Below are 72,089 nucleotides of genomic sequence, written 5' to 3'. Positions count from 1 at the left end.
TATCCACCTATATCTCGCAGGTGACTAAGAAATCACATAACTTCTACCGATCTAAGCATGGCTAAGCATGTATTCGATCCTAGACCAACATAGGGTTAAAGGTGTATATATCTAGACAAAGTAGTTCTATGCATCAAGTGTTTCTGATTCAACTCTTATAACCTAATGCATCAAACATAAAAGGACTCAAGTAAAGTTTTGTAAAACATAGGAGACTTAGAATGCTCTAGGGCTTACCTTTGAGGAAGGAGGTTGGCCTATGATCTGGGCATATAGGGAGGTCCTCAAGAGTTTGCTCCTCTTCTTCTAGAGCTATGTCCTAAGGTGTCTCCTACTGATCCTCCTCTTCTTCTTCGTAGAACTCCAAAAGAGTTATCCCTTGGACGATCCTATATGCATGAGTATGAAATAAGACATCACGAATGCATATATATAATGACATGTATAAGATGATATGATGTGATGAATGTATCCTCATAAGTGTTCTCAGCAGCATTGCATTACGGTGATAACAAGTTATATTTTCTGTTACTGAGTAGGTGCATATCTCTTCTCTAGTAACTTAAACGAACACTTATATAAATTATTTTCAAGACTATAAGACTACAGCCATTTGTTTTGATCATAATTGTAGTTATACACAACAAAATAATATGGTTATGGACTTTCTGGAAAGATTATAAAATTTCCTACAACTTTTGTTTAGTCATCTTAATGTTATTCAGCAATTATCTAGGTCAAACAATTCAATCTTTCAGATCTGTCCAGAGAGCAAGTATTTCTGATAGCAGACTTCTAATAGTTATAATTCTTAAATTGTAAGGCCTATGACTATGAAAATTTAACACAAGGTAGATAAGTAAGTTATATACAACTTTGTTATTAACAAGTTTTATCGAAAGGATCATTATCATCATGGGATCGTCACCACAACAGAAACTATATATGCAACCATCTAGTTGAATTATAATGCAATAATTAACTAACTACCTATAAACAAATGCCCCTAAGCCTCACTAATAGTATCAATAGAATATATGCATCACACACACCACAGAAAACATCATGGTTAAGCCTAACTAATTTATCTATATTCATTTATTGATTTTGTTAGATAATAAGGTGATTTAAAGGATAAATACTTACACTGCTTAGTAAATTCTGAGAAAATTATAGTAGCCTACAAATGACTCTAATAGTCTACTGTACAAATTTCATGACATTTAGACAAGTGTATCTACCTCTACAAAAATGACAAGTTACATATTCTTATTTTAGCAAAAATAGTTTAGCATAGTGAAAAGTGTCAAGCAATAGATTTAATATTTTTCTTACTTTTCTCCTAGCATGATAATACTATGTAAAAAATTGTTTGATCATATGTTATGTATTTTTACCCCAATTAATTTCACTAGAAACTAGCAATTAATTAGGATTAAATATGAAGATCATATTTAAATTATGCCTACTGTAGGTGTAGAATTTTTCCAAGCTAGAGCATGTCAACACAAGACCATCAAAATTTGAATCACAATTTTATCACCTTCATAGCTCAAGTTATGTAATTTACAAGATAGAAACTATTTTAAAAGCACTTATTTGCTCAATTTAATTCTCCTAGAAAAATACCATAAATAGTAGATTTCATGTTTTTATCTTATAGTACACTTCACGATGAAACCAACAAAATTTGGTTCACCTCATTTGGATACCCCTAGCTCTAGATATGAATTTTTGAAGTTTGCATTCAAATATGTAAAAATAAATCAGGAAAAACATTTAAAAAATCGACTAACAGCTGGGACCCGTGGGTCAACGGGACCCACCCTCAGTGACACACAGAGCAGGGGTGTGGCTTGACCATCGAAAAGCTCACCAATGGTGAGTTCACCGGTGGTAGCGTCACCACCTATGTGTTCCCCAACTCAACCCGTACCTATAGGTACCCTAGGTTTGCTCGGAGGATCACCGGATCTAGCTCGCTAGCGAGCATGGCGGCTCAGCGATGGCACGCGATGGTGCTCCAACCATCCTTGGTGACAACATGGCCAGGCGAGCATGGCTATGGCATCTACAAACCCTAGCGAAGCTCTACGGCGTGGATTAGGTCAGGGTGGAGCAGCGGCGAAGCTTGGCCGCGTGCATGGCGGCACGGTGGTGTTTCGCTCCGACGAGGCCGGCATTGGTCTTAGGCTCTTGCCTCAGGCTAGACCTAGCTCTAATCTAACTCTAACATCTAGAAGTACGTGAGGAAGAGAATCGGGCATGCACAGCCATGGCTGTAAGGTTGAGATGGCGACTAGAGGGGGGTGAATAGTCATTCCTAAAACTTAATCGCACCGGCTAACCAAAATAAATGCAGAATTAAATTTATCGTTCTAGCCAAGACTACACCCCTCTATCTATGTTCTCTAGCACCTTGCAAAGATCCTAATTAAGCAACTAAGGTGTTGAGCTAGATAGAGCTCACCTAACCAATTCTAAAAGCAAGGTCACACAAACCTATGCCACTAGTACTTTAAGCAACGAGGGAGCTCCTACACATGCTACTAAGCAAAAGCACAAAGATACCTAAGCTCACTAGTAATGCTCAATAACAAGGCAACCAATGCTAAATTAGAGAGCACAAATTACTTAGCTATACAAACTAAGCAATGTGACTAAGTGACTAACAAGGTTACACAAACCAAATTAGCCACGCAAGAGAGCTACTTCTATGCTACACAAGCAAGAAGGTAACTAGTGAGCTACACAAGCTAACTAATTACAAGAGCAACTACACAAGCACAATGTATATAAAAATAATTACAAGCTTGTGTAATGAGGATGCAAACATGAAGAACAAGGATGAAATGATGATTTTTTTCCCAAGGTTCACGTGCTTGCCAACATGCTAGTCCCCATTGAGATAAGCTCCAAGGTTGCCATCGGTCCTCTTGCTAGTGGTGACCTGCAAGTCACACTCTCCCACATGGAGTGCTTACCGCAAGCTCTAGCACTTGACACGGCCATACCACTTGTCGTCCTTCACGTCTCACTTTACTAGGGTTGCTCTTCGTGGCTCCCGCGGGGCGAGCACAATGCCCCTCACAAAGCCCTTCTCCGGAGCACCGCACAAGCTTCTTGTGAGCTTTGATGGAGACAACCACCAAGTCATCTAGGTGGTGGCAACCTCCAAGAGTAACAAGCACCACCGGCTTACAACTCGATCACCTAGTGCCACTCAATGCAATCGCACTAGAATCGCTCTCTCATACAATCGAAGCAGAGTCATCCTGCCATCTGCTGTGACGTCGACCACATTTTGGAGAACCAGAGGAGCTGGTTGGAGAAGCCGAGCAGTGCTGATATGGATTAGGTGAGGGAGCTCCTCGGCCTGATAAAGGGTGTAAAGATGAATGACGCACTGGTGGCGGCGAGCTTCATAATGTGTCGCATCCAACCCTGCAAGGAGAGGGCCCACATGGGTTTTGACTTCAAGGGGGACACTAATGGCACCCGAGAAAGGACGTAGAGGCTATCGAAGGAGGCTGTGGTATGTCGACCAACCAAACTATTTGCTCCAAATGCGCCGTTCAATGTGCTAGGGCAGATGAGAGCCTTCAACTGTAGGAACCCACCTCCTTAGGTAAAATCTCAATTGTTGTTGTTGATGCTTTTTATCCTATATCAGTGCTGAGCAGTAAATTGATTCACTTGTGAAAAGATCCATTTGTAGGAATGAGCCACGTACTTCTTGGGCATGCTGAGGAGCAATTGGATGAAGGCAGTGGACGCCCAACCAACCACTTAGCCATAGGAAGGTGCCATCAGCGCCTCATCAAAGTCCAAAGGCAAAGGTGCTGGTTGGAAGATGAGTCCCCCCTGAGTGTTGGAGAAGGTTTGGGGGAAAAGGGCAGTGACCGATGAGCCAGCCTAGAAGAAGAGGAAGATGGCAGGTGCAGCTCCCCCCAAGCCGGGTGACATCTCACTTGGCAGCGGTTAGACCACGTAGATTTAGAGTGTAGCGATGTCCTAATGGTCGGACGATGATGGGGCTCTAGCAGCTCCTCCTCTGAGCACTGAGGCACCACCGTGCAACACGCATGTAGAGGTGTAGTCGAAAGGAGGGGAGGGAGTCCCCGAGCAATGGTTGGTGGAGAAGCCAATGGCAGGGGCCGCAAGACCTCTAGCCTAGGGCATGTTGGTTGACCCTAGAGCCATGCCTGGGTGCTTGGGGAGGCAACATTGGTTCAGAACCATGTACCAGGAGGCCGACGGGTAAGTATCCTTGCATTGGATTCATTTTGCTGTTGGATCCTTATAGTTGCGGCGATTGATGAGCTAATCTGATGTAGAGCGAGGTGTATGGCAGATCTGAATCCATCCATCTAGACTAGCGAGCAGCCAGGGGTTGGTCCTAGTGTGGAGGCAATGCCGGTAGAGCCTGTCTAGGAGTCCCCAGGTGCTCGGTGGCCTGTGGAGGAGTCAACCGCCGCTGCTGATGGAGTTGGTGATGGAGAATGGTTGACGACGATGGCGACCGATGCGACGGAGATGCTAGGAGTGATGCTTGGAGCCACCGAATCTTTGGAGGTGGGAGGTAGAGCTGCCAACGTCGTGCTAGAGTCTAGGGCAAGGAGGTTGGTGGTGCCGAAAGAGCAGGCGACACTCCCTAAGACATCGGAGGGCGTGGTTGGATGCGCTATGCGGCCACTGAGCCCCCAGGTGGTGCCACCAGCTACAAAGGAAGAGGATGAGGTGGAGGAGATCGAGCATGAGGAATCATGACCTTAAGTTATCTGGATCCTCTACAAGCGGGGGGATGAAGTGGTGGTCATGGAAGAGGAGGACACCACTAGGGAGGTTAGGAGGCTAGAGTCCACCCTTTCCATACCCATGAAGTAGATCAAGGTTACTATTGCATCGGCAATGTCCATCTTTGACATTGGAGATTGGAGTTCTTCATGGTCTTGGTGCTTTTGTAGGGCATAGCATGAACTACACTAGCAGCAACTGATCAAGAGGATGGAGCCCCTTTCTAAGGAGAATGCGAAGATGAAAGATGCAGTGAAGCTGATGGAGAAGAATGTACAGAGGGCCCAGCATGAGCGGGATCTTGCTGAGTCCAATGCCAAGGACCTAGAGTACCAGAAGGGCATCCTATCCGAGCAGCTGGCCACCATCTCCAAGTTGCTAATGAGTGTTTCTAGGCAGCTAAGAAACATCTCTGAGCAGAGGAAAGGTATGGCGGATCAGCGAATTTGCTTTACATTGCCGAACAGTCTTATTGTTGCTGACGATTGTTATGTTTGTAGAGCAAGACATAGAGCTTGATCAGTTGTGTCAAGTCATTGGTCAACTTCAAGAGGAGGAGAAGTAGGTGTCTGGGCGAGCAGAGAAACTGGCTGAGGAGCTAAAAGGTGAGTAGTTCATGGTTGGAGTTGTTGCAGAAGTGACTTCTTTGCTTGATGGGTCTTCTTGGTGCTTGCAGAATACCGCCAAAGGACTAGGGCGCAGTTCAATGTGCAGCTAGAGGCCAGAACCTAGAGGGGGAAACTTGATGGCATGGTTGCCGAGGTCAAGCATGTGCTCGACCGCATCAACATTGAGGTAGCTCCTTAGCCCGATGATAGGCCGCCGTGTCCGGACACCATCATCGACAGATGCAAGGCAGCGTGGGAGAACTTCAAGAGCTTCCACCGAGATGCCACTGTCTCTGCTGTTGTAACATAATCGCCCAATTTATACAAGATCAAGTACGGCTGTCCCCGCTAACACGTTGACACACACATACTTTCACTCATATAAACCTGGTAGTCCGCCGAGTGTCCCGAAAGACCTCGGTAAATCAACATCACAACCAAGATCGTGTGATTAAGCAAATACACATCACATACATAGGGTTGCAACGGAAATAATATTACAAATGGGTTCACAATTAAAAGTACAAGTTTGGGTTTCAAAACCAATTAGTGAAAACAACATAGCTTTCAAAAGATTACATTAATATATGTTCCAAATATATTGCTAGCATAAGTGACATCATCCGACAAAAGCATATAGATGAGAAGTAACTATAGAATCACCAAGCCACCGGCGGTTAGCCACCATCTTCACAGGCCGAGAACTTCACCTGCAACATGGTGGGATAAACCCTGAGTACGAGAATGTACTCAGCTAGACTTACCCATCAAACCAGAAATAAAAGACACCAAGGATCATGCAAGGCTTATGAGGTGGGCTAGCTTGACACAGTTGCATAAAAGAGCTTATGAATATAGTGCCCAATTTAAACTTAGAGTCAAGTTTATCATCATTTACCTGTTCACTAGATTAGCACCTGTACTAGAGCACTCACTTATTAGGAGAAAACAATATTAACCATAGCAGGTATAATAAGGCTGTCATCATCATATCATCATTTCTGAACCATTATGTTATTTAGTGTATCTACTTTGGAGATAAGCCCATCAAGTTCTCACTAACTAGGAGAGATGGCGACTTGAATCGAATTACAACTCAGCTGAGGGGGTATTCCTAACTCTCACCCTGGCATACTTTGCAAGGGTAGCCGTGGGTCACCTTTGGTACAACTTAGGAACCAAATTCGCTGGTTCGATCAGCGCCAGCACTCTCAGGGATTACCCTTCTGCCAGGACGATTAGGACTTTTAAATCACCTGCCCTTGGACTCACGCCTACGGCTCCCTTCCGAGGCGTACTTTATACTTATCGACTCTCGGCCTGAGTTGAGCTACTCGGCTTCGCGATCGATCTTCGGACACGGCCAACTAAGAGAGAGGCATGCGTTCAACATGAATAGGAAAGGGTCCAAGATTCAGTCCTTAAGCGACACAAACGGAGTCACTACAAACCGGCAAGCCTCCGCCCGGTCTTCATTTCAAATTAAGACAGGTTCTTTTCCACGATAGCAAATATAGCCAACCGTGCCATATGTATGCCCCTATATCTCGCAGGTGACAGGAAATCACCTGACTTCTACCACGTTTAAGCAGGGCTAAGCACTACACGAACCTGAGCTACATAGGATTCAGGGTATCAATATCTGGACAAGGATTGGATAACCAATGCAACAAGTGTTTGCATCCAACACCTAAACTTAACGCAACAATATATATATGTAACAATAATACTTTAACTGCATTTCGGAAATTAGGAGGCTTAATATGCTCCAGGGCTTGCCTGGGATCCAACACAAGTCAGTTCAGTTAGCTTGTACCGTCCTAGTGACATCTCAGGTCCTAGCACTTGCTTAGTCCTTCCATCTTCGGGATATATCCAACAAACCAAATCTTCGGGTTTGGCTCCAACATCGCATCCTTCACGTGGTGCATCTAGCGTACCTTGTGATGCTTAACTTAAACATCACACAATCTATCATGCTAAGATGGCAAAGAAGACGACCACACCAAGCATGACACAAGTTTCCCAAGATCTCAGGTGCTCTAACTCAGTCATCATTCAAGGCATAAGTCACACTTAACAATATATAAGCAAACACTATAATTGGAATCTGCCAATTTCCGGACATGCAAACAACAGGTAGAAGATTTAGCTATAACTGGAGTTACACAAATCCAAATGACTTGCAAGAAGACATTTTGGAAAGCTTATGAAATTATCTACATTTCATCTATAACCATCACAGCATGATTCCCAAGTTAAGTAGGTCAAAATTATACCTTTACAGAAACTGGTTCATACAAAACAGAGAGCAACAATTCCTGTATTCTAACTTTAAACAGTTGTAACTCAAACACTACTTGGCCAAATGATACCAAATTTTAACAGCAACTAGATACATAAATTATCTACAACTTTTGTATAAACAAGTTTCACAACAAAGCATATTGTCATGAAGAACTTTGCTAAGTTCCCAGATCTGTCCATAAACCACATCGGCAAGAAAATAATTATTAACTTATGTTGCAAATTCATAATTGGGCAAAACCAACTTTACCAACATTTCGCACATGACTAAAGAACACCAGAAAACCTAGTGTCCATGACCAAATAAATTCTTTTAATACATTTCTTAATTTATTTTAGATAACAAGGTGACTTAATGAACATATACCAAAAGTATACAATAAATTCTACAAAAATTAGAGTGGCTCACATATCCTCTCAATAGTCTACTGTACAAATTTCACTCCATTTGAATATGTATACAACCTCTATGAAAAAGACAAGTTGCTAAAGCAAGAAATCATGTGAGAGCAAGATAAACCAACAACTCACTCATACTTCATCCAATACTCATGACATTTTTACCACACATCAACTATCACATGAGTAGCATGCCACAAAAATTTCACTTCAATTGGAGCCCTAGATCTATAGTTATGGAAAATAACAAATTCAACTAGCATTACAACCTTACTACACAAATATATTTTTATCGCAAAATATTGAAACTAAAACATGCCATATTATAGATCTAATGCATAGATAATTTCACAAGGATTCCAAAAAGTCCTCATTTGCTATTTTACGAATTTCCTATGAATTACTACGAATTTCCAAAGATTCAGCAAATTTACTACACATAGGTCCTTATCGGCACTATTCATTTGAGTCACAGACTTCGCAGTTAGACCCTTCCACTTTGTCAAATTTGAGCTCGAGGCCCCTGGTCGGAATTTACAGCAGAGGAGCATGCCGGACTTGTCGTTGCCGGCTGAAGGAGGCTCGTCGGCGGCGATGGAGTGGTGGTGGAGCATTAGCAGGGCCGCGCGCACCTAGGGGACAGCTCGGCTCGGCCCGAGGCTGCCCGAGTTGGCACGGCCACACGAACAGTGGCCCAATGGCTGGCAGATGACAGCGGCGATGGCTGCCGGTGGCTGCGCGACCGGGAAGGTGGCGTACAGGAGGCAGCGCGGAGCGGGGAGGTCGAGAGTGAGGTCAGCTGGGATGGAGGAGGCTCAAAGGACGAGCGAGGATGGCGGCCGCAGAGCTTGACTTGCCGGCAATGGCGGCCGGCTCCGCGCGTGCGTGGCGGTCTGAGGTGACCGGCTGGGCTAGGTGTGTCTGGTTGCGGTAGCTTGGAGGCGCGGCGAAGAACACAGAAGGGACGCGAGGATGGCCGGCGGTGGGAGCTTGCTCTACTTGCGGCCATGGAGCTCGACCCGGTCGTCCATGGCGAGCGCGCTCCACCGAGCGAAGGAGAGGCCAAGGAGCGAGCGAGGGAGTGAGTGAGGGAGTGGGTGAGGGAGTGGGGAGTGCCTCTGGCGACCAAGACGAGCGATCGAGGCGCCGTGGAACACATGCGAGCCAGCACGATGCCACGCGGCGCCCGGCAGCTGAAGTCGGTTGCCCCCTGTTCACCAAATTCGAAATTTCAATTCTACCTCAAAAATACGTCTGAAAGCCTAAGTTCATCCATCCGTAACTTCTAAACCACGACGATTTAGCAAAAACTCTATTAGTAAACGTTGTAGATCTACATACCATCTCCAACTTTTCTTTAGTGATCTAGGTCTAATTCTCAAAGGATATCAAGTTATATCATCACAAAGTCAGGCACATCGAAACGGTAAACTCTCTTTGACTTAGAAAAATTCCTTAGTTCCAAAACAGTACCACGTTGATTATTGTGATCTCTAAACGACCAAGTTAGGCACTAAATTAGCTCATGACCCAAAAATAAAAGTTGTTTATATAATCAAGTACTACAACTTTGCTTAAGGGTGCACTGCCATGCAAACAACATAAGCCATATTTCAAACCAGGTCAAAGTAGCATCATGGGAAAGCTTAAATTAGAGTTCATGACCGATGGAGGCGTTTTCTTGACCTTTTCTCAACATGAACCCTTCATGACTTTTGTTGTAGATTTCAATTTGAGTCATTTGAGCAAGGTAGCAAGGTTCGGTTGGCGATCTATAATTCCATTCACTTAATAAAGCAATCCAAGAAAGAATGTAACTCATCATTTCATGCGTCTTCTTGATTCCAAACTTCACGAAACTTTTCCATGGATCAATATAGATGGATATTGATGCAAGGCACATGAAACAAGTACATCTAGCATTACCCAAGCATACTCTTTAGAAAAGGGCAGCATGTAAGCAATGGTGCATGGTCCAAGTTTACGTGGTGACTCATTTTCATATGTTTAACCTAACATCTCCATCACTACTTAACATGTCATGGTTGAGCTTAAACCCGTTGCTTAACTAGTGACAAACACCTAGGTGTTACAGCCCTCCCCCTTAAAGGAATCACATCCCGAGATTCGGTGCGAAAGACTTTTAAGGGAAGAGAAACTTGTCATCCAGTTTCCAACATCAGTGATAGCATTAGGCCACTTAACTTCGAAGTATCAGAGAGGCTAATTTGGTCACAACACTTTCTGATACTCGCTCTTTGTCGTAAGTTGTTGTCTGAAGAATTTCCTTCTTTGGCGTCCATGAAGCATTGTTACATTGGAAGGAATCCAAGATAGCATTGTCCTTCATACTTCATCCATGATATACGAAGAGTGATACACATGTAGACTAAATACTTGTAACATCTACTTCCCTAGTGGATATAGCACAGAACTTATGGACTTTGCACTAGATCGCAGTCGGTTGACGAATATTCCATGCAATGGTGTTATATTGGCTCCTAAGTTTTGAAAAGCAGTTCTCTACTAAAGTGGCTAGAGCACAACTTCTCGTAAAAGGATGTGATCATAGACGGGGTAACATCCTTTGAGGGCATGAGAAGCTAGTTAACCAATATCCAAACTGGTTGTAGCAGTGCAATCACTCATATGTCAACTGATGAAAAGCTACATAATGTTCCTTGTGTGCAGTGCTCTTTCTCCGATAACAATACTATATTACCTGAGTCCGTTGAGTGAGCAGTGAATGTGATAGCTGACTCCGTTGACTCAGTGTTTTCGATGACCATTATTTAAGGGAATTCTTGTATCCAAGCGGCAATAGTTATCTGAGTTGTATCTGAGGCAACCCCTTGGGTAAAACACATGGAAGACACCTTAGGCATGTCAGCATTGTAGAACCATTGATGCAGAAGGATGTTAGTGAGGCTTGGAGGGCAACACAAGTTGCAAGTACTCACAAAACTAGGGACTAGTTCACTACCAAGCAGGTTAAGTACAATTTGCCTTCGTGGTGCAGTTGCATAGCAAGTTGGGTTTACTTGCATCGTAGCAAAACCAGCTTTCTTAAACTATATTTGACGTCGAGGCTTCCATTCTTAGGCCAATCAATGTCTCAAAAACCATAATCCAAAAATCTATGGTTTGACACCTTTCCAATTACTTTCGAATTGCAAGGGCACAATTTGACTTCTAGAGCACCTTGACTGCTCACGCATTGCTGATCTAAGAGGGCAAAAGCAAGGCACATAGGGGTGCAGTTTATCTTCTCAAGGGTATGGAGGGTTGTCTAATCAGCAATACACCTACAAGTTGTAATTTCTTGGCATGAATTACAAACACAACCGTCTAATGCAAAGGATGATCGTAGTCACAGCGAAATTGCAGATTCTGTACCCTTTTGTTTTCTATTCATATCTCACAAACTACTGCTCCAATATGCACAAATTTTGGTGGGCATGTAGATCCATGGGTCTTCTAACTACTGACCAAAATTCAACTCAACCGGACACCGTTTGACCATCCAAACAATTCATGTACCAAAACTGCTCTGTTATAAAATGGCAGCAAACCGAGCCGACAAGATATCTCTCAATTTCAATGTTTTACTCAACCAATACTCAAACCAACTTAAGACATTGAAGGGTCCTAAGCAAGGAATGAGATCACCAAGTTTGGAGTAAATCCAACTTCGTTTGAGTCACTAATCGCCGGCTTGAAGATAACCGGTTTAGTGCCATAAAATCTGGACAGATTTCGTGTTCTCCCTTTTCTTTGCTTCACACATTGAGGTGTGTGTTTTGCACTCTCTAACCTTTCTCATAGCAGCAGCAGCCTTTCTCTAGTTGAAGATGGAGGCTATAGTCTTCCTGACATGTTTCTTAGGTAACAATTTCCGCTGTTGATCTAAACACCAACTTAACGATGCACAAGCATTGGACTTGTGGGCTATTTTCCTAGGGCGCAAAGCATTACTCCACATGGAGGGCATCCCTATAAAGACAAGGAACCGTTTCTGAATATTCTCTGGCACTACGTCCAATAGAGCCTTGAACAAACCCGTTTGTGGTACCTAGGGCACAATGATGCTGATCGAAACTAGGGATGTATTTTTGCTAGCTCCTACATAGCCGATACAACATCTTGTACTATCTGTGTGATTGTCCAAGATGGAATTGAGTTGATAGCACAGGTTTTGGAAAACAAAGCAGTAGCTGCATTGCTAAATGGCTTGCTATTACATTGCTTATCATTGCTCTACGAGACATAACCTTCATAATTAGCAAAAAGTTGTCACCTAGCGGGAGGTTAAACTTCCGACTAGTAACTAATCAGTTGTCTCTCAACACTCAAAGTTCCAATTTCTTACTCTTGACCACAACAATAATTGCAATCGAGGCACAAACAGACGGTCGCCATCGTAGTCTGCAGATAACGAGTCACACTAGAGATGGTTGATCTCGACCGTGCGATTATCATGCACATAATAATCAAGACTTGGATAGCCAGGTCATAATCATAATGTAACGTTCGATTCTTATCTGACTAACAACTTGTCCAACATTAAGTGTTGTGTGCCTTTCTGATCCAACAATGATGACATAAGTTGTTCACTAGGTGACGGACGTCAATACTGGGACCACCAAGTGGAGTCACTTGTCTACCACCTCTTGTAGTCTGTTAATGTTTATGTCGATGACCAGTTCTTCAAAGGTTATCCTTTTTGTGACTTCAAAAGGAAGCTCTACTACTTTCGGTCTGATATATGGATCTTTGATAAGATATGGAGAGATAACCAAGGAAGAGCTCACAAGAAAATAACACATCGGTGCAGTTTGACAATGGATCATGACTAGAAACCTTGATACCAGCGCGCACCCAGTAGCACAACCATGCGTCGGCCACCCACAAGGAGGCCCTAGGTTCCATCGCGGCACCGTAGATCGCTAATCGTGGCACCATTACTGAACAAACAACTAAAGTGAAATTTCTAGTGGCACCAATTAGATTGTAAGAACAAGCATTGTGCAAAAGAGGGATAGCAAACAAGGATAGTCACAAGGTTAGGAATCAACAAGGAGGCAATCAGAAGATCAAAACACAGCGCAAAAGAACATAGCCTAATTGCCGAAGGCAACTAAGCAGGAGACTCTTGCTAATTTCCATATACGTCTTGTGTCCACCCAAGTGATTACTAGATAAAGATTAACATGAGATTTGGTCTTGTCGAGTAGCATCATAAGATCAAGACTGATAAACATCCAGAGACTTGAAAGGGTTGGAGGCAAAATAAATGAGATTCGAGGGACAGAGCCATTGCACTGACTAGGGATTGAGTTGATAAAGCAATGACATGATCTATGAGGAAAAGGTTCCAAAGCTAGGATAGACAGGGATTAGCGTTGCACCAGATCATCTGTAAAAGAAGGAGCAATAAGATCTAATCAAGGATTTTTGAGCAGGGTCCTCCCACACAGGAGCAGGACAACCACGAAACATGCAAGCATTTAAGGGAACAAAGCTTGGGCCTAAGGTCAAGCAAAGGCATAGATAAAGGTCTTCATAGCGCAACGTTCAAGGCTAGCGACCATGTGTACAGGCTCAGGTTCCTAAGAGAGAACTTAATTGTAGATGACAACCATGAGATTATCAAAACTTGGACGCTGCTCTAGGATAGCGCTCTTCCACACATATGCTTACTGAGGACGAAAGGGTGACAACTATGGCACTACCTAGATAATGAGCATCCACACATATATCATGTTCTTAAGCGAGCATTTCGAAACACTCAATTCAATTAGCTTAAGCGACTATTACTAAGCACAAAGCTCATACATAACAAGCAGTCACCTACAACAACACCACTACACATATCAGGCAAAACATGGTGGTAAGGCACTGTTATCTTTTGTTTCCTTTTTACTGAGTAGATGGATATCTCTACAAAACAAGTTTTTGCTTACATTTAGCAATTTAGTTTTCAAAGGGGTGAACTTTTTGTTAACTATTAACTCATCATCTATTTCCTTTGGAAGCCAACATACGAGGCAAAGCTAATCACACACTAACTTCAAGCATAGCTATTCAAGCAGCATGGGACAAGGCATTTTGGCTAGCTTCACACAGGGAAAATAGTGACATCACATTGATCACAAGTTACTTAGCATTAGGACAAGGTGAGGGAAGCATATTTATGCACAAGCACAATCATGATGCATGCTTGTCCTATTTGTCCTCACGAAGTTGCCAGCCTAAGGTGGCAATCACGTTCTATGTCGGTTGCATAACACGTACTCTCTCGATATATAGCTAGTCGTTAGCTACATTCAATCTACGCATTCGTGGTTAGCGTACCTGCAGGCAAATTCATTGCAGCCCATCCCCACAAGAGATAAATAAGCATACAATGAAAGTAGTAAACTAAGATACTCTCCATATATACATCCCCAGATGTATATACTTCGATATCCATAGCTACCCGATAAATATACCCGCAATTAAGTACCTTCATATATACATGTGTGTAACATGTAAATATTCCAGTAACCACAGCTAACTCTCCCCTAGACCGATAGTTGGACGGTCATGCTCTCACAACTCACACTTACCTGAGCGTAGAGGCAATTGATCCATACATTACCATTCAAGCGAATGGCATCCATACAACAGCACGCCGTATGGACGACAAAAGTAAAAACCCCCATGTTAGTACTTAGATAGCCACCTAATAGTCCTTAACTAGACATAAAGGAGGATGTCGCTAGCATAGTTTTGCAAATTAGTTTTTGACAAATTTGCCTGTAGCTAAAGTTTTAGTTAAAATAGGCTTTTTAAAACCAAAACTTTATTTTTAAAACAATGTACATGATAGTATTATGCTTAATCTTGCTCTGATGCCAGCTATAACAGAACCGCCCAATTTATACAAGATCAAGTATGGCTGTCCCCGCTAACACATTGACACACATATACTTTCACTCATATAAACCCGGTAGTCCGCCGAGTGTCCCGAAAGACCTCGGTAAATCAACATCACAACCAAGATCGTGTGATTAAGCAAATACACATCACATACATAGGGTTGCAACGGAAATAATATTACAATGGGTTCACAATTAAAAGTACAAGTTTGGGTTTCAAAACCAATTAGTGAAAACAACATAGCTTTCAAAAGATTACATTAATATATGTTCCAAATATATTGCTAGCATAAGTGACATCATCCGACAAAAGCATATAGATGAGAAGTAACTATAGAATCACCGAGCCACCGGTGGTTAGCCACCATCTTCACAGGCTGAGAACTTCACCTGCAACATGGTGGGATAAACCCTGAGTACGAGAATGTACTCAGCTAGACTTACCCGTCAAACTAGAAATAAAGGACACCAAGGATCATGCAAGGCTTATGAGGTGGGCTAGCTTGACACAGTTGCATAAAAGAGCTTATGAATATAGTGCCCAATTTAAACTTAGAATCAAGTTTATCATCATTTACCTGTTCACTAGATTAGCACCTGTACTAGAGCACTCACTTATTAGGAGCAAATAATATTAACCATAGCAGGTATAATAAGGCTGTCATCATCATATCATCATTTCTGAACCATTATGTTATTTAGTGTATCTACTTTGGAGATAAGCCCGTCAAGTTCTCACTAATCGGGAGAGACGGCGACTCGAATCGAATTACAACTCAGCTAAGGGGGTATTCCTAACTCTCACCCTGGCATACTTTGCAAGGGTAGCCGTGGGTCACCTTTGGTACAACTCAGGAACCAAATTCGCGGGTTCGATCAGCGCCAGTGCTCTCAGGGATTACCCTTCTGCCAGGACGATCAGGACTTTTAAATCACCTGCCCTTGGACTCACGCCTACGGCTCCCTTCCGAGGCGTACTTTATACTTATCGACTCCTGGCCTGAGTTGAGCTACTCGGCTTCGCGGTCGGTCTTTGGACACGGCCAACTAAGATAGAGGCATGCGTTCAACATGAATAGGAAAGGCTCTAAGATTCAGTCCTTAAGTGACACAGACGGAGTCACTACAAACTGGCAAGCCTCCGCCCAGTCTTCATTTCAAATTAAGACAGGTTCTTTTCCACGATAGCAAATATAGCCAACCGTGCCATATGTATGTCCCTATATCTCGCAGGTGATAGGAAATCACCTGACTTCTACCACGTTTAAGCAGGGCTAAGCACTACACGAACCTGAGCTACATAGGATTCGGGGTATCAATATCTGGACAAGGATTGGATAACCAATGCAACAAGTGTTTGCATCCAACACCTAAACTTAATGCAACAATATATATATGTAACAGTAATACTTTAACTGCATTTCAGAAATTAGGAGGCTTGATATGCTCCGGGGCTTGCCTGGTATCCGACACAAGTCAGTCCAGTTAGCTTGCACCGTCCTAGTGACATCTCAGGTCCTAGCACTTGCTTAGTCCTTCCATCTTCGGGAAATATCCACCAAACCAAATCTTTGGGTTTGGCTCCAACATCGCATCCTTCATGTGGTGCATCTAGCGTACCTAGATGAGATGCAATATACAAGTGCATAAATATGAAGAATAGTACCATGAGACGCATCACAAAATAGCAAGCAAGACAAGCATAGTTTACACTAACACACTTAAGTACTCTGCGATGCTTAACTTAAACATCACACAATCTATCATGCTAAGATGGCAAAGAAGACGACCACACCAAACATGACACAAGTTTCCTAAGATCTCAGGTGCTCTAACTCAGTCATCATTCAAGGCATAAGTCACACTTAACAATATACAAGCAAACACTATAATTGGAATCTGCCAATTTCCGGACATGCAAACAACGGCTACAACATTTAGCTATAACTGGAGTTACACAAATCCAAATGACTTGCAAGAAGACATTTTGGAAAGATTATGAAATTATATACATTTCATCTATAACCATCACAGCATGATTCCCAATTTATGTAGGTCAAAATTATACCTTTACAGAAACTGGTTCATACAAAACAGAAAGCAACAATTCCTGTATTCTAACTTTAAACAGTTGTAACTCAAACACTACTCGGCCAAATGATACCAAATTTTAACAGCAGCTAGATACATAAATTATCTACAACTTTTGTATAAACAAGTTTCACAACAAAGCACATTGTCATGAAGAACTTTGCTAAGTTCCCAGATCTGTCCATAAACCACATCGGCAAGAAAATAATTATTAACTTATGTTGCAAATTCATAATTGGGCAAAACCAACTTTACCAAAATTTCACACATGACTAAAGAACACCAGAAAACCTAGTGTCCATGACCAAATAAATTCTTTTAATGCATTTCTTAATTTATTTTAGATAACAAGGTGACTTAATGAACATATACCAAAAGTATACAATAAATTCTACAAACATTACAGTGGCTCACATATCCTCTCAATAGTCTACTGTACAAATTTCACTCCATTTGAATTTGTATAGCAACCTCTATGAAAAAGACAAGTTGCTAAAGCAAGAAATCATGTGAGAGCAAGATAAACCAATAACTCACTCATACTTCATTCAATACTCATGAAATTTTTACCACACATCAACTATCACGTGAGTAGCATGCCACAAAAATTTGACTTCATTTGGAGCCCTAGATCTATAGTTATGGAAAATAACAAATTCAACTAGCATTACAACCTTACTGCACAAATCTATTTTTATCGCAAAATATTGAAACTAAAATATGCCATATTATAGATCTAATGCATAGAGAATTTCACAAGGATTCCAAAAAGTCCTCATTTGCTATTTTACGAATTTTCTATGAATTACTACGAATTTCCAGAGATTCAGAAAATTTACTACAAATAGGTCCTTATCGGCACTATTCATTTGAGTCACAGACTTCGCAGTTAGACCCTTCCACTTTGTCAAATTTGAGCCCGAGGCCCCTGGTCGGAATTTACAGCAGAGGAGCATGCCGGACTTGTCGTTGCCGGCCGAAGGAGGCTCGTCGGCGGCGGTGGAGTGGTGGTGGAGCATCAGCAGGGCCGCGCGCACCCAGGGGACAGCTCGGCTCGGCCCGAGGCTGCCCGAGTTGGCGTGGCCACATGAACAGTGGCCCGACGGCCGGCGGATGACGGTGGCGACGGCTGCCGGTGGCTGCGCGACCGAGAAGGTGGCGTACAGGAGGCAGTGCGGAGCGAGGAGGTCGAGAGTGAGGTCAGCTGGGATGGAGGAGGCTCAAAGGACGAGCGAGGATGACGGCCGCAGAGCTTGACTTGCCGGCAATGGCGGCCGGCTCCGTGCGTGCATGGCAGTCTGAGGTGACTGGCTAGGCTTGGTGCGTCCGGCTACGGTAGCTTGGAGGCGCGGCAAAGAACATAGAAGGGACACGAGGATGGCCGGCGGTGGGAGCTTGCTCTGCTCGCAGCCATGGAGCTCGGCCCGATCATCCATGGCGAGCGCGCTCCACCAAGCGAAGGTGAGGCCAAGGAGCGAGCGAGGGAGTAAGGGAGTGGGTGAGGGAGTGGGGAGTGCCTCTGGTGACCAAGACAAGCGATCGAGGCACCGTGGCACGCATGCGAGCCAGCGCGAGGCCACGCGGCGCCCGGCAGCTGAAGTCGGTCGCCCCTGTTCACCAAATTCAAAATTTCAATTCTACCTCAAAAATACGTCTGAAAGCCTAAGTTCGTCCATCCGTAACTTCTAAACCACGACGATTTAGCAAAAACTCTATTAGTAAACGTTGTAGATCTACATACCATCTCCAACTTTTCTTTAGTGATCTAGGTCTAATTCTCAAAGGATATCAAGTTATATCATCACAAAGTCAGGCACATCGAAATGGTAAACTCTCTGACTTAGAAAAATTCCTTAGTTCCAAAACAGTACCATGTTGATTATTGTGATCTCTAAACGACCAAGTTAGGCACTGAATTAGCTCATGACCCAAAAATAAAAGTTGTTTATATAATCAAGTACTACAACTTTGCTTAAGGGTGCACTGCCATGCAAACAACGTAAGCCATATTTCAAACCAGGTCAAAGTAGCATCATGGGAAAGCTTAAATTAGAGTTCATGACCGATGGAGGCATTTTCTTGACCTTTTTTCAACACGAACCCTTCATGACTTTTGTTGTAGATTTCAATTTGAGTCATTTGAGCAAGGTAGCAAGGTTCGGTTGGTGATCTATAATTCCATTCACTTAATAAAGCAATCCAAGAAAGAATGTAACTCATCATTTCATGCGTCTTCTTGATTCCAAACTTCACGAAACTTTTCCATGGATCAATATAGATGGATATTGATGCAAGGCACATGAAACAAGTACATCTAGCATTACCCAAGCATACTCTTTAGAAAAGGGCAGCATGTAAGCAATGGTGCATGGTCCAAGTTTACGTGGTGACTCATTTTCATATGTTTAACCTAACATCTCCATCACTACTTAACATGTCATGGTTGAGTTTAAACCCATTGCTTAACTAGTGACAAACACCTAGGGTGTTACAGCTATGACCCATGCCCTATCGGTAGTCTGGTCTCATTACCCTGCCATCGATCTTCAAGCGATAGGGGCTTGATTTGCCAGAGGGATGGGTGTGACGAAGCAACAGTAGTTGGAGGATGAGGTGGAGGATGCGACGAAGAAGCTGGCCGACGACGTTGATCTATTCGGTGAGGTGGACAGAGAGGGCCAAACGCAATGACCTGCTCGGAAAGTATCCTATATAGAACATCTAGAGAGGATAGTTAAATGCGTTAGGGCATAGACAAACATTTATGTATGTGTATAAATGTTGTAAAGTGACATGTGCTTGTTTATGTAGTTTGCCAGCACTTTTGGCGAAAAATCGATGTAGTGTTAACCCTAACACAATTATACGTAGTATAAGTAGTGTCCAAGCAGTTAGTTCGTTACTGAGCTCTTGGCCTTGGCTAGCCTATATTCCATAACGTCGAGCGTAGAGCCCATGCATGTGTAGGACAAACAGACATGACTGAGGAACCATAGTCGACCACCCATAACATAGAGCGCGGAGCCCATAGCATGTGTAGGGAGAGATCAGAGATTGGGTTTTCTCGAAACAACATAGAGCGGAATGTGTGCGGCTCGATGGTTGGTGAAATATCTTAGAGATATTTTAGTATGGAGAAACATGGCAGAGCTTTTATGGAGATCACGTATATTTGTCGGAGTTTGTTAAGGCGTACCTTAGAGCTAGTGACCACAAATGGAGATTAAACCATAGTGGAGAAATAATGGAGACAAATTATGGTGACAAAAACTTCATTCATTATGGAGTGGAGAGTACATATTGGGAGCGTTTCAAGGATAGAAACATATAAGGTGCTCGATGTGCCACGAATTGGGGATATCAATTCCGTCTAGGTCGCATAGCCTATAAGACCCTGGTCGGGTAACCTCTTTTACCATGTAAGGCCCTTCCTAGGGGGAGGAGTGTCGCAGAACCAACCAATTTATAAGAGCACAAGTACAATGGCAGCCCACAAGTGGTTGCACTGTCATACTTGATCCCATATAAACCTAGTAGTCCATTGAGTACCACAATGGGTCTCGATAAACGATCCACATACAACCAAGATCATACATGATTCAACATACATGTCACATGTTACATAAAGTTCACAAATATAGTTTAGTCATTAGAGTACGAGATAGAGTTATTACAAACCAAGTTCGATAGATAGTAGCAGAAGCAAATTAAAGTTCGAAAGTTGCATTTGCCAACATAGTTCAAATACAGTGCCAACACATGATCAACATCGACAAAAGAAGATAAGAGGGATTATTAAAGATGCCTGCCCAAGGCTCACTCCTCATCCACGGTAGGATAGAAGTAGTTCTTACAATAGTCATGATAGACGGTACCATCTGCAACAATGGGAATAAAACCCTGAGTACGAGAAGGTACTCAGCTAGACTTACCCATCATAAACCAGAAATAAATTGACTCTAAGGATTATGCAAGGCTTTATATGTTGAGGTAGCTTGATAACATTTTTGCATAAAAAGTGATTAAATTAGTTATATAGTTGTACTTAGGTCATCAAGTTAATTATAGCTATTCATCTCTAGATTAGCAACTATCCTGTGCCAAACATGTGATATATCATTTTAGGAGCATACAATAGTAACCATAGCTGGTGTAGTAATTGAATGTTTATCCAAACCATCACATTCCATAGTACAGTTACTACGATGTTGGGACTAGCCAAGTTTCTCACTATCCGAGAGAGACAACGATTCAAATTGATTTCAACCAGCTAGGAATTTATTCCTAACACAGACCCAGGCATACCCGATCAATGGTCACCTTAGGTCACCTTTGGTACAACTCAAGTCCACATTTCACGAGTTCGCCCAGCGCCGCACAATCAGGGACAACTAGCTGCCAGGACATTCATGCCCGACTTGCCCTTGGCTCACGTCTAGCTCCCCACACATCCTTATTACCATCCAGAGTGCACACTCTAATAGAGTGGGGCTTGGCTTGAGTTGAGCTACTTGGTTTCACTGTCGGAACGAGTTATCCGGCCAGCTAAGTGATAGACTTACGTTCAATCTTGTCAGAAGCGCCAACAACGGTACGGTCCTTAATCGACACAGACGGAATCACATGAGTCAACCTACACATAGACTCTACCTGGCCTCCATTTACATTACCCCATGGTTCTTTTCCATAATTGCAAATATAGCCAACCGTACTTCGGTATTCACTTATATCTCGCAGGTGATAGGAAATCACCTGACTTCTACCGGTCTAAGCATGACTAAGCATATATTCGATCCTAGACCTACATAGGGTTAAAGGTGTATATATCTTGACAAGGTAGTTCCATGCATCAGGTAGTTCCATGCATCAAGTGTTTCCAATCAACTCTTATAACCTAATGCATCAAACATAAAGGACTCAAGTAGTATTTTGTAAAACACTGGGAGACTTAGAATGCTCCGAGGCTTGCCTTTGAGAAAAGAGGTGGGGCGGTGATCAGGGCACTCAAGGAGCTCTTCTGGAGTCTGCTCCTCTTCTCCTGGAGCTGTGGCTTGAGGTGTCTCCTACTGATCCCCTTCCTCTTCTTTGTTGAATTCCAGCAACGTTATCTCCTCGGTCGATCCTATATGCATGATCATGGAATAAGATATTGCGAATGCATGTATGATGACACGTATAATATGATAAAACATGATGAATGCATCCTCGTAAGTATTTTCAATAGCATGGTGTTAAAGTAATAACAAGTGCATTCCATTCTACCGAGTACGTGCATATATCTTCTCTATTACTTAAGCAAACACTTCTGCAATTTATTTACCGAACTACAAAACACAGCTACTTGTTTTAACCATAATTGGAGTTATGTGCATCAAAATCATATGGTTCTAGACATTATGGAAATCTCATGAAATTGTCTACAACTTTCTTTTAATATTCTTAAGGTCATTCAACAGTTATCTAGGTCAAACAATTTAGTTAATCAAATTTGTCCTGAGAGCAAACAATTAGGACAACAAACTTCTAACAACCAAAACTCTTAAATCCTAAGGCCGATGACCATGAAAATTTAACACATGGTAGATTAGTAAGTTATCTACAACTTTGTTATTAACAAGTTTTACAGAAAAGGCCACTGTCAATATGAAATCATCCACACAACTAAAACTATATAGGCAACCACTTATTTGAATTATAACGCAATAGTTAATTAGTTGCATACCACTAATTGCTTCTAAGCCTTACTATTGACATCAACAGTTCATATGCATCACAATCACCACATAAAACATCATGGTCAACCACAATTTAATTATTTAAATGCCTTTATTAATTTAATTAGATAATTAGGGGAAATAACAAACATATAACAAATGTGCACAATAAATTCTCATAGAATTATAGTAGCTTTCTAGTGCTTACAATAGATTACTGTGAAAATTTCATACCATTTGCGTATGTATAACATCCTATGCAAAAATCACAAGCTAGCAAGGTCTATTTTAGTGAAAATAGTTAACCCTATAGAAAAGTGTAAAAAACAGACTATATATTTTTCCTAGCTTCAAATTAGTGTCATATTACTGTACAAAAATTTGTATAGCAATATGTTACATATTTGTATCCGTATAATTTTCCTCAGGAAATGCCATTTATTAATAGATAAATAGAAAGATCATATTTCAATCAAGTTTACTGCAAGTTTAATATTTTTCCTAGCTAGAGCATGTCAACACAAGACTAGCAAAATTGGAAACACAATTTTATCACATTCCTAGCTCAAGTTACACATTTTAAAAAATTGTAAGCATTCAAAAAGCACTTATCTAGCTATATTTTATTCACCAACAAAAATACTATAAACTATACATCTCATATTTTTATAAAATACTACACTTTATAAGGAACGTAACAAAATTTGGTTCACTAAAAATGGACATCTACAACTCAACTTATGATTTTTCAAAGTTAGTACAAAAATCTATAAAAGAAATAACTGAAACCCTAACTAGCAGTCGCTGACAGAGGGGACCCATGGGTCAGTGGGGTCCACCTGTCAGTGAGCTAAAGCAAGGCCCGGTGGTCGGCCGGCATTATCTTGCCGACGGCGAGCACTCCGGTGAAACTATCCACACCATCGTGATCTACACACCAACCCGCATCTACTAACATAGGTAATGGAGGTGCGGACGTACATGAGCCACCTCGTCGCCAGCCATGGCGGCACGGTGGCGCTGCGCTGCGTTACGCCGGCCGTCTCCTACCACGGCAAGGCCAGGCGAGGAGCACATGAGTTCTGTGGTGACAATGCAACCCTATTGTGACTACCTAAGCTAGGCGAGGTGCTCCGATGAGATCTACCCACGTGCGTGATGGCGCGGCGGTGAGAGCACGATGGAGCTAGTCATCGTGTTCCGCACCGGTGAGGCAACCAATCGTAGTAATGTCATGCTACTGGCTAGACTACACCCTCACCAAGCCCTAACATGACAAAAGCGAAGGAACATGTAATAGAGCTAGGCAGTGGCGAGCTCACCATGGAGGCAGCCATGGAAGCCGAGCTCTCCAACGAGGACAGAAACGGTGATTTAGCCCTCACCATAGCTCGTCTGGCACTGCAACCATGTCGAGGAGGTAGAGGGGAGTGCGGTACAACTATTGGCTAGCTGGATGTGGTAATGGCATGGTGGAGCGGGCGCTAGGCGATAGCAGAGTGGTGTGGGTGCTCAGCGGCGCTCGGTGGTGATGCGGCGAGCGCGAGAGAAGGCAGTGGAAAGGGAGAGAGTGAGTGCGTGAGTGCGAACTGAGGCGCGTGGGGTCTTAGATATCGAGTGCTAGCACACTGCAGTGAGGGACCGACGCCGGCCAGCGACGGCCATGCAGTGGCCTTTCTCTGCTCGCGGTTGGCCATGACACGGCATGACTCGACATTCATCAGCTCGTGATGACGAGCCTGACAATGAGTTTTCAAGCCAATCAATCTCCTAAATGGCGGCGAATTAGTGTACAAAGTTAAAACAAGATTTGTAGAGCTATGTACTAGCTACAAATTTGTTTTAGAAATGAAAGTCTAATTCTCAATGGTTAGGGAGTTAGATCATCACAAAGTCTGCTGCGTCGACACTGTCAGTTCAATTGACTTAGCAAAATTTCCTAAGTAATGAAAATAGTGAAATGTTGATTCTTGTGAGGCAAATTCAAGCATCTTAGTTGTTGAACTAGCCCTTGACCCAAAAATAAAAGTTGTTGCTCTACTCAAATACTACAACTTTGCTTTAGTGTACACATCCATGTAAAGGCTCTATGACATAGTTCAACCTAAGTCAAACATACCACTTTCAAATGATGACTTACACTACAATTATGACTTAGAGACCAAACTAGCCCTAGTCATGAATACCAAAGTTGTTCATAGTGACATTCTAAACATGGTTAAGGTATTCCTAAGGTCACACAAGCATTTCATACATTGGTTACACATAATACTTCCCAGGTCAACAAGCATATCATCACTTAGGACCTTAATTAGATAAAGTGATCTCCATGAACAATGTTCCATTAGTCATCCTAAGTGTAGCTAAGGTGTTTTAGTGACCAACATCAACCACTTACACTTATTCACACATGATCATAAGCACACACATAAGGAAACATGAAATAACAAGGCATGTTTCACATGTTTTAGTTGTATGTTTCATACATAAAGGCTCATATATGAATGCTTGATGATTATGCTCATGCAATGCAAGTCAAATTATGCAAGCCTAACACCTAGGGTGTTATAGCCCCTCCCCCTTACAGAAATCTCATCCCGAGATTTGCAAGACCTACCATTCTTTGACAAAGGCGGGATAAACCTCACGTAAATAATCCTCTTGTTCCCACGTGGCATCTTGTTCACTATGATTATTCCACACCACCTTATAGAACATAATGACCTTACTCCGGGTTACTCTTTCCATCTCTTCTAACACTCGGATCGGTTTCTCTTCATAGGTCAAATCCGATTGGAGCTTAATGTTGGTGGGTGCAATGGCTTCCTTAGGTAGACGAAGACATCTCTTCAACTGAGAAACATGGAAGACCTCGAATATGGCACTCATCTCTAGGGAAAGTTGTAACTTGTAAGCGACATTCCCTTTCCATTCAGTAATCTTGTATGGCCCTACATATCTAGGCACAAGCCTTGTTTTCACTCCAAATCTCTGTACTCCTTTCATGGGTGACACTTTCAAGTATACATAATCTCCCACTTCAAAAGTCAGTGGTCTTCTTCTTTTACCAGCATAACTCTTTTGTCTTGACTGAGCTACTTTCATATGTTGTTGGATAATGCGCACTTGCTCTTCAGCTTTAGTGACAAAGTCAATGCCAAAGTATCTTCTTTCACCAGGCTCAATCCAATTCAACGAAGTTCTACATTTTCTACCATACAAGGCTTCAAACGAAGCCATCTTGATGCTTGCTTGATAACTATTGTTGTAGGAGAACTCAGCTAAAGGTAGCCATTTCTCCCATGAACCTTTGGAAGATATAACACAAGCTCTCAGCAAATCTTCTAAGATTTGTTTCACTCGCTCAGTCTATCCAGAAGTTTGTGGATGGTATGCTGAGCTTCTGATTAGTTTAGTCCCCAAAGTTTGGTGCAAGTGTTCCTAGAAACAAGCTATAAACTATGGTCCTCGATCTGAGATTATAGTCCTAGATATTCCATGTAGTCTCACAATCTGAGAAATGTACAACTCAGTGTACTTTCCAGCTAGATACCTTGTGTTCACCGGTATAAAATGTGCTAACTTGGTGAGATGATCTATAATGACCCATATGGAATCGTGACCTTGTTGTGTCAGTGGAAGGCCTGTAATAAAGTCCATACTTATTTCTTCCCATTTCCAGCCTAGAACATGTAATGGCTGAAGTAATCCGGCAGATTTCAAATGAACAGCCTTTACTCTACTATAGTTATCACACCTAGCGATATAAGCAGCGATCTCTTTCTTCATCTTGGTCCACCAAAAACGGGTTTTCAAATCTTGACACATCTTGCTTCTACCTAGGTGGATAGACAATTTAGACGAATGAGCTTCATCTAAAATTTGTTTTCTAGGCTCATGGTCTTTTGGTACCACAAGTCGGTCCTCAAACCATAGCACACCTCTTTCATCTAATCTGTAATGCTTGGTTTCTTGCTCTTGCATCTTCCTCTTGATGTGAAATATACCTACATCTGTCTTCTGCAATTCTATGATTTTGCTCTCAAGTGAACAACTGATAGTGATATTGTGTAGTACAACTGGATGTAACAAATTAAATCCATCTTCCAATAATGCTTCCAAAGTGTTGCAATGAGATTTCTGACTAAGTGCATCTACTACAACATTGGCTTTCCCTGGATGGTAGCGCACTTCTAAATTGTAGTCCTTAATCAGCTCTAACCATCTTCGCTGTCTCATGTTTAGCTCAAGTTGGGTAAAGATATATTTAAGACTTTTGAGGTCAGTATATATGTGACATACATTGCCCAACAAATAATGTCTCCATATCTTTAATGCATGAACAACTGCTACAAGTTCTAAATCATGCGTAGGATAATTGACTTCATGTTTTCTCAACTACCGAGAAGCATAGGCAATCACTCTTCCTTCTTGCACGAGCACACACCCCAAACCTATACCCGATGCATCGCAGAACACATCGAAAGGCTTTTCAATGTTGGGTTGTGCTAAAATAGAAGCTGTAGTTAACAGAGTCCTTAGGGTGTGAAAAGCTACTTCACAGTCTAGTATCCAATTGAACTTCTCATCTTTCTAAAGTAGTCTAGTCATGGGCTTAGCTATCTTTGAGAAATCTTGAATGAAACAACGATAATAACCTGCTAACCCTAGAAAAAATTCCGAACTTCATGAACCAAAGTTGGGGCCTTCCAATCCATGACCTATTGTACTTTAGATGGGTCTACAGAAATTCCCTCTCGATAAGATGTGACCTAAGAAAGGTACTTCGCTCAACCAAAATTCACACTTGCTAAACTTTGCATATAACTTATGTTCCCTCAATCTAGACATAACAATTCTCAGATGCTCTGCATGATCTGCCTCATTCTTTGAATAAATCAAGATATCATCGATAAACACAACTATGAACTTGTCAAGCTTAGGCATGAATACCGAATTCATCAAGTACATAAAGTAGGTAGGAGCATTCATCAGTCCAAAAGACATGACCAAATACTCGTACAAGCCATACCTAGTGGAGAAAGCTGTTTTAGGTATATCCTCTAGCCTGATCTTTATCTGATGATAGCCTGACCTCAAGTCAATCTTGGATAACACCTTTGCTTTTGTCAATTGATCGAACAAAATATCGATACGAGGCAAAGGATACTTGTTTTTGATGGTCACAGCATTTAGTGGTCTATAATCCACACACATTCTCAAGGACTTGTCCTTCTTCTTTACAAACAATGCTGGACATCCCCATGGAGATGAACTTGGTTGAATGAGACCTTTTTCCAACAGTTCTTGTAACTGAATTTTAAGTTTAGCTAGCTCATTTGGTGGCATCCTATATGGTCTCCTTGAGATAGGTGCCGTGCCTGGCACTAACTCAATCTTAAATTCCACATCCCTATTAGGTGGTAAACCTGGTAACTAATCTGGGAATACATCAGGAAACTCACAAACCACTGGGATATCACATAGGGTAGTGGCTTGGATAGCACAAGCCAAGTGTTGGAGTTCAAAATTTTGGGAAAGTGGGACTAGGAAAGCATTACCTCCCTTTGGTTCTCTCAACATAATAGTACAAGTGCTAGTGTCAATGAGAACACCATGATCACTCATCCAACTCATGCCTAATATCACATCTATGGATAATCCAGGCAATACTATCAGATCCACAGTATACTCCCTCTCTTGTATAGAGATGAGCACATTTCTGACTATCTTATTTGTAGAGATAGTAGCCCTAGCTGAACTTATACTATAACCACCCTTGCTTACCTCAATTACTTTCTGATCATGTCTAGATACAAATGATTGGCTCATAAATGAATGAGAAGCTCTAGAATCAAATAAAAACAATGGCGGGATGTTTATTAACAAGAAACATACCAGCAGTGATAACCTCCCTGCGGGCACCTCTTCAACAATGGTGTAGTGCACGTACCTAGGACATGCTTTAGGATTTGCCTGTCTCTGATTGCTCTGGTTCTGATTGTTGTTCTTCTTAGGATGGGGCATTCCTTGGCCCAATGACCCACTTGATTATAGTTGAAGCATGGTTGATTGCTCTTGGGTCTTGCTACCACTGGAGCTCTAGACTAGGAAGACTCTAAGGCACCTGCCTTAGCTGCCCTCTTGCGGCCCTTCGCTACTGCATGTAGATTGTTGTGGTTCTCCTAAGTCAATGAATCACTGATGAACTCATTGTAGGTGGTGCACCTTGAGTTGACTATAGTTTTCATCAATTTAGTGCCAAGGCCTCCCTTGAAGCTTTCGATCTTCTTTTCTTCAGTGTCAACAAAACCTAGGGCATAATGAGACAGATTGTTGAAAGCATGCATATACTCAGTAAGGGTCTTAGTCCCTTACGTGAGCCGCATGAACTCAGTTGCCTTCATGCGCATTAGCCCTGGGGGAATGTGATGTCCCCTAAAGGCTAACTTGAATTGCTGCCATGTGACCTGTGCAATGACAGGTAAAGAGGACAGGAAATGGGTCCACCATATCTTGGTCGGTCTTTACAGCTGATGGGATGCATATTCTGCCTTTTGATGTTCTGTGACCCTTAGTAGACAAAACTTTTTCCCAATAGTGTTGAGCCATTCATCCACCTGGAGCGGTTCTTCAGCCACCTTGAAGATAGGAGGCTTGGTGTCCTAGAAATCCTTGAAAGTGCTGTACTGATTCGGCTCAGGCCCCTGTTGCTTTTGGCGGGCGCAGGCCATGTTCTGTGCAATGATGCACAGGGTTTCCTCCATAGTCCTCTGACTTCCTAGAAATTGTGCAAAGAACTCATTAGCGGATGGTGGTGGCGGTGGTGGTAAGTCACCATCATTGCCCTCTTGGCTGCTGCCTGCTCTAGCACGAGTGTGAGTCATCTGCAAAGTTGCAACAATAAGTGATTATTAGATGATGTCAAGAGATTGCAGATGAATTGTATAATCATGCCAAACTAAAATTACTAGAGAGAATCTTAAATTCTTACAATAAACAGAGGCAGAATAATTCATTCTTGCAACATGACATCACCAATTTGACCACTTATCAGGCTCGCAGCATGTTAACATACAAGTCATAATTACCAGTAAGACAAATCTAGAATTTCATTAATGTTTAACCCAACGTGAAATAACATGCAAAGTACCAATATTACATGAAAGTCAACTCACAAATACCAAACTTCCACTGCAAGTTCATTACATAAATAGCGGGGATACATCTAGTGCTTCAACTAGTCACTAGGTGACTCTAATCTTCATTATGGTCGCTATCAAGGTTGGAGATAGGATCATCCTCCTTCTCTGGCCCCCCTTCTTCCTCGTCCCAGCCATCATCTTCTACTAACATTTCTAGATCTTTGTCCCCCTCATCAAGGATCGGTGCAATTGATTGCTCAGATAATGCACCTCATGCTGAAGATCCATCACTACATGCTAGGCCTACGCAAGCTGCTGACGCAAGTCCCTCTCAACATGGTCCTGCATGATGCTCACGACGTGGGTCCTATCTCGTTCTGCTTCTACTGAAGCGGCATGGTTGTTCGCTAGGTTTCACTAGCGAGTAGCTGTGAATGCCTCAGCATGGGCAGCCTCTAGCTGCTCCCACAATCCTACTAACATTGCTTGATCATCTGCTCTTGCCTCCTGGGCGGTAGCTCTCTGTTGATCCTCTTGCTCCATTTGGGTGTGGAGATTTCCCAAAGCTGCATAGGCTTGATCAATTTTTTCATCGAGCCTCACTTGCTGCCTTTTTGTGCTTGCACACACGCTTCTGGAGCTTATGTTGTGCAGCTTTGGCTCTCATGAGCTTATCCATGCAAGTGGTATAGGACTCCTGCCAGAAGTCCCTGGTGTCCTGACGAGTGTAGAACATCTTCATTACTACAAACATGACGCTCATAGCAGGACTAGAACTGTCTACCCGCTCATCCCAATCTAAATCAACGCATTGCGATTGTGCTGTGCCCATACTACTGTGGATGGATCCACCTGAGGAAAAACACTAGCGGCACTGTTGGTAAGTTCATCCCCATGCTACTAATAGATCTAACCTAGTACCTCGAAGGCAACTACTTGGGCAGCTTCCCAAGGAGTTCTCCCTTTAGATTCCACTTTCTATTCCTGCCAGAAGGGTGCTTGATTACGACCTGGTATGGTTAGCCGCACTTCATACCATGGTTGTCCCTCCAAGTATACTTCATTCTAGTGATAGAGGGGCGGTTCATAATACCCCGCATAGTGCAAAACCCTCCAAAGCAGAGCAGGAGTTCCAAACATCAATAGGAAACTCTCACCTCCAGCCGGTGTTGCCATCTGTACCAACAACATATGCAACTCTCGTGAGACAAAGTCATAATGGATAAGAGTTACATAACCGAGTAAGAGATCTATAAGGGGAGGAATAATGCAAGTATTAAATAATGATTTATCATGATGCATGCACGTTCCATACGTCCTCACAAACTTAGGAAAAATTATTTCTAATGACATACATGGTGGCATATATACGTTCTCTCATATATAGCATAGCTAGTCGGGCTACACGTTTCACTGTTAGCGTACCTACATAAGAGTTTCATTTCAGCCCAACCCCTAATTAAATATGCAGAATGTAAATCTAGGCTCTAAGTTGTAATCTAAATACTTCCATATATGTATACCCATACATATACTTCCATATCAAAGCTACCCAATGACAATTTATTACCCAAAATTAAATACGCACCATACACATATGCAAGCATGCATACATAGTGGTACCAAAGCTAGCTCTCCCCGACCGCACTCTCACATCTTGTGGTCATGCCACTCCTCAACTTACCTTCTTACCTTGGCATAGAGGTATTTGATCCATACATTACCACTCAAATGAATGGCATCCAAACAATAGCACGCCGTATGGACAACAAAAGTAAAACCCCCCATGTTAGTACTTAATATAGCCACCTAAGAATCCTTAACGGGGAATAAGGAAAGTGATCACTGGCACACTTTAGATTTCATCTCTAGGTTTCAAATACCTATTTATATAGCTATTAGTTGCTAGAAACTAGTTTTGGAAAACAAAAACCTTTGTTTTAAATACCCATATGGCAATTAATGTTGAATCTTGCTCTGATGCCAGCTATCGCAGAACCGACCAATTTATAAGAGCACAAGTACAATCACAGCCCACAAACGGTTGCACTATCATACTTGAGCCCATATAAAGCGACAAAAGCAAAGTAACACACGATAGAGCTAGGCAACGGTGAGCTTGCCATGGAGGCGACCATGGAAGCCGAGCTCTCCGGCGAGGACGAAAATGATGATTTTGCCCTCATCGTAGCTCGTTTGGCGCTGCAACCACGTCGAGGAGGTAGAGGGGAGTGTGGCATAGTTGTTGGCTAGCTAGAGGTGGTAATGGCATGGTGGAGCAGGCGCTAGGTGACAGCAGAGTGGTGCGGGTGCTCGGCGGTGCTCGGTGGTTACATGGCGAGCACGAGAGAAGCAGTTGAGAGGGAGAGAGTGAGCGCGTGAGTGCGAGCTGAGGCGTGTGGGGTCTCATATATTGAGCGCCAGCGTGCTATGGTGAGGGCCCAATGTGGGCCAGCGGTGGCCACACGGTGGCCTATCTCTGCCCATGGTCGGTCATGACATGATGCGACGCGGCGTTCATCAGCACGCGATGATGAGCCTAACAGCGAGTTTTCAAGCCAATCAATCTCCTAAACGGTGGTGAATTAGTGTACAATGTTAAAACAAGATTTGTAGAGCTGTGTACCAGCTACAAATTTGTTTTAGAAATCAAAGTCTAATTCTCAATGGTTAGGGAGTTAGATCATCACAAAGTTGGCTACGTTGACACTGTCAGTTCAAATGACTTAGCAAAATTTCCTTAGCGCTAAAAACAGTGAAATGTTGATTCTTGTGAGCCAAATTCAAGCATATTAGGAGCTGAACTAGCCTATGACCCAAAAATAAAAGTTGTTGCTCTACTCAAATACTACAACTTTTCTTTAGTGCACACATCCATGCAAAGGCTCTATGACATAGTTCAACCTAAGTCAAACATACAACATTCAAATGATGACTTACACTACAATTATGACTTAAAGACCAAACTATCCCTAGTCATGAATTCCAAAGTTGTTCATAGTGACATTCTAAACATGGTTAAGGTATTCCTAAGGTCTCACAAGCATTTCATACATTGGTTACACATAATACTTCCTAGGTCAACAAGCATATCATCACTTAGGAGCTTAATTCGATAAAGTAATCTTCATGAACAATGTTCCATTAGTCATCCTAAGTGTAGCTAAGGTATTTTAGTGACCAACATCAACCACTTACACTTATTCACACATGATCATAAGCATACACATAAGGAAACATGAAATAACAAGGCATGTTTCACATGTTTCAGTTGTATGTTTCATATGTAAAAGCTCATATATGAATGCTTGATGATTATGCTCATGCAATGCAAGTCAAATTATGCAAGCCTAACACCTAGGGTGTTACAAGGAGAGCTTGTGCATCCCTTCTATTTTCTATGGAGAATGAGGTCACCGACAGCAAATGAACGATCATTTATGTTGCGATTGTAGTATCTTCATAAGCCTTCTAGGTGTTTGGCTATGCGCATGCAAGTGATCAGGTGTTCTTCTTCAGCCTTGTTGATGTCCTCTGTCTGAATAGCTGTGGCTTGCTCTTCATTATAATGTTCCACCCTAGGTGCTCGGAAGGCAATGTCCGCTGGAAGTATGACTTTGGAGCCATAGACAAAAAAGTATGGAGACACACCGATGCTGCGAATAGCTTGAGTGCACAGTCCCTAGACCATAGCTAGGAGCTCTTTGAGCCATCTACCTAGATGCTTTTCCTCTTTCTGATATAGCCTCTTTTTTAGGGCATCGAGGATCATGCCGTTCGCTGTTCGACCTGGCTATTGGCTCTAGGATGGGCAATAGAGATGTATTTGATGGAGATGCATCGGTCTTCGTAGAAGTCCAAAAAATGATGACCAGTGAATGTAGTTCCAAGGTCGGTGATAATGCTATTCGGGAGACCGAATCTATGGATGATATCTTCGAAGAGCTCGACTGCCTTCTTTGTAGTAGCCGAAACAAGTGGTTTGTATTTGATCCACTTAGAGAACTTGTCAATGGCGAGGTACATGTCTTGGAAACCACCTGGTGCTGGCTTGAAAGGCCCAATCATGTCCAATCCCTAGCATGCCAAAGGCCAAGAAGCTAGGATGGTCTGTAATTCCTGTGCCAGCATGTGTATCTGTTTGGCAAAAAATTGACATCCTTCACAACATTGGACGAGGTCTTCTGCATCGACGATGGCTGTGGGCCAATAAAAATCAGCTCGAAAAGCTTTGCTGACTAGGTTTCTTAAGGCTGCATGATTGCCACAAGAACCAGAGTGAATTTCAAGAAGTAGTTTCACTCCCTCTTCTTGGGTGATGCATTTCTGCAGTATGCCTTCCTTGACACTTTTCCTCATCAAGTTCTCTTCTACCAGCATGTAATGCTTGCTGCGATGGATTAGGTGTTCAGTTTTGGTCTTGTTAGCAGGTACATCGGTGCTGGTGAGGTTCTTGATGAGGTCGACAAAGGTACTGCAAGTACCAGCTGCTCGGTGGGGGGATTTCTTGAACTTCCTTCTCTTCCTTAATGGATGGTGTAAAGAAGTCTTGAATGAAAACCCAAGGTAGAATCATGGCGCGAGAAGATCCTATCTTAGATAGGTGGTTGACGAGCTAATTTTGATCATGTACCACGTGGTGGTACTCGATACCATAGAACTTCCCCTTGAGTTTCCTGATTTCGACACAATATGCATTCATCTTCTCACTGGAATAGGACCAATCTTTGTTGAGTTGGCTAATGACCAGCGTGGAGTCTCCGTATACCATGAGGCATTTGACACCGAGCTCAACAACTACACGGAGTCCATGGAGACACGCTTCATATTTGGCGATGTTGTTGGATGCTAGAAAATGAATTTAGAGAACATATCGGAGCTTGTCCTTGGTTGGCATAATGAATAAAATTCCAGCACTAGCACCATTGATGTTGAGGGCATCATCGAAGTACATCACCCAATGCTTGGGGCAAGTAACGGGGATGGGCTCTTGGATCTTAGTCCACTCAGTAATGAAGTCAGTGAGCGCCTATGACTTGATGGTAGGCTTGCTTCTGAATTCAATGGAGTAAGTGCCGAGCTCAATAGCCCACTTGATGATGCGGGCATTGGCCTCTTTGTTGCGAAGGATGTCCCCTAGAGGGAACTTGGTGACCACGATGATCTTGTAGTACTCAAAGTAATGGTGGAGCTTGCGCGATGTGATTAGAATGGCGTACAACAACTTCTGAACCTGAGGGTAATGAGTTTTGGACTCATTAAGAACCTCGCTGATGAAGAAGACTGGACATTGCACCATATAGGCATGTCTGACTTTCTCATGCTTGATGATGAGAAGTGGCGGTGATGTAGATCATTAGGGTTTCATTTGGTCGAGGCACCGTCAAGATTGGAGGCTTTGTTAGAAACAACTTGAGCTACTTAAAAGCACTTTCTTGATGGTTGCATCAAGAACAAGGGGGAAACATCCTATGTAAGGGATGACCACCCACTAGTTAGCCCTGCTAAAGGTGATGGGGACCTCAGACTAGGGGCGATAGCTAGGGTTGGCGATGGCGTCTTTTGTATTTACGGTGAGCACTCGGTGGGCGGTGAGCTTCTGATCTCTTCTGCTCTTAGCAGCGGCAAGGCCCCTAAAGATAGTGGCAACCACTTTGTCATGATCTTGGAAGGCGTTGTTGTTGTCCCCAGGTGGTCGGTGGCCTCTAGCTCCATCGTTGTTGTCATCGTCCGGCTTTTTTGCCTGTAACTCCTTAGCTAAGCCGAGGTAGTCCTTTATCTTGTGCTTGCTGTTCTTGTGGAGGGGGCATGGGCCTTTGAGGATCTTCTTGTACTACTCGTCATAGTTGCTCTTGGTGCGAGGTTCATCAATGGCGGCGATGATGTGGTCTGGTCACCGATGGCGATATTGACCAGATTTGGACCCTTCTGGCCGATCATGGCCACTGTCCTGATGGTGACTGAGGTCGTCGTAGCGGTAGTTGCTATGGCGTTAGTCATCGAGATGCTCGTCACTATGACGAGTTGGGCGGTGAGTGCTCGCATCCTCGTTGAAGCGCACTTCAGCCTCTTTGGCATCGGCGTATTGATCGGCGGTCATAATCATCTCGTCATTCCCCTTTGGTGGCTTGCGATTGAACTTGGAGCGGAGGTCATGGTGATGGAGTCCTCAGACGAAGGCGGTGATGACCTCAGCTTCTATGATGTTGGGAATAGAATTCCTCATCTCAAAAAAACATCTGATGTAGCTATGGAGGAGCTCAGACAGTTTCTGGTAGATGTGATTCAGATCATGCTTGGTGCCTAGCCGAGTACACGTAGTCATGTTGTTGTCGGTGAAGACCTTCTTTAGCTCTTCCTAGGATCCGATGGAGTCTGGGGCAAGGCTTGTGAACCTGTTCATCATAGTTGGCATGAGCATGATGAGAAGATAGTTTGCCATGACACTAGTATCTCCTTCGGCGGCACACACAGCAGTGGCATAAGCTTGTAGCCACTATGTGGAGTTCATCCATCCCTCGTAGGGCTCGACCCCGGTGATTTTGAAACCATGGGGGCACTAGAGTGTTTAGAGTGCCCTTGTGAATGCTCGAGTCCCTTCAAGATCATCGCCGTCATGATCTGTGGCGTTGTCAACGTTGAGTGGCTGGAGGGTTGAGTCCGGATTACCAAACTCTTGCACGTATTCTTGATGTCGGTGTACTTCATTGCTAGTAGCTTCGGCCAGCATAATGGCGGCCTCATTTGCTCGGCGTTGCGCACAGTTGGCATTCCTATTGACACATGCGGCATGGTCCTTATTTTCTCCATCCTGTGGAGGGCTATCGACCTTGACATTAAAAATCCCTCCTCCTCGGAAGGGTGGGAGAGGAGGTTGTACGGCGGTGGTTTTAGCAACAGTCTTTGTAGAGCCCTAGGACTCGGAGTCTAGATTTTCCTCTAGGATGGTTTGGAGGGATGTGTTGGGGCATTGATCGATGTGTAGCATGTTGATAGTCAGCTAGAGCTGGTCAGAGATCTGGTTGGCGAGAGGATAGATGTCTCCCACCTGGTCGGCAAATTTGCCCCTTAGGGCATCTTGATGGGTGGTGGCGATGCTGGTGATCCTAAAGGGTAGGGCCGTAACCCCTGGAGTTTCCTAATCAGCCTCCAATGGATCTAAATTGGAGGGTGGTCAGCGCTGAACCAGAGTGGTTAGAGCCGATTCCGTGATGGAGAGATAGTCGGTGAGCTTCTAGCCGACTTGATCAATGGATGGGATCATATCGTCATTGTCGATCCGCTTCCTCGGGTAGCAGGGGAGCGGGCGGTGGATTGTTGATGAAGATGACCTTAGAGGTGGTTCTGAGATTGGATCTGTAGTCATAGGTGTTGGGGTGGTTGGCGCAGAATCAATCTGCACAGGCTCAATGAGCTCTCCATCTTTGTCAGTGTTGATGACCTAGGAGATCGATCCAACTATGAAGATCTGGCCAGGCTGTGGGAGGGACGAAGAGCCTACAAAATGTACCATCTTGTTCGACATGGAAACAACATGCGCACCCCTACCTTGCGCGCCAACTGTCGATAGAATATCATTGATAGTCCTCCGAGGGGTATCCCACATAGGTAGATTGATCGGTAGAGATGCATGTAATCGAGAACAAGAAGGCAATAGAGACACAAGAGTTAGACAGCTTCAGGCCATCAGCGCAACGTAATACCCTACTCCTATGGTCTACTGGATTGTATTAGCTTTGTATGGCGTTGCGTGTGTTTGGAGGGGGTCCCCGCCCGCCTTATATAGTCTGGGAGGCAGTGTTACAAGTCGGTTAGATCTAGGAGATAACGAGAAAGTGATAACAGATTATAGGAATCATGGGATCGAACGTATCCTAATAGATCTCATAGTATCTTCAGGATATGTTCCTGGTGTCTTGCAGGGCATGCCGAGCAGTGCCGTGCTCCACAAGGCTTCATCTTGTGGGCTAGACCACCCCTAGGTGCACAGCCCATGTAGTTTGCTGTGGGTATCAAGGGTTGTACCCCCCACACTACTAAAAACACAGATTCACCAAAACTCATGGAAATTATTAGTTTACACCCCTAAGTCTATGTTGGTGATCATTTTCATGCATTATTCAAGTTATGTTGACAGTTCATGATGGATGATAACTACCATCAATAGGTATGCATCAACTTAAGGAGGTAGACTTATTCTCTACCAAGATGGATCTATTGATGAAGAGGCTCGAAGACCGAGCCAATGAGAAGCAAAAAGTGATGCACATTCATGATTCTCGCATGACATGTGAAGAGTGTGGCAACACTAGGCATTTCGAGAACAACTGTCCTAAAACCCAAGAGGATGTGAACTTTGTCAACAACAACAATTATCATCCTCAATAGAATCAAGGATGGAATCAACAACAGAGGCCCAACTACCAAGGTAATTACCAAGGTATCAATTACAATAATTTTGATAACTAACCATCTTTGAGAGATTTAGTTTCTAGTCAAGCTAAAATTATGGAGGGCTTATCTAGAAAACTAGCTTCCAATGATAAAATCTTAGAAAATATAAACAATAGAATGGAAAGTTTCTCCTCAGCCATTATGAACCAGCATAGTTTTAATAAAATGGTAGAATCACAAATAGCTCAGCTGGTGGCTGTTGTTCCTTCAACCGACAAAGGTAAGATTCTAGGGAAACTAGAAGATCTTGAAACTACAAATCTTATCGATATTCATGATGCTGCAGGATGCTACATAGAACAATCTATAGGAAGATGGGAGGATTATTCCATGCCCATCAACAAAGGTGATCTAGGTCATCCCTATAGCCATTAGACCTCACATATTCCAAGAAGTTGTCTATGACTTCAGAGCAAGTGTGAACATCATGCCAAATGTAATTTAGGATAAAATTAATGGAGATACTCTATTGAAAACAAACATGCATTTGTAGCTTGCAGATTAGTCACTCTGCTACCCCAAGGGAATTCTTGAAGATATCTATGTACGAGTTGGACAATCGTATGTACCCATAGACTATGTGGTTTTGGAGACAGGTGGAGACATAAGGGCACCCATTATCTTGGACCAACCTTGTGGCAGAACCTCCTAAATTATAGGGCCCACATGGACCTATCACTGTCCAATGACCTCTGGCGACCATGCATATGTTCTCGGTAACTTAAGAAGCCTGTTGAGTGTCCTCGGGAAACCTAAACCATCCATGATTTTTCTAAGCAGGATCCATTACAGAGTCATTACAGTATTACAATAGTTTATTCATTAATTTACATCAGAGTAAAATAGTGGAAGTCTTACAATAACTTAGTTATAAAACAATTGTTTCAAATCTTACAAACCAAGTATGATTATTATTACAAACCATAGTAGTGGAGTAGCATTAGTATCATAAAACAAAACACACAATTAAAGTGCCCTACCCAAGGGCCACACATTTACTTGTTATCTTCGATTTGAAAAACCATCATGCAGCATGGTCCAAAGCAGACCTGCTCATGAGGCTCACCTGCAACAAGGGTTAAAGAACCCTGAGTACAAAAGTACTCAACAAGACTAAACCGACATAAAAACAGAGAAGACTCAGGAATGCAGGCTCAGGGATTCAAGGTAAGGCTTTAGCAAGAATCAATGTTCTTTTGCGTAAAAGCTCTCTAACAAGATTCTTTCTTTCAAAATTTAAATCTTCATAAAGATCATATATAAAGCTGACATGATCCATAATGAGATCATGAACTTCATATCAAACTCTTTCTCAAATCTTATTCAAGTTCCATTTGTTAACTACGATGATGAACAGTGAGTTGAGTCTCCATAACCGAGGAGCAACAACAATTCGAACCGATTATAACCTAGCTGGGGATTCTCAACCACACGACTTATGCAGGTCCCCGACCTGCATATATCAACCTACCCTCAGATCCTCTAAAACAAGAATGGGTCCGCACCACCTGAGAGCACAGTACTCCACCAATCTAGCCCATTGCCACGTGGGTACATGCTACTCTCGCCATCTTTCCACTCCCAGTGCGCGAGTAGCCATTCTCATAATAGAATAGCCGAGTTAAGGCTTACCGGAGTTTGTGGCCAGTACTACAAATTCTCACCTCATGCAATTCAACAACGGACGGTTCTTAATCGGCACATGTGGAAAGAACCCGCTCACAAGACATCCATATCTTGTGGCTCTCATACACCGAGTCTGCCCGGTCTAGATTTGTTACTCCACATGATTATATCTCATGATAACATAAATAACCAATCGTATCCAAAAATCCATTTATATCTCATAGGTGATAGGTAATCACCCAACTTTTATCGGTCTAAGCATGGCTAAGCATAATTAGGCATTCTCGAATTGAAGTTGGTAACAAGGTTGATATGGAAAAACAAGGTTGATAATGCACCAATTAGGTTTTCACTCAATTCCTAATCACTTAATGCAACATTTAATAATAAAAGTGATATAAATTTGTAAAACACAAGGTAGGTTTAAATGCATCCAGGGCTTGCCTTGATTGTCGGAATAGTCAAGTTCTGGAGATGTTCCACAGATATCAAACCTGACCTCAACAGGTGGGTTGACTTCCTCAACAACTTGGTTGACTACCAAGTTCTCACTTTCGTTCACTGCATGTAGTAACAATGCCATGTTTAATATGATGTGAGATATAAAACATGATGCTTGACGATGGATGCAAAAGTTAATAACTTGAATACAACTTTCCTTCATGGTATAGTTACAAACTAACAACGAACTAAACCTTCTCTAGGGTCTACTTAGATTAACACTAATGACGTGAGTGGGGTTATACTAATTAACATTTCTTAACCACAACTTGATCATAAACTCAAACACTTACTTAAAGTACCAAGGATCATTTTATGCTAATTACCCAAGGTCATCACTCAATCCCAAATTCAAACAAAACCTAAGTCATTAAGGTTTACTATTTGTTTTAATTAATTAATTACTTAATTCAAAATTATGAAATAAATCAACTTTTTCCAAATGATCTCCAACTTTTTGTGAAGGCTCATCACATGATAACTAAGTGGAAAAACAAATTTTCATAATTTTTTGGATAATTATGTAAGCCTACAAAAATCATGGAATCTCATTTAATAATTAATTTGAGCAATTTTTATCACATTCAAAATATACTGAAAAGTAACATTTAATATTTTTCCTAAATAGTTCACATCTCAAAGAGGTCACACAACAATTTTCATAATTTTTGGAGCTCTATTTATTTCTACACAAAATAAACAAATCATAGCACTATTTAACCATTTCTGCAAAATAGAAAAATTCATTTTCACTTAAACAACCACTGATAGGGTGACCCCACCAGTCAGCCCGCGCTGACCACGACGGCGAGGCCCTTTGACCGGTGATTACTCACCGGCGATGAGGTCTCCGGTGGTATGGATTGAACCAACATGGCCTCCCCAGCGTTGCACTTCGACTAATGGTACTGGTTAAACATATAGACTACTACAGAGACCTCGCCGGCGACGATGGCAGCACGGCAGTGTCCTTCTGAGATGGTGACGGCGATCTATGACTTCACTGGCAATACTAAGGTCTCCGGCATACTCAGCACCTCCTAACGGACTTAACCGAGCACTTAATTGAACCAACAACACTCCACAACACTAGCAGCAACGCGCGCAGCGGCACGGCGGAGCAAAACTCACCGGTGTCCCATGGTCCCATGGCTACGGCGTGGTAGAGGTAAAATATATCACACATGCATGATCAGTGGCTCACCCCAATGCTGATGCATGCAAGAACGACGGCTAAGGCAAGGCGGAGCTAAGTCATCGGCGTTGGAGACGATAGCGGCGGCGTGAACTCCCGGCGAAGCTCCGTTCTGAGGAAAGCAACTGGCCAAATGATCAATGATCAAGCTCATGAACATCACGAGAGAAAGAATATCAAGAAATAGCAAAAGATGAAGCAAGAAGCCCACCCGAACTACCTGTCCAAGGTGGAATGGATCTCGGCGAATCCTCACCGGAGTTGGAGAAGACGAGGTTACGTCGGGCAAACCAGAGGGATAGAAACTACGCAAGTGGGTGATATGGAGGCGCTAGGTGATGGCAATCATGGTGGCATGCTTGACTAAGGCTGGGAGGGCTCTACGACTCCGGCGCAAGCTCGTCGGAGTTGGGCGGCGCTAACGAGAAACAGAGGGAAGGAGAGAGCGACTGGAGGGCGCTCCCAGACTTATCAGGCGAGCGGACCGCGATGGGAGAGGTGCGCTTGACACGTAGCAACAACGCAGACACGTCAAAGCAAGAGGTGTTGCACGCAGGCGCGCGTGGAAGCCGGTGGAAGCTTGCCGGCGGAGAGAACCTGCCTGCTTGCACTGTTCAAGATATTTACCGAATTGCCACTCACTTCATTTTTCAAATTACTTCCAAATTTGTATGGTAACTCAAAAATCTCCAAAAATAAAAGTTGCTCCAAATTCAAAGTTCAACAACTTTGCTTTAACAACCGTACTCAAATTCTATCTACATTTAACAATGCAAGTTTAAAATCAAAATGGGACACTTTAAGAATTTATCCCCTTTCAAATTACTTCAAATTTTATATAACAACTTTGAAAACTCTAAAAACCAACTTTGTACACATTGACAAGCTCTACACTTTTTCTTTTAGGCTCAACCCCAAATTGTGCTAAGATTTTGAATTAGCTTGTCCAGGGTAGTATTAAATGCTGGAAATTAGGGTTTTGGAATTCCAATTTAATACTAAGGTTTTGAACTTGATTCATCTCATACAAGTCAACACATATAATCATAAAAGTAAAGTTGTTTTAGTGAATGCATATCAAAGTTTTCACTAACACAAGAATGATGTGCAATGCATATGATGACATGGCATATTTTAGTGTTTAAAACACCAGAGGTGTTACAACCTTTCCCCCTAAAAGAAATCTCGTCCCAAGATTTAAAATCCTAGGATAAAGTAATGGAAAAGGAAATGTGTCAAGCAAATACATTCTAAACTTGACCATAATACAGCTAAGATCCTTTTATAAAATATGGTTTGTAAAGATAGAGTACAACTAATAGTATTTTATATAGAAGCAAGGAACTCCAAAAACTGTTCTAGCAAGTAATCTTCGGATTCCCAAGTAGTTTCTTCTTCGGAATGTTGATTCCATTGTATCTTGTAGAACTTGATTGTCCTCCTTCGAGTGACATGGCCTTTCTAATCCAGAACTCAGATAGGATATTCGGAATAGGTCAAATCAGGTTCAAGTTCAACTCCTTCAACATCAACATTTTGATCAGGCACTTGAAGACATTTCTTTAATTGGGAAACATGGAACACATCGTGTACATCTGAGAGATGTTCTGGTAACTTCAAGCGATATGCCACCTTTCCACACCTCTCCAAAATTTCAAATGGTCCAATATAACGAGGTGTCAACTTGCCTTTAACACCGAAACTATTGACTCCCTTCATTGGTGATACCTTCAGATATACATAATCTCCCTTGTTAAACACCAATGGTCGACGTTGTTTATCTGCATAACTCTTTTGTCGGGATTGAGCTATCTTCAAATTATTTTGTATCTACCTAACCTTCTCTTCTATTTCTTTCACAAGGTCAACTCCAAAGAACCATCTTTCCTCGGGTTTAGACCAATTTAGCGAGGTTCTGCACCTACGACCATAGAGTGCTTCAAATGGAGCCATCTTAATGCTCTCTTAATAACTATTGTTGTATGAGAACTCAGCCAAAAGCAAACATTCATCCTACTTATTGGAATAGTTAAGGACACAACACCTTAACATATCTTCAAGTACTTGATTTACCCTTTCAGTCTGACCATCAGTCTATGGATGATAAGCGGTACTATGCAGAAGTTTGGTACCCAACGAAGCATGCAAATGTTTCCAAAAGTTGGAAACAAACTGTGTACCTCTATCCGACACAATGGTCTTTGGTACACCATGTAAGCTCACGATTCATGCTCAATACAACTTGGCATATTGGATAGTGGGATATATACTCTTGACTGGAAGAAAATGTGCTGACTTAGTTAGTCGATCTACAATAACCCATAGTGAGTCAAAACCTTTTGATGTCTTGGGTAGATCGATGATAAAGTCCATACTAATATCCTCCCACTGCCAAGCTAGAATAGGCAATGGCTGTAACTCTCCAGCGGACTTCAAATGTATAGCTTTTACTTTCTGACAAGTATCACACTTGGCTATATATCGAGCAATCTCTATCTTCATTTTGGTCCACCAGAATCTCTGTTTCAAGTCATGGTACATTTTATTACTTCCTGGATGAATAGAGAACCTAGTGGTATGTGCCTCTTCAAGAATCGACTGTCGCAACTCAAGAACCTTTGGTACCACTAGGCAATTCTTGAACCATAGCACACCTACATCATCTATTCTGAAGCATGCCGCTTTTCCATTCCTAACTCTTTCTTTGATATGGGCTATACCCTTGTTTTCTTTCTGAGCGACAATAATTTGGTCTCGAATAGTTGATTCAACAGTTATATTGGTCAAACTACCTTGTTGAATTATCTCTATATTCAACTTCTCCATCTCATGACATAAAGTTAGATCCATTGTCTTCATGGTCATGCAATTGCAATGACTCTTACGACTGAGTGCATCTGCAACCACATTTGCCTCAACAGGTGGGTTGACTTCCTCAACAACTTGGTTGACTACCAAGTTCTCACTTTCGTTCACTGCATGTAGTAACAATGCCATGTTTAATATGATCCGAGATATAAAAAATGATGCTTGAGGATGGATGCAAAAGTTAATAACTTGAATACAACTTTCCTTCATGGTATAGTTACAAACTAACAACGAACTAAACCTTCTCTAGGGTTTACTTAGATTAACACTAATGACCTGAGTGGGGTTATAATAATTAACATTTCTTAACCACAACTTGATCATAAACTCAAACACTTACTTAAAGTACCAAGGATCATTTTATGCTAATTACCCAAGGTCATCACTAAATCCCAAATTCAAACAAAACTGAAGTCATTAAGGTCTACTATTTGTTTTAATTAATTAATTAATTAATTCAAAATTATGAAATAAATCAACTTTTTCCAAATGAGCACCAATTTTTTGTGAAGGCTCATCACATGATAACTAAGTGGAAAAACAAATTTTCATAATTTTTTGGATAATTATGTAAGCCTACAAAAATCATGGAATCTCATTTATTATTTAATTTGAGCAATTTTTATCACATTTAAAATGTACTGAAAAGTAACATTTAATATTTTTCCTAAATAGTTCACATCTCAGAGAGGTCACACAACAATTTTCATAATTTTTGAAGCTCTATTTATTTCTACACAAAATAAACAAATCACACCACTATTTAACCATTTCTGCAAAATAGAAAAATTCATTTTCACTTAAACAACCACTGACAAGGTGACCCCACCGGTCAACCCACGCTGACCATGGCGGCAGGGCCCTCTAACCGGTGATTACTCGCCGACGTTGAGGTCTCCAGCGGTATGGATTGAACCAACATGACCTCCCCAGCGCTGCGCTTCAACTAATGGTACTGGTTGAACATCTAGACTACTGTAGAGACCTTGCCGACGATGATGGTGGCACGGTGGTGTCCTACCAAGATGGCGATGGCGATCTACAACTTCACGGGCAGTACTAAGGTCTCTGCATACTCAGCACCTCCTAACAGACTTAACTGAGCACTTAATTGAACCAACAACACTCCACAACACTAGCAGCGACGCGCGCAGCGGCACGGTAGAGCAAAACTCACTGGCGTCCCATGTTCCCATGGCTACGGTGTGGTAGAGGTAAAATAGATCACACATGCATGATCAGTGGCTCACCCCAAAGCTGATGTGCGCAAGAACGATGGCTAAGGCGAGGCAGAGCTAAGTCATCGGCGTTGGAGACGATAGCGGCGGCGTGAACTCACGGCGAAGCTCCGTTCTGAGGAAAGCAACTGACCAAATGATCAACGATCAAGATCATGAACATCATGAGAGAAAGAATATCAAGAAACAACAAAAGATGAAGCAAGAAGCCCACCCGATCTACCTGTCCAAGGTGGAATGGATCTCGGCGGATCCTCACCGGAGTTGGAGAAGACGAGGTTACGTCGGGCAAACCAGAGGGATAGAAACTACGCAAGTGGGTGATATGGTGGCGCTAGGTGATGGCGATCATGGTGGCGTGCTTGACTGAGGCTGGGAGGGCTCTACGACTTCGACGCGAGCTCGTCAGAGCTGGGTGGCACTGATGGGAAATAGAGGGAAGGAGATAGCGACAGGAGGGCGCTCCTAGACTTATCAGGTGAGCGGAGAGCGGCAGGAGAGGTGTGCTTGACACATAATGGCAATGTGGACAAGTCAAAGTAGGAGTTGTCGCACACGGGCGCGCGTGGAAGCCGGTGTAAGCTTGCCGGCGGTGAGAGCTTACCTGCTTGCACTATTCAAGATATTTACCGAATTGCCACTCGCTTCATTTTTCAAATTACTTTCAAATTTGTATGGTAACTCAAAAATCTCCAAAAATAAAAGTTGCTCCAAATTCAAAGTTCAACAACTTTGCTTTAACAACCATACTCAAATTATGTCTACATTTAACAATGCAAGTTTAAAATCAAAAGGGGACACTTTAAGAATTTATCCCCTTTCAAATTACTTCAAATTTTATATAACAACTTTGAAAACTCTAAAAACCAACTTTGTGCACTTTGACAAGCTCTACACTTTTTCTTTTAGGCTCAACCCCAAATTGTGCTAAGATTTAGAATCAGGTTATCCAGGGTAGTATTAAATGCTGGAAATTAGGGTTTTGGAATTCTAATTTAATACTAAGGTTTTGAACTTGATTCATCTCATACAAGTCAACTCATATAATCATAAAAGTAAACTTGTTTTAGTGAATGCATATCAAAGTTTTCACTAACACAAGAATGATGTGCAATGCATATGATGACATGGCATATTTTAGTGTTTAAAACACCAGAGTTGTTACAGACCTTTCCTAAGCACCGCAAAAGCCATCATCTATGAGGATAGTGCCAAGATCTACTTCACAATAGAGGATAGAAAGTAGAAGTTTACTTTCAAGAATCATATACATCACTCTCCTAGTCATCCACAAAAGGCATATCTACCTGAAGAAACGAAAGTGACCAAGAAGAGAAACAACCGAAGAAGGAAGAACAGGGCTAGGCTGTTAAGTGAAGAATAAGTCAAGATGATCAACACACTCCGATCAGAGTATGACCACCTCCTCGCTTCATCATTCCTTACTAAGAAGAAAAATCTAGGCGTACCGATGATTGAGTGTACAATTGGACAAAGAATCTTCCACAACACCTTCTGCTATATTGGATTGGATGTCAACATAATGTCCAAGGTAACATATGACTATTTGTTTTGTGATGAACCTTTGTTTCCTACATATATGCAACTATAGATGGTGGACCAAATAATCCGATTTCCGGAGGGAATAGCAAAAGACATCATGGTAAAGACACAAGGCTACTATGTCCCTGCCGACTTCATGATTCTTGACATGGGAAACGAAGAAGATGTACCTATTATCCTTAGAAGATCGTTCCTCAATAGTACCAATGCGATCATCTACATTGGATTAGGACAAATCCACTTCCAATTTCTAGGACAAAAGGTATGATGTTATTTCAATAGTTATACAACTTATGGACAGCTAAAGAAGATCCGCTCCAAGAGGAGACATTGAGCATCACAATGCCGGAGAGATCAACTCCACAAGAATGAAGAAGTAGAAGCTATGAAGGATGAATCTACTACGCCAAAATCAAGTCCATAGACCAAGCAGGTTTGGAAGGAAAAGATGATATCATCAGAGTCACCATCACAAGAGGTCCAACCAATCAAGGTGACCGATTGATGCACCCAAAGAACGAAGGACTCTTCTAGTCCGGTTTGAAGGACTCAAAACACTGAACCCTCATCAAGAGGTAAAATCGGTAGTTATCCATGTTTACCCTTTTGTATTGCATAAATTATTTTTATTTAGCATATTTACTTTTCTGCATTAGCATTGCATTAAGAAAAGAAAATAAAATTTTCATTATTGCATTATAAACCTTAAGCCCCATGTGAATAATCTTTACGATGTGTAAAAACCCATAAGAATATTTACTATAGTGGCATAAAAAATAAAAATACCATGCATACATTATAAAATCCAAAAAATATTAGAAAGACATCCTTCTAAAATTGTGCCAATTTCAAAAATCTTTCTAACTCCAAGAACAACTAACCCCTGGACGGCTGACCACTAACCCTTTTATTCTAATCTGTTACATGAGTTTTGTTGTTCTTGTTGAAGTTTTTATAGGATGGTCATGAGCAAGTTCACCTGGTCGTTTTCATCTCGGTCCACCAGGAGTGCATCTTTATCAAGAACCCAACTTCCTAATGGACGAGAAGGACATCTGCTAGCGAACTCGCTCTGAGAAGTACAAGTTTGAACAACCACGCCAACAACTAGCTTGGGGGAAGGGCATCCCTCATGTATCTAGATAAGTATTTCTTTCCCATTTGTTTTACTATTTTAAGTCATAAAAAATGCATACCTAAAAAATACAAAATAAAAACTTATCTTTGTGTTAGATATATATATTAGTAATGTGTGATCTAAAATAAAACCAAATAAAAATTGTGTGTCTAGTTTTCTATTTTTAAGAGCTGAATAAAATGGACTCTGAAGGATAATCTCTTGAATTGAAATGATGAAAGTTGCTCTATTGTAATTCCTTTCAAGTACCTAGTTTTTAGCCTTGAATTCTCCCAAGTTTGATAAGATTGTTTTGATATAAAATTTTACTCTAACTTGAAACTCGTGGGTAGCATATGCTTGATCTAAGTATAGGTAATTGATGGACATGATATGAGAAGGTTTGAGCTGTTGTTCATCTTGTTCCAAGTGATACTAAAGTTCTGGAGATTTATCTTTTGAAAAAACATAAAAATGTTACATGGTGAGCTCCTGTATGATAAGGCTTGAATTCCTACCAAAGCCAAATATGTTAGTTAGGCTAGGAAAACTTCCACTCATATATGTTGCTTGTTTTGCATTGAGTTTAGTCAAGCTTTGTTGACCCTTATGAGAGGTTTTTCATGCTCTTAGAATCAAGATCACGTACACACCACCCACATATGCACTACTCCTACACTGGGGGTTGGTGCAAAGACATGCCATTCCATTTAGATCCACCCAAAAATGTTTCACTCTTACACTAGGAGTAAACACAAAAAATATGCTTTGTAGGTTTTTCATCCACCAAATAAATGCTCTAAGTTCTTGTTGCTATCTCTCAAAAAGTTTTGTTGCAGAAAAGGAGCTTGGGTTATGCAAAAGTTATTCATAAAAAAGGACAAAAAAAGAAGAAGAGAAAAAAATGGACAAGTGTTCGAGATATCTAAAACAATGGGTACCATGATGCCCGCCTAAAAAAGAGAGATGAATAAGATAGCCCATGTTTTCTTGAAAATAGAGTTCCAAGTTTCAAAAGAGAGATAAGTTTTCAAGGAGCATAGTAGAGTTAGGTTAGCCACCATATATTCCACACACATGTACATTTTGATTTGATTGTATGACTTAACTCTCTTTGGATCCAAGGTTTGACTTTACAATATATGTATTGCAAGTATGCTCTTTCATGTTATTTTCACTCCTATGAGCTCCACATAAGCCTTAGTTGTAGGAAGAAAGAAAGACATAACATCACTATTGCCTTGGTGAGGATCCACAGATACCACATGTATTGAGAGATTTGAGAGTGTCATACAAAGGAAGCTCTGAGTTTTATTTTAAAAATCTATAAAAACTCTGGAATTATGGTTGAGCAAAGAACTTGAGACATAGTGCTTGACTTAATTGTTCTGTCTTTCAATTGCTCAAGACCCAAGTGAAAGCTAAGAAGCCCCATGGTTGAAGGTAATATGGGTAAGTTTGAAAGCTAGAATAGTTTGTTCTAATCTAGAGGAGATTTCTTGTTTGAATGCATGTGTACTTTTAAGTAGTTGCTACAATGTTTTCAAAAATCTTAAAACTCCTAATCCATTGTTGTGTTTTGCATTGCTCATGGACGAGCAAAGGTTAAGCTTGGGGAAGTTGTTGACGGTAGTTAACACTCATCATAAACCATCAATATACTGCATGAAAGGGACCACCAACATAGGTTTAGGGGTTTAAACTAACAAATTCCACATGTTTTGGTGAATCTATGTTTTCAGCAGGGTTTACCCAAAAAAACCATCATGGTGGACCCAAACGTCAGAATTAATGTAACACCCTAAAATTTGCTTCTCTTGAAATAGAGCTAAAATGATTTAATTTTGTATTTTTATGCTCATGAAAACATGGAGAAATAATAAATTTTCATTAGATTAAAGTTTATCTTAAGGTAGAAATGTGTTTGTTGCATTCATGCTGGTCGCACCTTGTGTTTCTATGTGCAAAATGTGTTTTTTTAAAATACATTTAGGAGACGAATATCTATCTCTAGGAATTTTCTAGCTTCTTTCTGGAATTTAATTCCTACCTCCTTCACCTCAATGCCTACAGCCACAAGAATCTACAAAGCCTATCCGAACACTTGGCTATGAGCTGTGCCCACGATTAATCAACATGGTTTAGGATCAAACCTTTTTAGGCGAAGATGATGAAAACAACTATTCTCAATTAAATGAGTTTGAGCAGACCTATGCTTGCCTACACATTGTGGGCATGTTAGATGAAACATTACGATGGAAGCTTTTTCCCTTCTTTTTGATGGGAAAAGCTAAACGTTGGTTCAATCTCACCATTGAAAGTAGACAAGGAGATTGGGAAGCCCTGTGCTCTAGCTTTTGCTTGTAATTCTTTCCCATCTTTAGGGTAGTCAGACTTCATTTAGAGGTTCTATCTTTTAGACAAAAGAAAAAAGAATCTCTAGGCATGGCATGGAAACATTTTAATACTCTCATTAAAACTGGCCCAAACCTTGCCATTCAAGACCCTATTCTTCTTCAACACTTTTACATGGGTCTTAATAGGAAAACCTCGAAGCATCTTAATATGGCCTTAGGAGGCTCGTTCTTGCATGTCTCCACTAATACGGGGAGAAGCATTCTTACTAAAATCTTAGAGGATGCTCCTAAAGAAGTAGAAGAGAAGCCATAAGAGGAAGAATCCTAGACAGCTAAATCTGAATCCATAGAAAACCCATCACCAACTTTAGCTATCTTAGATCCTGAACCACCAGAAAAGGAGGAAACTCCAATTTCGGATTTCATGCTTGAATTCGATATTGAACTTTTTGATGAATATGGAAATACCATGAATTACCATACTATGAGGAGATGCTAGATTTCTAGGAAATCATCATTTCATGAAGAACCTTTAGACCCTTCTGAGGAAGCTTTCCTGAAAAATACTATGAAAGAGCTAGTGTCTATTATAAGTAATGAATGGTTAGAAGAATAAGAGCTTTCCTCTGATGTGATTCACTTAGATTCACCTTCTATTTCCATTCGTTGCCAAATTAATAAAGCTCCTTTCGATGCTCTTTACAATCCAGTTGTGGGTGTTAATATCATGTCTGCATCTTTTGCTCATGATTTATTGAAACACATGCCATTAACCCCAACAACAAAGTTATTGAAAAGTCTTTCAGGACACATTCTCCCAAGTTTGGGAATTCTTTATGTCCTCCCTATCCAGGTAAAAGGAACCAAAGTTCATTTGAGCTTCAATATCTTTGATATCATGGAGTTTGACCTATTGATAGGACAACCAATTGAAAGACTTATCCAAGGACTAACAGGGAAGTTGAATATAAGACCTAGGAAAAACGTTAAACTCTATATACCCATTACTCATTCTCTAAATGCTTAGACTGAGCCAATTCCTGAGGAAGACCCAATGGAAGAGGTTAAAGTTGCATCTCTTGATGATTTGATCGAACCCAACCTTGAAGATGATGCCTAGTTCTTCATTGAGGAGGAAGACAAAAATCCCATAGACCATGAACCTTTAGATGAATTGATGGAACCACCTAAGCCCACCATTGAGCTTAAACACCTACCTTCTGGTCTTAGATATGCTTTTCTCAATAATGATCTAGATTCTCCTATGATCATAAGTGATAAACTCTCTCAGGAAGAATCCCTCCGCTTGCTAACTATCTTAGAAAAGCATCATTCCGCTTTTGGCTACTCACTCCAAGACCTTAAGGGAATTAGCCCTGCTCTTTGCACGCATCTCATCCCTATAGATCCTAACTCTTTATCTTCTAGGGAGCCCCAATGTAGGCTTAATAATGCGATGGGAGAGGTTGTTAAGAAAGAGGTTTTGAAACTCCTGCACACCGGGATCATCTATCCCATGCCAGATAGTGAGTGGGTAAGCCCTGTTCAAGTTGTGCCTAAAAAGGGAGGCATGACTGTAGTTAAAAATAAAAAGAATGAATTAATCCCCCAAAGAACCATCGCTGGATGGCGGATGTGTATATATTACCGAAAACTTAACAAGGCAACAAAGAAGGATCACTTTCCATTGCCCTTCATTGATAAAATGTTAGAGCGACTGACGAAACACTCTTTTTCTGTTTCCATGATGACCAAAGCAAAACCACCTTTACATGTCCATATGGAACTTATGCTTACCGTAGAATGTCTTTTGGATTATATAATGCTCCAGCTTCTTTCCAAAGATGCATGATGTCTATATTTTCTGATATAATTGAAGAAATCATGGAAGTTTTCATGGATGACTTCTGTTTATGGAAAAACTTTTGATGATTGTCTTGAAAATTTAGACAAGGTTTTGCAAAGATGTGAAGAAAAGCACTTAGTCCTTAATTGGGAAAAATGTCATTTCATGGTTAGAGAAGGCATAGTGCTTGAACACTTGGTGTCTGAACGAGAGATTGAGGTAGATAGAGCTAAAATTGAAGTAATCAAACAGTTTCCTCCTCCCATAAATATCAAAGGGATCCGTAGTTTTCTTGGTCAAGCTGGTTTTTACCGCCGCTTTTATAAAAGATTTTTCACATATTGCTAGAACACTTACAAATCTTTTGGCTAAGGATGTTCCCTTTGAATTTGATGATGCGTGCTTGAAATCTTTTAACATTCTTAAGAAAGCACTTATCTCTGCATCAATCATTCAACCCCCTGATTGATCACTACCTTTTGAAATTATGTGTGATGCTAGTGATTATGTTGTGGGGGCAATTATGGGACAAACAAAAGATAAAAAGCATCATGTAATTGCTTATGCTAGCAAAACTTTGATAGGACCTCAACTTAATTATGCAACAACTGAAAAAGAACTCCTGGCTATTGTTTTTGCTATAGATAAGTTTATATCTTACTTAGTAGGAGCTAAGGTGATTGTTTATACTGATCATGCTGCTTTGAAGTACCTGCTCACTAAGAAAGATGCTAAACCTAGACTGATAAGATGGATTTTGTTACTCCAAGAATTTGACTTAGAAATAAAAGATAAAAAGGGAGAAGAAAATTCTACTAACAATCACTTGTCTAGAATGCAATTTGAGAATTTGCAGGAACTGCCCATCAATGATTCACTATGGGATGACATGCTTTTCAAAGTCACAAAATCCAACTCCTGGTACACAAATATTGTGAATTTTATGGTGTCAGGTTATGTACCACTAGGGGAAAACAAAAGGAAGCTCATCTATGAAAGTTGTCTCCACATATGGGATGAGTCGTACCACTTCAGAGTATGTTCTAACAGTTTGCTTAGAAGATGTGTACCGTCAGAGGAAGGCATCAAGATTATCGAATGATGCCACTCATCACCATATGGAGGACATTATGGTGCATTCCGCCCTCATGCAAAAATTTGGCAGAGTGGATTCTTTTGGCCAACCATGTATGAAGACACGAAAGACTTCATCAGGAGATGTGGAGCATGTCAGAGGCACAAGAATATCAATTCAAGAGATACCATGTCATTCACTAACAACCTCCAGATAGAGCTCTTCAATGTCTGGGGAATCGACTACATGGGCCCATTTCCAAAGTCAAAAGGCTATGAGTACATCTTGGTGGTAGTTGACTATGTCTCTAAGTGGGTTTGAAGAAATAATATTTCCAAGATTCGGAGTTCCAAGGATGGTGATTAATGATGGAGGAACTCACTTCATGGACAAGAACTTCCACCACTATTTGATGAAGCATGGGATCCATCACAATGTCGCTACTCCGTACCACCCTCAGACAAGTGGCCAAGCAAAAACATCAAACAAACAAATCAAGAATATTCTGTAGAAGATGATCAACAAGATGGGGACTGCATGGAAGGATAGACTACCTGATGCATTGTGGGCCAACAAAATGGCCTATAAAACACCACTTGGGATGTCACCATTTCAACTCATCTATGGAAAGACCTGTCATCTACCTATTGAGCTAGAATTCAAGGCTCACTGGACCATCAAGAGATGGAACATGAACTTTGAAGCCATAGGAACTAGAAGGAAGATACAACTCTCTAAGCTTGATGAATGGCGTGAAAAAACATATCACAATGCCAAGATATACAAGGAGAGAACAAAGAGATGGCATGACAAGAGGATCGAGAAGAAGGAGTTCACTACGGGAGATAAGGTATTACTTTTTAATTCTAGGGTTAAATTATTCGGTCATGGAAAACTTTGGAGTAAATGGGAAGGACCATTCAAGGTTATAAGCACCTTGTCACATGGAGCGGTAACACTTCAAAATGACAAAGGTACATTATTCAAGGTAAATGGTCATCATCACAAGATCTTTCTAGGACCTAAAAAACCACCTGAGGATTTGGATGAGGTAGATTTTATTATTTTTCCATAGATTTACACCACTGCCCTCCTCTTTACGTTTCGTAATGCGAGAATATCCTTTTTAGAATTACTTAGGCATTAGAAATCTCCATGAGAAAAACCCCCACAAGGAGATGACATGTGGGGCTGACTGGCCCCATTTATAGGCCGGCTGGCCACCTGTTAGCCCCCTCGCCTCCGGTCAATTCTCTCATGTATTCTATAACCTTCCCCTCTGCTAAACCATAGTTTTACACTGCATTTGTTTTTTCTTTGTTATGAAACCCTAATGGATATGATCTTGACCCCTGCTACATGCTTTCCACCCTATATAAATGAGCCCCTTCCTGCCTCCATAGCCATTCCATCAAAGCCTTCCATCTCCAGCAGCACTAGAGCTCTCCACCTCCCAAGTTTGAATGGCCAGTAGAGAGATCATCCCCTACAGAGTTAAAGAAGCCATACCGCTAAGCATCATCCTGTCGTGAGAAGTAGTTCCTATTCCTTCCAACCAATCCTACTTCACCCAAGCCATCCGTTGTTTGGTGATCGCTACACCACCGCTACGTCTACTTCTTCAAGACAAGCCATGCCAGCCGGAGCCGCCAAAGATCAAGGTCCTGAAGGAGATCAACCTCCTTCCTCCAAGGATGAATGAGACGCTAAACGGGGTGAAGACCAATAAGTTCGGAGATGTTATGTGTGCGAAGTATAAGTTGGTCATGCCTCGCTTGAACATTGATGGTGTTCATGCTGCTCCTAAGCAAATCAATGTCGTGCCGCTGAAGGAGAAGAAGAAGAGGGTGTCATCCTCTATCCTAGAGAATGATGAGAAGTGCCAATGACTGACTGTTGCTATGCTGCATGACAAGATCAAAACCCTCACCGACTATACCCACGCTCTGTAGTTTAGGATAGATAAGGAGCACGTTTATCGCAAGAACCTAGAATATGAGCTTGCTATCCTATGTCGCTATGTTGTCAACAAAGAGAAGTATGAAAGTTAAGAGTTAGGTTGTGGATCAGTAGGGCACATTTAGGTCAATGTTTAGGTCATTTGCTTAGCTCAGTTGCTAGAGTGGTTGAAAGTTTGTGCTAGCTAATTTGTGTTTAGTTTGGATTGTGTAATAAAGTGCCCTATCAATGGAATTTTATTGCTACTACCTGCTCTCTATTTCTTTTAGATATATGTGTTTGTCTCCACATGTTGTGCATAAAGGAAAACAGTAAACAAGTGTGGGGGAAGCACACAAGACTCGATCATGAAAATAATGAAATTCAGAAAGCAATGGACCAAATATCATGCTCGCCAATGTTGGATCAAAATAGATCCAAGAGTGGGCTGCCTGGCCCATCACAGTGTCGCCTCACCTCACACTTTGTCCATGGTTAGGTTTGCGGCCTGTATGATCTATTTTCACATGTTTCGCTTTCTGTTTCAAACCGAATTGAAAATCCGTGGATAAAACAACTTAAACCATGAGGAAAGGTTATTTCAGTCATGACTTAAGGATAGACTCACATAATACTTTTCCTGGAAGTCATGCTACTATTGGGAACTTATTATATAGGGATCCCATGTCACTTAAGTTGTTGTGGAATGAGATATAGTAGAATAATTAGAACTTGATTCTTGATGTCTTGTTATTGGAGAATTTTATTTCAAAAAGTAAAATGAATAGCTACACCTCTCCTCTATGGTAAATCAATGTCCTACTAGAGCCATACAAGATATATAGACTAGGGAAACCTTCTACATATACTACTTGTCATGGAGTTGAGTTTGGTCAAACCTTGTGACCCTTGTTGAGAAACTTATCATGCTCTCAAGATCAAGATCACGTAAACTCCACATATACCTATTGCTCCTACACTGGGAGTATGCAACAATATGTCTTCCATCCACCCAAAAATATTCTACTCCTACACTAGGAATTGACACAAAAAAATATATATGATTATTAGGATAAATGCTCCAAGTTCTTGTAAAATCTCTCTTGAAAGTTTCAATTACAGAAAAAGAGGCATGGGGCTATGCAAAAGTTATTCATGAAAGAAAAAGAAAAAGAAATGAAAAAATGGACAAGTGTCCAAGATATCTAAAACAATGAGTACTTAGATGCCTGCCTAAAAAAGAGAGATGAATAAGATAGCCCATGTTTTCTTGCAAAAGTGTCTCAAAGTTTTAATCAAGAGAGACATGTTTCAAGCAGCATAGTAGAATTAGGTTAGCCACCATATATATATTCCACACACATGCACATCTTGATCTAAGAGTATGGCATTTTTCTCCTCGGATCCTTGTTTTGACTTTACAATATATGCAATGTAAGTATGTTTTCATATTTATCTCTACCTAAGCTCCACATAAGCTTTTAGAAGTAGGTGAAAAGAAGGCAAGTCATTGATGCCTTGGTGAGGATCCAAAAATACCATATATACGGAGTGACTTGAGAAAACCACTGTAAGGAAAATGGACCCTTGGCCCATTTACTTTGGATTTTGGTGTTTGATGACCAACACAACCAAATTGGACTAATGAATTTGCAAGTGACTGTTTTGTAGTTCAATAGGGTGCAAGACGTAACTTGGATGAAGGCGACGTGATGATCTGACGATCAACACCTCAAGCAAGACCTTAGGAGCACAAGAGAAGACCCAAGAGATCAAGCAAAGTCTAAGCATGAAGATTGGAACCAAGCCGTACACAAGATCGCGAAGAAATGAGCTCACTATGGTGACCGGATGTAGGACCGGATGGTGGACAAGCAACCGGATGCTACGGCCGGACGCTGGGCAAGTGGCTCAGTAGACAGGCGACCGGATCCCTGACCGGACACTAGAGGCAATCGACCGGACGTAGGACAGCAGCGTCCGATCGATTACAGAAAGGTTCCGGAGCAACAATACTGCGACCGGACGCGTCCGGTGGCAGGCGACCGGACACTGGCCAGCATCCGATCAGTATATTGCCGACTCAATGGTCGGGATGACCGGACGTGTCCGGTCAGGACGATTCAGCACCCAGTCAGTAGCAGTTTCGCGGGAATTCGACCCCAACGGCTACTTTCTCAGTGGGGCTTATAAATACAACCCCCAACCAGCCATTTGAGGAATGTGGAATTGAGGAAACATACCAAGGGTGTTGATACACCATTTTAGTGATCTCCACATGCATAGTGCTTAGTGTTTTATTAGGTGATTAGCATAAGTGCTTTGCGAAGTGCTTAGGTTGATTAGACCACCGCTTATGCGCTTGCTCTAGGTGTATGCCTAGTGTTTAGTGAGGTTTGCATACCTCTTGCCACCCTGTGCTTGCGAGCACAAGTGTTGTACATCGGAGGGGCTTGAAGTCTTGCGAGATCACACCAACCATGTTTGTGGTGTGGCCGCCACCGTGTACCTGAGGGAACAAGGCCCGCGGCATTTCGGCCGAAAGCTTGATAGTGAAGACGATGGGGAGCATCTGGGAGAGGCTTGCCGAGAGGCACATTGGAGACCCACTTGCATGTGGGGAAGGCCCGAGGCTATCCACGGAGTCACCCGACCAGGAGCTTGGCCCTTGTGAGGGATTCCTTGCGAGGGGCTCCAATGAGGACTAGGGGGAAGCTTGCGCGCTTCTCGATACCTCAGTAAAAATACCGGAGTCGTCGATAGGAGTTTGCATATCTCTACCTTGCTCTTTAGCTTCCGCATTTATATTGATTACTTTACTATGTTTGCGGTAGAGATAGCAACACACTAGCAAAACCATAGTTGCACATCTAGATAGTTTATCTATTGCATAGGTTTTGCTAGGGTTAGAAAAAGATGCCATAGTTTAGAGTAAGAATTTCAAGTCGCCTAATTCACCCCCCCTCTTAGGCGTCACGGTCCCTTCAATTGGTATCAGAGCCGGTTGGCTCATATTTGGACCCTTGGCTTAACCGCCGTTGAGCCGACGTGATTGTAGAGTGGTTGGGATGGATACCGCTAGTCCTCCACAATTTGACAGCACAAACTTCCCATACTATAAAGCTACAATGGCTTGCCACCTTGAGGCAGTTGATTTGGGTGTATGGAGAGTCACTCGTGACGGGATGAAACCCATCAAGAATCCCAAAAAACCCACAAAGAGTGATGAAAAAGAAATGTATTTTAATGCTAGAGCTAAGAATTGCTTGTTTGAATCATTTAGCATGGATGTGTTTAACCAAGTGTTCACCTTAAATATGGCTCATGAAATTTGGTTAAAACTCTAAGAGCTCCATGATGGCATAGGTAATGTCCGTGAGCAAAAACATTGTCTAGCTAAGCAAAATTATGATTCCTTTGCTATGAATGATGATGAGCTTGTTCGTGATATGTATTCTCGATTGAATCTAATTATCAATGAGCTCCATTCAATAGGATTATTAAAGCTAGATGATGCAGACATCATGAGGAAGATCATCTCTATTCTACCACAAAAGAAATATGCAAGCATCATCACCATCCTTCACAACATGGAGAACTTGAGCACCATGACCCCGGTCATTGTCATTGGCAAGCTAGTGGCATTTGAAATGTCACGTAAGATGGGTCAAGGAGAAGCATCTTCATCAAGCAAAGGCAAAGCTCTCGCTTGTAGCAAGAAGAAAAAGATGAAGGGCAAGAAAGTTGAGTCAAGCTCAAGCTCAAGCTCCTCAAGTGAAGAAGAAGAAGAAGAAGAGGATGATGATGATGATGAACAAGAATCAAGTGATGATGATCAATCTTCCTCCTCCACCTCTGACCTTGATGAAGAGTCAATCAAACTTATCAAAAAGGTGGAGAAGATGATCATAAGGCTCAATGTCAAGGGTGTGCCCATCCAAATTCAAGACCTCGTTTTCACTAATCAAAGAAACGAGCAAAGAAAGAGAGGATGCTATGGATGCAGCGAGTTAGGGCACTTTGGGGAAGTTTGTCCAAACAAGCCCAGACCCAAGACAAAGAAGAAGGCATGCAAGAACCAAGCCCTCACATCAACAAGATCATGGGATGATTCTTCAAGTGAAGAAGAACCCCATCACAAGAGGTGAGGCCGCAAGCACTCATCATCAAGCTCTTCTCATGTGTGCCTTATGGCACGAGGTAACGAAAGCTCTTCCTCTAGTGAGAGTGATAGTGATGATGATATGCCTTCTTATCATGAACTTGTGCAAGAAAGTCTTAATTATGCTAAAGCTTGCACTAGTCAACAAAAGAAGCTCAAAAGTTTAAAAGAAAAGCTAGATAGTTCACAAAAAGCATACAAAACCTTGCTTGAACAATATGAGAACTTTGCTAATCTCAATGTTGAACTATCTACTAAAATTGAGAAACTTGAGACTAGTGCAAGAACAAATGCATGCACAATCAATGATGAGCAACTCTTAAAGAAAAATGAAAAATTAAAAGAAAAGTTAGCTAGCTCACAAGAAGCATATAATAGTTTGCTTGCTAAAATGGAAACCATGTGCAAACATTGTGATGAGCTAACTAATAAAGTTGCTAATCTTGAAGCCATTAACACAATCCCCACCAAGGCATCTAAAAATAAAAGTTCTATCTTTAACATGTCTAAAAAGGATGCCTCTACTTCTTGTAATGATTTATGTTTAGACTCACCTTTGTGCAACCAAGTTTGTGTTGAGAAAGTTGTTGTAGATACATGCACACAAGAGGTTGCAAAGGAAAATGAGCAACTCAAGCAAGAAGTAGCTCGCCTCACCAAGGACTTGACTCAAGTGAAAGGCAAGGCAAAGCAAACCCAACTTCATCAAGATAACACCGTCAAGGGAGTGAAGAAGCTTGATGAAGGACAAACCGTGGTTTGTTACGTGTGCCACAAGGAAGGTCACAAGTCCTATGAGTCCAAGGTGAAGAATGGGGAAGGAGCAAAGAAGAAGGAGAAAAAGCAAACAAGCAAGCTCTCCAACACCTACACCAACAAGGTGGACAAGAAGGCCTCCACACCTTATCTCTTGAAGAAGAAGAAAAATGACAAGGTGGTGGCCATCAAGGTGAACAAGCAAGCCAACAATGGGGTCAAACGCTTTTGGGTGCCAAAGGAAATCATTTCAAACATGAAGAGCACCAAGAAGGTTTTGATCCCGAAAGGGAAGTGAGAAGTCTGTCAGACTTCGGGGAATTTGGAGACTTGGCAAAGTTTGGGTGCATTTCATGGGGTGCATCATAATGGACAAAGTCATTGTCAAGTAGGTTAGTGAATACTATGGACCCAAATTCCCCTTCCCATGTTAGGTAACTAGATGTCAATACTTTCAATTAGTATTCATTTCATTTGGTTTTGTTTTTCAATTGATATACTCTTAAAGCATCTAGTTATCTTTCGTGCCTAATGTTTGCATTTACATGCTTAAATGTTTTGTCATGCATTCAATGGGTATATCATATGGTAGGCTTGCTCGGTTTCATTATCAACCCTTGGACCAAACCTACATGGTTTAAAATTGTTTAGGAGCACGGCACATAGCTTGTTTTACAATTAATTATCTAATATGTGCCAAAATCCAAATTGTAGATAATCTCTCCCAAATATCATCTTTCAAGTGGTATTTTGATACTTAAATCAATGTGCACAAGTCTTACAAGTATTCAACACTTGTGTGCACAAATTTAGGGGGAGCTTAATCTACAACTTGGATGCTTTGAGACTAACACTTGTTCAAATGGTATCAATTTTTTCAAACCTATCTCATGTGTAGTAGTCTCATTGTAAGGAAATTGGAGTCCCTGGAGTCAAGCATCATTCTTCAATTGGAATCATCATGTTGATTTCATTTCATATTTATATGCTTTCTCCATGCATTATATAGATTAAACTCTCTTGTAAAATAAATTGCTAATTATGCATATGCCTTGCTTTCTACCATATGTATGCATATATTTAGGGGGAGCTTAGTCTATATAATGTGAGAGTCAAATCTTGTGATCCATTTCACTTTATACACAAAGGATCATGAAATTTGACCCTCCCTTGTGCTACTAATGTCTTCCTTTTTGGTGTTTGATGCCAAAGGGAGTGAATTTGAAGGACCAAAGGCAAGCATCAAGTTGATGTCTACAAGTGGAAATGGTTCGAGAAAGGGAGGAAAGTGAATTATGGATTAGTCTAAGTAATGGGAGAATCTTTTTTAGAAAGCTAGGCTTTAATCCATAATATCATATGGGGACATTTGCAAGGGAAAGACAAGCTTTTAAGTAAAGTTTCAATTGGTATCTATCACTTAGTATCATATAACCTTGCCATTTGCATTGCATCCTAACAAGTAGGTAGTTTTTTATCTTCCAAATTCTTATTATTTGCTTGCTTTGGTCGTGTTGGCATCAATCACCAAAAAGGGGGAGATTGTAAGGAAAATGGACCCTTGGCCCATTTACTTTGGATTTTAGTGTTTGATGACCAACACAACCAAATTGGACTAATGAATTTGCAAGTGACTGTTTTGTAGTTCAATAGGGTGCAAGACGTAACTTGGACGAAGGCGACATGATGATCCAATGATCAACACCTCAAGCAAGACCTTAGGAGCACAAGAGAAGACCCAAGAGATCAAGCAAAGTCCAAGCATGAAGATTGGAACCAAGCCGTACGCAAGATCATGAAGAAATGAGCTCACTATGGTGACCGGATGCAGGACCGAATGCTGGACAAGCAACCAGATGCTGCGACCAGACACTGGGCAAGTGGCTCAGTAGACAGGCGACCGGATCCCTGACTAGACGCTGGCGGCAACCGACCAGACGCAGGACAGCAGCATTCGATCGATTATAGAAAGGTTCTAGAGCGGCGATACTGCGACCAGACACGTCCGGTGGTAGGCGACCGGACGCTGGCCAGCGTCCAATCAGTATATTGCCGACTCAACGGTCGGGACGACCGGACGTGTCCGGTCAGTAGCAATTTCACGGGAATTCAACCCCAACGGCTACTTTCTTAGTGGGGCTTATAAATACAACCCCCAACCGACCATTTGAGGAATGTGGAACTGAGGAAACATACCAAGGGCATTGATACACCATTTTAGTGATCTCCACATGCATAGTGCTTAGTGTTTTATTAGGTGATTGGCATAAGTGCTTTGCGAAGTGCTTAGGTTGATTAGACCACCGCTTATGCGCTTGCTCTAGGTGTATGCCTAGTGTTTAGTGAGGTTTGCATACCTCTTGCCACCCTGTGCTTGCAAGCACAAGTGTTGTACATCGGAGGGGCTTGAAGTCTTGCGAGATCACACCAACCGCGTTTGTCGTGTGGCCGCCACCATGTACCTGAGGGAAGAAGGCCCACGGTGTTTTGGCTGGAAGCTTGATAGTGAAGACAACGGAGAGCATCCGGGAGAGGCTTGCCGAGAGGCACATCGGAGACCCACTTGCGCGTGACGAAGGCCCGAGGCAATCCATGGAGTCACCCGACCGGGAGCTTGGCCCTTGCGAGGGATTCCTTGCGAGGGGCTCCAACGAGGACTAGGGGGAAGCTTGTGCGCTTCTCGATACCTCGGTAAAAATACCGGAGTCATCGATAGGAGTTTGCATATCTCTACCTTGCTCTTTAGCTTCCGCATTTATATTGATTACTTTACTACGTTTGCGGTAGAGATAGCAACACACTAGCAAAACCATAGTTGCACATCTAGATAGTTTATCTATTGCATAGGTTTTGCTAGGGTTAGAAAAAGAGGCCATAGTTTAGAGTAAGAATTTCAAGTCGCCTAATTCACCCCCCCTCCTAGGCGTCACGGTCCCTTCAACCACAAAAGGAGAAGGTAAGCTATGCTTTGTTTTTTAAAATCTTAAAATGTTTCTCCAATTGACTTGACTGAAGGAAGATAGTGATCTATTTCAAGCTATTCCATTCTTCAACCGCCCAAAGTTTCATGGTAGACACTTTGAATCCTACAGAGCATGCATGACTAGGAATGGTTTTATGGTGATGCCTTGTCCTAAGTGTGGGGGAGTTTGTTGACGATAGTTAACATTCATCACAAACCATCAATATACCTTGCATAAATGACTAAAATAGATCACCGCCATAAACTTAGGGGTTTAAACTGACAAATTCCATGAGTTTTGGTGAACCTGTATTTCTAGCAGGATTTAATCTAAAAACCATCAAGGGTGACCTATTCGTCAAAGGAAATCATAGAATTCTATCGTGTGAAGGTTCCAAAAGACTCCAGGAGGCTCTCCACTAAAGTGGGGCTCAACCCACTAACATGTGGGGCCAGCCGACCCCACCTAGAGGCTACTCGGCCCTAGTGGGACCCACCTATCATCCTCTTTGTTATGTCAGTTCTCTACCGCCTCCTAGGATGCATCTCCACCATTTATTCAAGTCAGTTTGATCCAAGGGCTCAGGATTGATGCTCGGGCCTATATATCTACCTATACCCTCCTTAGGGCATGCTTCATTTAATCCTGAGAGCTAAGAAGCCAAAAACCCTAATTCATATGTCCACAACGATTAGGGCTAGCAATCAAGAGAAGATTAGTCCTCGATAGGATCTAGTCTTGTATTAGAGATAGAGAGATAGAGTGAGAGGGAAGAGTTTTGGAGGAGTTTTAGCCTGTCGGTGCTCTCTCTATGGCTGGTACCTTGGTGGAATTAAGTTCTTGAGCTTGCTTTTGAGATTTCTCTGGTAATCAACTTTGAATTCAAGTAAGCATTTTATTCATATTATTCTTTAGGTTTGTGACTCTCTTTTGAGTACTTTAATCCTTGTATCTCCTAGGTTAAAGTAGTATTCGTAGTGTAAGCTTGGTGCTTAGACTCGGTTACTCATGGATCTACCCTATTTTCTATATTGGTGGTAGCTCGTGAGGGTGACTCTTATAGCCTCATTGAATCCTCTATAGTAATATCCCTAGAATTGAACAATAGAAGACAAAGTCTACTGAAGTTAGAACTAGAAGACCATAGTAGTCTCCTCTATGCTCCTATTATCTAGCCTTGATTGTGAAGTTGGGTCAAGTTAGAATTGTTTATTCTCACCCCTATTCCTTTGGGTTCGATATAAAACTAGGTTACTCTTGGTGAAGTGCTACAATGGTATAATATTTGTGAGTTTGCGGATTGTTCTGTGTGCAATAATTTATACCAACAACACGGATACTGTTGTAGCTTTCACCCGAAAGTATTCCAAGTATCATATCCATAGGGAAACGTGTGAGACTAACTATGGTTTAACTTAACTAAGGGTAGTAACAAGGTTAGGGTAAACATGAGCATAGAGAGGATAACTAAGGTTCTCTAGTTCTAACTTCGGTAAACTATTTCTTCTACTATTCAACTAGGGACATTACTAGGGAAAAACACTAGCAGAGGACGCTTTCCTTTCTAACTGGGTCCTACTTGGCCTACAAACAGGAGGTGGACTATAGAGGACTCAACGAATGTGTCACACTTGCGTTCTAACGCTACTTTGCTATCTACCACCGATTCAGAATGCAGGGTACATCCATGATTAACCTAAGTCTAAGCACCACGCTTACACTTACGATTAATACTTTACTCCCCTAGGAAAAGAATAAAGCACTCAAAAGAGTCGTGACCCAGATGAACAATATAAACAAGATGCATACTTGAATCAGAAGTTGATTACTAGAGAAATCTCAGAAGCAAGCTCAAGTAGAACTTGGATCCACCAAGGTACAAGCCGTAGAGAGAGCACCGATAGGCCAACACTTCCTCAAAAATCTTCCCTCAAACTCTATCTCACTATTATTTATAAGACTAGATCCTATGGAGGACTAATCTTCTCTTGATTGCTGGCTCTAATCCTGATGATATGAATTAGGGTTTTAGGGATGGCTCTAGGGAGGGGATAGGGGGTGCCTTATATAGGGGAGATGTAGTAGGGGGCAAAGAATTGCCACATCATCAATCCATGTCCACTCCCTCGATCATCGTTGGATGAACCAACTTAAAAAGACAACGTAAATGCAATCTAAGAGGCCTTGGAGAACTAACATTCAAAGCAAAGACTGACGGGAGGGGCCCACAGGCCGACCAGCCTACAGGTGGGGTCAGCCGGCCCCACATGGCAGCCCCTCGGGGTCTCGTTTGGTGGGTTGCCTTCTGGTGTGTTCTAAATCCTTCCCAAGTAGTTTACGTCGCGGATAAACATGATGTAATCTGTCAATTAAGTCCCCTTTGATAGTTTTCTAGATAAACCCTGCTGAAAACACAGATTCACCAAAACTTGTGGAATTTGTCAGTTCAAACCCCTATACCTATGTTTGGTGATGGAATTAAGTATATATGCAGGTTATATTGATGGTTTATGATTGATGTTAATGACCATCAACAAGCTCCCCCAAGCTTAACCTTTGCTAATCCCTGAGCAAAGCTAAACTCAGCGATGGATCAGGAGTTGCTACAATGCTTTCACGCCTCAAAAGTACACATGCGTTCAATCCAGAATTCTCCTCTAGATTAGAATAAATTTATTTGACTTTCAAACTTACCCATATTACCTTCCACCACGAGGCTTCTTAGCCGTCACTTGGATCTTGAGTAATTGAAAGACAGAAAAATCAAGTCAAACAATGGTCCCAGAGTTTTTATAAGTTTTCAAAATAAAACTCAGAGATTCCATTGTATCACACTCTAAAGTCTCTCAATATATGTGGTATTTGTGGATCCGCACCAAGGCAATAAAGATGTTATGCCTTTTTCTCTTCCTACCACTAAGGCTTATGTGGAGTTCATAGGTAGGGAGAAAGCTAGAGCATACTTGGAATACATATATTGTAAAGTCAAACAATGGATCCAAAGAGAGTTGAGTCATACTATCAAATCAAGGTGTGCATGTGTGTGGATATATGGTGGATATATATGGTGGCTAACCTAATTCTACTATACTCCTTGAAAACATATCTCTCTTTTGAAACTTGGAAATAACTGCTAGAGAATAAAGGCTATCTTATTCATCTCTTTTTTCTTTTTTTTTCTTCAGGTGGGCATCTAAGTACCCATTTTTTAGATATTTTGGACACTTGTCCATTTTTTCTCAACTCTTCTTCTTTTTTTATGAATAACTTTTGCATAGCCCCATGTCTCTTTTCTACAACAAAATTTTGAGAGATAGCAAAAAGAACTTGAAGCATTTATTTTGTGGATGGAAATCCTATCAAGCATGTTTTTGTGTTCACTCCTAGTGTAGGTTTAAAACATTTTTTGGGTGGATCAGATGGAAGGCATGTTTTTGTGTACTCCCCGTGTAGGAGTAGCATGTTTATGTGGTGTGTATGTGATCTTGATTTTAAGAGCATGCAAATCTCTCATATGGGTCACAAAGCTTGACAAAACTCAATGCAATACAAGCAACATATATGTGAAAGTTTTCCTAGCCTAAATAACATGTATGGCTCTTGTGGTAATTCAAGCTTTGTCATACAGGAACTCATCAAGTAGCATTTTTGTGTTTTTCAAAAAGTAAATCTCTAGAACTTTAGTGTCAGTTGGAATTAGATAAGCAATAGCTCAGACCTTCTCATATCCTATCCATCAATTACCTAGACTTAGATCAAGCATATGCCACCCACAAGTTTCAAGTTCAGAATAAATCCTTATATCAAAACAATTTTATCCAAAACTTGAGAGAATTCAAGGCTGAAAACTAGGTACTTGAAAGGAATTACAACAGAGCACCTATTCATTATTTCCATTTAAGAGATTATTTTGAGTCCTCTTTATTTGCTAATCAACTCTTAAAAATAGAAATTAAAGCAAACTAGACACACACCTTTTTATTTTGTTTCCATTTTTAGATCACACATTATTACTATAACTATATATATTTATTATAAAGATAACTTTTATTTTGTTTCATCATTTTTTAACTATTGAAACTAAAACTGAACAAAAGGGGAAAGAATACTTACCTCGATACACAGGAGTACTTCTCCCTCAAGCTAGTTCTTTTGGTGAGGGTTTGGTGTTGTAAGTCCTTTGAACTAGACTTATCCTCGTGAAGTTTATGAATCGAGTACCTCAATTTGCTCCGAATACGAGGATTCTTGTGATGACGCATCTAATGGTGATGTCACCTTCTTTCGCCAAACCCATCTTGGTGTTCAGTTTTGATTTTGGTTTGATGGGTTTAGAACACTTGTAGAAATTTGGAGAATCAACTGGCTCTCCCATACTTTGCTTGAAGTGTGTCCTGCTCATAAAGACAAGGTAGAGATCAAGTGCATGGGCTCTGTTGGGGGAAAAACACAAACAAAACCAAAACTTTATTCATTCTTCTCTAGCCTTAGGCACATAGAACAAGATGAAGTTGATGTTATGCGCTTTGTTCAATTATATCATGGGTGATAAGATCAGAAGATTGAACATGAATGTAGCATTTGAAGTTATTTGGCCAAAAGGGTTGAATTGCCTAACCCATGGAAGGATTGTCTATCTTTACATAATGGATCGAACTTTACATGATTATGACTATCATCTTAAAGAAATAAGATGTGCATTTTTAGCTCATTTGGTTAAAACTATTATGAGAAAAAGAAAGTGGTGCTATGAACAAACTTATAGAACAAGACATGTTGAGTTAATCAGGTTTGATCAAGTAAGTTGTAACTCAAGCATGTTTGTTTCTTATTTATGTGCATACCAGAATTAGGGGAAAACTCTTTGAATAATGACCATTTACCTTTGGATGTTACCTTTGTCATAGGAGCGTAATGACATCATGTGACAAAGGGTAGATGACTCATGATGGTCTTTCCCTTTTGCTTGAATTTTCCTTGTTTGGCTAGCCTCGCAGTTTGAACTGTTCATGAGCTTCTTGTCTCCAAGATTGCACCCTTTCTTTCTCATGCTTTTGTCATGCCATATTTTTGCTCTTCGATCTTTGACACTTTGTTAGATCTCCCACTTCCCTCATTGTTCATGTTGTGCGTTCATCTACCTTCTTTGTGCAAAGTTATTGGAGTTCATCTTGTGTCTTGCTTCATCTCTGATTTGAATTCATCTTGTAACTTACCGAAATTGAATTAATAGTTTCCTATAGGGGTTAATCCAACAAAATATCCAGTATCTACTAAAGCATACCATCGGCTCAAAAATTAACCTAGACACCATGTCTAATTTGATTTAGGAAGGCATTTTAACCTAAGCACCATGCTTAATTTTAAAGCCTTTGAAAGTAAAATCAGCACCACTAAACTAAGCACCATGCTTAATTTATAAAATGTATGAACATAATCCAAGCCTTAAGCATACTATAGCAAACAAAGGTAGCAAGAAAGCATCATAGAGATTTATTCAAATAGAGATGGAAGAGCATGGTTGTTATTTAGCAAATTGAGCATGGCTTAAAGGTAGAGACAACCAAGATAATTTAGCAATATGGCAAGAGATGTTTTTAGGGAAGTCTATCCCCCAGCTTGAATTTTGCAACAAAATCTAGTTTGGATGATAGAACTCTCATGTGTGGATGTGATTCAATGTTGCGTGATGATTGGTTGGACATACCTTTTGTCGTCATCCTTCATTCTTTTTGCTTCAAACCTAGAATGGTTTGTGGCAAAAATACCCAAAGGAATATTTTCACAATTATATTTCTATTCTCATTTCACAAGGGCATTACAGCAAAAAATGAAAGCTCGTGTTGTCTCTTGAAAGTGCTTGTTTTATGACAAAAGCTCATCCTTGGGAAAACTTCGATTCGCACTAAGTTGGTGAGGTGGTTTCCCCTCTAGCACCAACCTTTGTGTACCTATCTCAAGATTCATGCAAATGAGATTTGCAATATTTATGATAAACATATGCATCTACAACCACCCTTTCAAATTTTTTGTGAACAGGAAGCATGAGGGGGTTTAAGATCTCGTGTGTGATAATGTTAGAGAGACCAATTGATTCAGGAGATTTCTCATGTGAGCATGGATTTGATGAGGTGTTCATGAAATAACTTCCATGCTCATCTATGTCATCTTCCTTTTCAAACTCCAAGGTTGTTTCTTCATGAATGTCTATAGGCGGAAACATTGTCTCTATCATTCCATGCCTATGACATTCATTGGTTATTTTATTGTCCAAGATTTCCCTTGGATTGGTGACTCTCGGGTTGATCTTGACCAAGGCCTCATCCATCCATTCAATGGCAATGGCACATAAGTTCTTAATATCCTCCAACCATTGTTGTGGCTCTTCTTGGTCATCCTTGTAGTCTTCATGGCTCCTATGCTTTGGTTGTTTTAGTGTATTTCTAGGATCATCATAAGACTCAGTAAAAATAGCATAAAGGGAATCATTGGGGTCAAGGATGGGTTTAGAGATGGGTCCAGATGAGACATCTAATGTGGCATAGAAGGGGAGAGGATAGGAATAGCTTCTAGATGGCTTAGCACTCCTTCTATGAGTTCATTAGACATGCCATCCTTGAATTCTTCCCAATGTCCTACATAGGAATAAGGACGCTTTCTAAGAGATCCCTTCTTAAGAGGATTTGAATTATATTCGCTCGAAGGTCACTTGTGGAACTAGAAGTTTAAGCTTTTCCAAAAATCAACATAAAAAAGATCATCCTCACAAGAAATTTGAAAAAGGTTAAATTTCTTCTTCCTTTAGAGGATTTGGATTTTGGGGAATTGATGGTTCGGGATTGATTGCTAAATCTTGGGATTGGAGTGGTTGTGATTTGGCTATCAAAACTTCCTCTTCTTGTTCGGGAGATGATTTCTTCTTTTCCTCAAGGAGTTCATTATGAAAGCTAGTGTAGGGAATCTTTCCACTAATTCTATCAAGCATAGACCTTGCTTCACTAGTAGACAAATGAAGGAAAGCTCCTCTAGAGGTTTGATCAATGCAGAATCCTCGCTAAGACCCATATAGAAATGTTGAAGGAGCATCGGGTCTGAAATAGCAAGGTCTAGGCCAGTGGTGATAAAAACAATTAATACATTCCCATGATGTGCTAAGAGATTCTTCTTATAGTTGTCTAAAATTTAGAACCTCTTTTTGAAGGCTAACCACTTTAGAGATGGGAAAGATACATAAACAAAATTTAGAGCATAACGTTTCCCAATCTGCTTGCATACTTCCTACGGTTCGACTATACCATTGTTTAGCTCTTCCCATCAAAGAGAACAAAAACAACTTCCAACTTAAGGTTTTGTTAGACATGCCAGCAATATGCAAGCATGCACAGGTCTATTCAAACTCCTGTAGCTGTGAGTATGGGTTTTCCTCGCCTTCTCCCAAGAAGGATTATTCCCGAATCATTTTTATAAAACACGGGCCCAGCTCATAGCCAGGTGCTAGGATAGGCTCTGAAGATTTTGGTGGCTATAGGCGTGCGCTCGTAGGTTTAGCATATTGATAGATAGGAATGGAATCCATAGTGAAAAAGAATAAAAGATAAAAGATAAAATATAAAAGATACAAAGTTAAGCTAGGTTCATAGTTAATTCAGCAACTGTTTCCCCGGTAATGGTGCTAGAAAGCTTGTTGGTATTTATTAACGCACACAGATAAATCCGCAAGTGTAGGATATCGCTGTAGCTTTTACCCAGAAGTATTCCAAGTATCATATCCACTGGGAAACGTGTGAGACTAACTATGGTCTAACTTAACTAAGGGTGGCAACATGGTTAGGATAAACAGGAGCATAAAGAGGATAACTAAGGTTCTCTAGTTCTGACTTTGGTAAGCTATGTCTTCTACTATTCAACTGGGGATATTACTAGGGAAAAACACCAGTAGAGGATGCTTTCCTTCGTAACCGGGTCCTACTTGGCCTACAAATGGGAGGTAGACTATAGAGGACTCAACGAATGTGTCACAATTGCGTTCTATAGCTACTTTGTGATCTACCACCGATCCAGAATGTAGGGTGCATCCACGATTAACCTAAGTCTAAGCACCATGCTTATACTTACGATTCATACTTTTACTCCCCCTAATAAGAGAATAAAGCACTCAAAAGAGTTGTGATCCTGATGAATCATGTAAACAAGATGCTTACTTGAATCAGAAGTTGATTACTAGAGAAATCTCATAAACAAGCTAAAGTAGAACTTGGATCCGCCAAGGTACAAGCCATAGAGGGAGCACCGACAGGCTTGCACTTCTTCCAAACTCTTCCCTCACACTGTATCTCACTATTATTTATAAGACTAGATCCTATGGAGGACTAATCTTCTCTTGATTGCTGGCTCTGATCCTGATGATATGAATTAGGGTTTCAGGTATGGATCCAGGGAGGGGGGTAGG

The sequence above is a fragment of the Miscanthus floridulus genome, chromosome 11 (assembly GCF_019320115.1).
Source record: "Miscanthus floridulus cultivar M001 chromosome 11, ASM1932011v1, whole genome shotgun sequence".
NCBI classification, from domain to species: Eukaryota; Viridiplantae; Streptophyta; class Magnoliopsida; order Poales; family Poaceae; genus Miscanthus; species Miscanthus floridulus.
Note: the sequence above shows the minus strand (reverse complement) of the source record.